Raw genomic sequence first — 72,089 nt, forward strand, 5'->3', positions numbered from 1 at the left:
TGGCAGCAGCAGATCATATTCAGAAAACAGGTGTAGGAATAACGTTTCCATTGGAGAACAATGTGTACAAAGACATGGAGAAGCTGAGGGACCACGAGTAGCTAAGGACTGCTTTGAGTATGGTGTCAGCAGTGAAGCCATTGCCAATGACCTTGAAATGCTGGGGTAAAATCTTGAAGGACCTTGAATGTCTATGTGCAAATACAAGAGAATTTATATTTTAAACTAGTAGTGATGGGAAAAGCATTGACGATCTTTTAGCAGATATTTTATGTTAGAATGTCCATTCTGAAACTGAGGGTTATGGATAGGGTAGGAGGTGGAATCAATGAGATTCAACTCGGGGAAATCTAGAAAGAGGCTAATGCAGTAGTCCCAGCAACAGTGAAAGTCTGAGCCAGGGCTCTAGGCATAAAGGGGAGAGATGTTTAGGACTGAAAGATTAACTGGGTGGGAAAGGGAAGAATATAAAATGAACCCAGGCTTTTCTGGCTTCACTAATGGGATGAAAGATTGTACCATTCACCTACACAAAATCTATATATTGTCATTCAGGGTTGAATGATGAATTCAGTTTTGTGCTTTCTAGGTTCTGATTAAAGACATGGGATCCTGGAAATATGCCGTGTGAAAAATCTGAGACAGGGTCAAGGACAGAATGGTGGGGTTTTTGCTGTTCAGTCACTAAGTTGTATATGACTTTGCAATCCCATGGACTGCAGCACACCATGCTTCCCTGTCCATCACCAACTCCTGGAGCTTACTCAAACTCATGTCCATTGAATCAGTGATGCCATCCAACCATCTCATCCTCTCTTGTCCCCTTCTCCTCCTGCCTTCAATATTTCCCAGCATCAGGGTCTTTTCCAATGAGTCAGCTTGTCACATCAGGTGGCCAAAATATGGGAGTTTCAGCTTCAGCATCAGTTAATCCAATGAATATTCAGGACTGATTTCCTGTAGGATTGACTAGTTTGATCTCCTACAGGCCAAAGGACTCTCAAAAGTTCTCCAACACCACGGTTCAAAAGCATCAGTTGTTCAGTGCTCAGCTTTCTTTATAGTCCAACTCTCATCCATCAGTCCAGTTCAGTTGCTCAGTTGTGTCCAACTTTTTGCGACCCCAAGGACTGCAGCACGTCAGGCTTCCCTGTCCATCACCAACTCCCGGAATTTACTCAAACTCATGTCCATCGAGTCGGTGATGCCATCCAACCATCTCTCACATCCATACTCACATCCATAGGGTTGACTGGTTTGATCTCCTTGCTGTCCAGGGGACTCTCAGGTCTTCTCCAACACCACAGTTCAAAAGCATCAGTGGTGGAGTACTTCACACTTAAAGATTAGAGATGATGTCCTCAACTCTGAATAGATTCCAGGTCCTGCCCTAGATGATTTAGAACGTTCAGGAGAGGCTTAAGAATCTGTTTATAAAAAGCTCTTCAGGGGATTCTGATTAACAGCTAGAGCTGAGAGCCACAAATCAAATCCCACCCTATTCCAGGAAAGAGCTGGAGCCTGAGATTCATGTGGTGGAATGACTTTCCCAAGGTCACAGAGCTCCCTAGAAGCTAAATGCAACTCAGATTCCCAATCCACAATCCTTTGTCTGCAGGCTCACTTCTGCATTTAGATTTGATTGTCTTTGTCTTATTTAGATTTAAAAACCACTGGGGATGGTCTGCACTTCTATCTACTTTTTGTAAAATATGAAGTTATAATAGCAAGTCTGACTAAGCAGCAGATCTGGTGGACTGAGAGAGAGTTGTTTCTCACACGTTCATGCGACTAGTTTCCTAACAGTTCTATCTTTCACAGCACTCCTATTTGTAGAGAAAAAACATTATCAGTGACTCAGCCTCGATATTCTGCTAGTAGCTTTTTGCAGAACCTGGTGTTGGACCTAATATCTATAATCTAGACCATGGGAGGAAAAAAAAAATGCCTCTATTTTTGTGGAAGAGAAACAGATCCAGAATCTGAAAGTCCCTAAGAATTTATGGATGATGCAGAAATAAATTCTGGTGGTGCTAACGGTAAAGAATCTACCTGCCACTGCAGGAGACGCAAGAGACACGGGTTCAGTCACAGGATCAGGAAGATATCCTAGAGAAGGAAATGGCAGCCCACTCCAGTATTCTTGCCTGGAAAATTCCATGGACAGAGGAGCCTGGTGGGCTACAGTCCATGGGGCCGCAAGGAGTCAGACACAACTGAGCGACTGAGCATACATGCAGAAATAAAGGACAAGATTGAGGTGTTTAGAAAAGCTGCGATCTCATTGACTGTGGGAGACCTTCTGTGAGTACCAGGATTTCTCTCTGGTTGTTCTGTGCTTTGGGGCATGTATCGCCCTTGGAATGAGTCACAAGAACATGACTTGCTTGTGTCAAAGAAAGGTAGCATAAGCAATGTGTATCACTTCTAGATGGAATAAACATGCCAAATACCTCCATTCTCCATGCTCTGTGACCCTGCCCCAGCAAACCTAGAAGCCTTGAGTTGAGGTGGTGGCACAACAAAATGGACCAACCTGGACCACGGAGTGACTCTGATGGTCAGAGTCCCTCTGATGACCAGTGTAGGAAATGTAGTATGAGTGGAAAAGAGAACTCAAAACTCTGGTTTTAAGTCATTGAGATTTGGAGATGATTTGTTATAGCAGTTTAATTTAATGTAATCTGACTAATGCACTGATCAACAGAAAATGCAAAGCAGGCAACGAAACACCCAAACCCTGAAGTGTCACAAACGGAAAGATCTCTGCAGGTTACAGTGGTCCTAGAAGGCAATGCTGATCAACTGAAATAATGGGACATAGACCGGATGCAGTTCAGCAAAAAAAAATTCAGGATTATGCACTTGGAGTTGAAAAGGGAACATGTTCAAAGGCAAGGTGCCAGCCACTCAAAGGCAGTTGGCTGGAAAATTAAAAGTATAGCTTTAGTGGATAGCCAGCTGACCGGGAGGAATTGTCACAACCCTGCAGTTCTGTTGATTGGAAAAAAAAAAAAATGCAAGCAGAGAACTGTGGCAAATGAAAAGCATGTCTGTATCATGAGGTAATTGCTACACTGCTCTGCACAGATCAGAACTGTAACGGAGCTGGGCCAGCTCTGATTCTCCATCCCTCAATGGGATTCAGAGAATGTGGAGAGAGTTCAGAGAAAAGCAAAACAGTCATTCAGTGACCAGCAAAGAAGGGCTAAAGACCTGGAATGATTTACCCTAGAGAGAAAAAGCTTCAGGGTCACTTGAGAAGCATCAGCGCTGAACAGAGACTTCAGAAGAGCCATGGCATAGAGGATGATGGCTGTGTTTTCTCTGTTGCCAAGAATACAAAAAGAATGGGCTTATTAATGTTAAGCAAAAGGAAGAATTTCTTAACCCCAAGGCTTGTTTGACACCAGATAGCATGGGAGATTTCTCTCTGGAGGACACGACAAAGATCAATGTTCTTTTGATAGTTATGGATTCTCTGGGTCCTTCCTGAAGCAAAGGGATGGAAGGTTCACCATCTCGCTTTTCTGCCACGACCCAGGTGATGGATGATGTCCACTGGGCTACACACTCCCATGGGCATGCTGATGTTTTACGTAACTCCCAGTATGCTACTGGTGGCTGCACTTTTCCTTCTCTCAAGAAAACATCAGAAAACAAGAGAGAGCCGTATTGTGATCAGGATCACTGTAAATCCTCTTTTTAAAAAAAGGCAAATGTAAGTGTCAATTTTTTAAACTCTTGTTTGTAAAAATAACCTGTGGTGTGATAATTCAAGATTTATTTAACAAATGGTAATTGAGTCAGGTGTGTGTGTGTGTGTGTTGGGTAGGGGATGTCTAAGGCTAAATCAACATGCAGTTACAATACAGTGCAATACATGATATTATGTGGAAAATGTGACCTGTTGTGAGACCACGGGGAGGGGTTGACTAGGTGGTACTTGAAGGTCCAGGGAAGACATCAAAGAAAGGCATGTGTGAGGTGAAGTCCACAGTGGGAAGGAGAGAAAAGTTGGTCAATAGAGGAAAAAAGGGAAGAAAGCAGGAGAAAAAGCCTGTGTGAAAGCCTGGAGGCTGGACACATCTGGAGGAATAGAGAAATGGGAAAATACCTGAACACAGACCTGGGGTCAAGGCAAGTGGGTAATGACAAGAGACAAGGTAGGTTTGCAGGAGTGAGGGCACTTGGGGTGCTGTCTGCCACATTGAGAGGCTCAGTTCCCAGGAGCATCATGGGGCCAGCGGACTGTGATTTGTGGGGATGGACATGATCATGTTGATATTTCAGAAAGTTTACATATTTTTCTGGCAACCATGTAGAAAACTGATCATTGGAAACACTTTGAAATTAATCTGGCCTGGATTTGAATCTATGTTCTATATGATTCAGTTCAGTTCAGTCACTCAGTCATGTCCAACTCTTTGCGATCCCATGGACTGCAGCACGCCAGACTTCCCTGTTTATCACCAACTCCCGGAGTTTACTCAAGCTCATGTCCATTGAGTCAGTGATGACATCCAACCATCTCATCCTCTGTCGTCCCCTTCTCCTCCCACCTTCAATCTTTGCCAGCATCAGGGTCTTTTCAAATGAGTCAGCTCTTCACATCAGGTGGCCAAAGTATTGGAGTTTCAGCTTTAGCATCAGTCTTTCCAATGAATATTCAAGACTGATTTCCTTTAGGATGGACTGGTTGGATCTCCATGTTTTCCAAGGGACTCTCAAGAGTCTTCTCCAACACCACAATTCAAAAGCATCAGTTCTTTGGTGCTCAGCTTTCTTCACAGTCCAACTCTCACATCCATACATGACTACTGGAAAAACCATAGCTTTGGCTAGATGGATCTTTGTTGGCAAAGTAATGTCTCTTCTTTTTAATATGCTGTCTAGGTTGGTCATAGCTTTTCTTCCAAGGAACAAGTGTCTTTTAATTTCATGGCTGAAGTCACCATCTGCAGTGATTTTGGAGCCCCCCAAAATAAAGTCTGACACTGTTTCCACCGTTGCCCCATCTATTTGCCATGAAGTGATGGGACCAGATGCCATGATCTTAGTTTTCTGAATGTTGAGTTTTAAGCCAGCTTTTTCACTCTCCTCTTTCACATTAATCAAGAGGGTTTTTAGTTCCTCTTCACTTTCTGCTGTAAGGGTAGTGTCATCTGCATATCTAAGGTTATTGATATTTCTCCCAGCAGTCTTGATTCCAGCTTGTGCTTCATCCAGCCCAGCATTTCTCATGATATACTCTGCATATAAGTTAAATAGGCAGGGTGACAATATACAGCCTTGACGTACTCCTTTCCTGATTTGGAACCAGTCTGTTGTTCCATGTCCCGTTCTAACTGTTGCTTCTTGACCTGCATACAGATTTCTCAGGAGGCAGGTCAGGTGGTCTGGTATTCCCATCTCTTTATGAATTTTCCACAGTTTGTTGTGATTCACACAGTCAAAGGCTGTGGCATAGTCAAAAAAGCAGAAGTAGATATATTTCTGGAACTCTCTTGCTTTTTTGATGATCCAACAGATGTTGGCAATTTGATCTCTGGTTCTGTATGATTAGCTGTAAAATTTTTGGCAAGTTAATCTTGTTGAATGTCAGTTTCCTCATCTGTAAAACAGACATCATAATGTCTGGCAGAGTGTCTCTGGGAATAAACTTAAGAACTGTATGGAAGAGGCCTGCCTGATCCCGAGATGAGTGCTCAACGAACTTCGGCTCCCTTCCCTACAAATTTATATTCAATTAGCAAATGATAAAGGTATTTGCCATAGTGCAGAATCAAACACTTTTTTTCATTTGAGAGTGATTATCGCAGGGGTTGGGCTTCCCCAGTGGCTCAGTGGTAAAGAATCCATCTGCAATGTAGGGAATGCAGGGGACTTGGGTTCGTTCTTGGAGAAGGTGATGGCACCCCACTCCAGTACTCTTGCCTGGAAAATCCCATGGACAGAGGAGCCTGGTAGGCTGCAGCCCATGGGGTCGCTAGAGTCGGACACAACTGAGCGACTTCACTTTCACTTTTCACTTTCATGCACTGGAGAAGGAAATGGCAACCCACTCCAGTGTTCTTGCCTGGAGAATCCCAGGGACGGGGGAGCCTGGTGGGCTGCCGTCTATGGGGTCGCACAGAGTCGGACACTACTGACGCGACTTAGCAGTGGGTTCGTTCTCAGGGTCAGGAAATTCCCCTGAAGGAGGAAGTAGAAATCTGCTCCAGTATTCTTGCCTCAGGAATCCCATGGACAGAGGAGCCTGGCAGGGTAGAGTCCATAGCGTGGCAAAGAGTCAGAAACAACAGAGCGATGGAACACACACTCGCTCACATCACAGGGGTAGTTTCTGAATCCTCTGGACACGATAGAGATCAGACTAGATTTTCCTGCAGCTCTTTAACCATTTTTGTGGTTCTTCGTAGAATCCTTTCCAGTTTTTTAAAAATTGCTCTTCAGTTGTGGAGACCACAGCTAGATTAGTCATCGGAGAGAATTTGTGATTATTAGATCAACATCGTGTAGTCACTCTCGCTGTTCCCTAGCCATATAAACCCAGTCAGCTGGTCCCAGCTGACCAATAGGTTGTGTTCCAGGAGTTCAATAGTATGTGGGTTGTTTGGAACACAGAAAGCCTTTCCCCATAGAAACAGAATTATAGATAGTGGCTTATTTCCCAGGCCATTGCATAAAAATCTACTTAATGCATACAGAGCTGAACCAGGACCTGGCAGTAACAGTCACTAAAGCCCTTGACTTGCCTAAGTCCCAGTGGGACTCCTAGTGCCATGGAGTCCTGAGAGCCTCTGAACCCTTGCAACTCCAAGACCTCTGAGTGAGGTAAGAAATGGGCTGACAGCCTTTTCAGAAACCATAATTTGCAACGTTATTTCGAAGAACACTTCTTTGAACTAGATTTTTACCTGCAATTGGGGCTATTAGCATATAAGCAAGTAATCAAGAATTACCTTATGATAAGGGGCTTCCCTGATGACTCAGATGGTAAAGTATCCACCTGCGATGCAAGAGACCCAGGTTCAATCCTGGGTTGGGAAGATCTCCTGGAGAACGGAATGGCTACCCATTCCAGTATTCTTCCCTGGAGAATTCCATGGACAGAGGAGCCTGGTGGGCTATAGCCACTGGGTCACAAAGAGTTGGATACTACAGAGCGACTAACATACACACACACTCCTTATGATAAATACGCCTACAATATACTGGACACTTTTCCTAAATCTACCTTAGTTATTTTTAATCCTCATGATAATCTTATAAGAAAAATACTCTTCTCGTTTTGCTGGTGTCTTGAGAAGATTTTGCATGGCCCTGGAACAGGCAGGTAGAAGGTGGTGAGAGAGATGTGGGAGCCAGGCATACATGCAAAGCTGAGAGCTTTTCACTGCACAACACTGCCTCCCAGTGGAGTGTGCTTGACACATACCCCAGAGTCAGTAAATCAACCATGTATGATCTCCCCTTGAAGTAACAAGTTCTTCATTCATACATCTAACAAAGAATCTTTGAGTGCTTCCAGTGAGTGAGGCCTTGGGAACGCAAAATCAAATTAGACTTGGTGCTCTTACAGAGTAGTTGAGAAAACGAACAAGTAAATCAAGGGTTGAAATCAATGAGACAAGAATATGATCAAATTAAAAAAAAAAAATTACCCAGAAACCCAGAAGAGAAATTAATCAGACTCAGGTGGTTGTGATGCTAACCCAGAAAGGCTTCCTGGAGAAGGTGAGATGAGCTGAGTTTTGAAGAATGAGTTGGAGTTAGATGTAAATCTCATGACAAAGGGTTGAAAGATTGTCCTATTCAGAAGGATCAGCATATTTAATTGCACAGGGACACTGAACTCATCAAAAATATGTCAAGCAGGGATTTCCCTGGTGGTTCAGTAGCTAAGACTCTGCACTATCAATGCAGAGAGCCCAGGTTCGATCTCTGATCAGGGAACTAGATCCCACGTGCTGTAACTAAGACCCAAGGCAGCCAAATAAATAAATATAAAAATAAATATCTTTAAATATGTTAAGTATTTCTTTGACCCATCTGATTTGTGATACGTCAGCACAATGAAAACATGGAGTAGCTGATAATTTACCTTGTGGGACAGTAGGCAAGTGAAAATAGCATTTATTATAGCTTTTGGTAAAAAAAAAAATTATGTATTTGGCTATGCTGGGTCTTAGTTGCAGCATGCAGGATCTAGTTCCCTGACAAGGGATCAAACCTGGGCCCCCTGCATTGGGAGCACAGAGTCTTAGCCACCGGACCACCGGGGAAGTCCCTATTATAGTTTAATTTGCCTTTATTTCACAGTGATTTTTTAGATTCTTTATATATATAATTATATATACATGTATTTCTTTCGTGAACGGTGTATATGTTATTGATTTCTCTATTGGGCATTTTGGAGAAGGAAATGGCAACCCACTCCACTATTCTTGCCTGGAGAATCCCACGGACGGGAGAGCCTGGTGGGCTGCCGTTTCTGGGGTTGCACAGAATCGGACATGGCTGAAGCGACTTAGCAGCAGCAGCATTGGGCATTTTGGTCATTCAAATGTTTGATTTGCAAGGAAAAAAAAACACTAATTTGAAAAGAAACCTGTACCCATGTTCACTGCAGCATTATTGACAATAGCCAAGAATTGGAAACAAACTGTGCCACCATTGGATGAATGGATAAAGAAGCTGTGATGCACACACACAGGCACAATGGAAAATTTAAAACAAATGGAAATATAAACGGAAAAATAAAAAGAGAGGGAAATCTCACCATTTGTGACACATGGGTGGAACTTGAGGGCATAATGTTAAGTGAAGTAAGTGAGAAAGAGAAAAACAAAGACAGTATGATCTCACTTACATGTGAAATCTAAAATAAAAATAAAAACATCTTGAACTCATAGACACAGAAACAGATAGGTGGTTGCCAGAGACAGGGGGTGGTGAGTGGGCAAAATGGGTGAAGGTAGTTGAAAGCTACGAAGTTCCAGTTATAAAATAAATGTCACTGGCATAAAACATACAGCCTAGTAATCATGGTTAATAATACTGTGCTGTATATTTGAAAGTTGCTGAAAGAATAGATCTTTAAAATTCTCGTCACAAGAAAAAAATGTGTATCTATATATAGTGATGGATATTAACTAGATTTACCGTGGTGATCATTTTGCAATATTTACAAATACTGAATCATTATGTTGTACCTCTGCCACTAATACAATGTTACATGTCATTCTTACCTCAATTCAAGCATTGATTTGTAACAGCTCCTAACTCATTGTATGATCTTTTTATCTTTCAATTAAAAAAAAAATCCTTTCCTAAAAACCTTCCCCAACTTGAACTATTTTTTAAAACTTAGGTTCTCATTTTACCTTCACATCTTTGATCCAGCTGAAATTTGGTCCACTCAGTGTAAGGAATCTGGTAGTAATGCCACTATATTTCCCATCCTGCCTTGCAGCTTTTTGCCCTCAAGGTTGGGAGCCAGGGGCCAGGCTCCACAGGTGAACCTTGAGCAGAGATGGGCTTCACCTCAAGTGACAGGAGTCTAAGAAAGCTGGGGCGATACGTATGGGCTGCAGCTGGGGGGAGGGTAGTCGTTCACTCTGGCAGGATGGAGATGAAAGCAACTCAGACCAAGGAGCTGAGAGCGACTCCAGAAACAGTCTAAGCTGCCTGGTGCCTCTTCACCACATGCCCCCCAGCCCCCCGACTCCATTTCTGTTGAATGAGAAAACCTGGTCTTTGATGCAGGCAGCAATAAACCTGCTACAGGAGAGTGAGCTCACAGAGAGCCAACCACACACACACATACACACACACACATATACATACACACATGCACACATTCCTCAACAAAAGAAAATAAACAAAACAAATATTCCAAAGCACAAGACGAAAATTAGCACTAAGGAAACCAACACACGGAAAGGGGGAGAGATAAATTGGGAGATTGAGATTGACATATATGCACTACTGTATATAAAATAGATAACTATTAAAAACCTACTGTATAGCCCAGGGAACTCTACTCAACACCCTGTAATAATCTGCATGGGTAAAGAATCTTAAAAAAGAGTGAATCTCTGTATATGTATGATGGGTTCACTTTGCTGTTCACCTGAAACCAACACAACATTGCAAATCAACTATACTCCAGTAAAAATTAATTAAAAATAATAATTCAATAGGGTTTAGACAGGAAAATCAAAATATGTTTTGAAAATCAATAATTCTATATTTCCAAAGCAAGTGACATTTAAAATTTGTAAAACAGAAAAAAAAAAAAACCCAGAAAGCTGACACACTAAACAAGGTAATTTAACTACTACTAAAAAAATAAATAAATAAAACAAAAAAACAAAACACTGGCAGCCTTTCCAGCAAAATCTCTTTCAATCTATGAGGACTTGTCTCATTGTACCTTCAGCTGTGCTCACTCACTCCCCAGATAACTAAGCCACTTCTCTGCTCCTACCCTCCTCATCCCTGTATGGCATTACCCTTCCAACCACCCCTCCTCAACCCCCCAAACCCTTGGCTGTTTGAAAACCCCTACACGCTCTACCTCATTTGTGAATGCTCCCCTTAGCTTCTTGTTCAAGCTTAACATGGACACCCACCCCCGAAGGTCACTGCTACCCAGTCATGCTCTTCCCAACCCCCGCCTCCTGTACCCTGGCACTCCTGAGCCTAAAGCTGTACTCCTCTTCCCTCATTGATGCTTCCAGGCCATTCCCCACATCCTGCCTAGATTCATCCAGCTTTAACCTCATATCATCAGACTATGTCACCCACTATCCACAACCTCATGCATTGGAGAAGGAAATGGCAGCCCACTCCGGTGTTCTTGCCTGGAGAATCCCAGGGACAGGGGAGCCTGGTGGGCTGCCATCTATGGGGTCACACAGAGTAGGACACGACTGCAGTGACTTAGCAGCAGCATCCACAACCCCTTGGGCCGTATTATCACTTGGTTAAGTAATTGGAGCTCCCAGCTCACTGTCAGTCTCTTCAAGTTCATTCCTGTCTTGGTTCTCGGTGATTTTCAACATACACACTGATGGTCACTTCCATACCCAGGCCTCTCAGAATCTTGAGCCCCCCATATCATCTCCCCTTCCCCATCTGCACTTACCTCTGTGGTCATTCTCTAGACTTTCTCGATACCAGTCGCCATGACCCCTCCAGGCACTGCACTCTCTGAGACCTCCTGTCTCTCCAGCTTGCTTTTTAAAACACTGAAGTGTGTGACATATAACATCATATTAGTCACAAGCGTACAACACAATGATTTGTACATTTGTACAATGATTTGTATAGCACGGTGATATATACATAATCATTTGTATATATTACAAAACGATCACCCCAATAAATCGAGTTAACATCTATTACCACATATAGTTACAATTTTTTTCCCTGTGATGAGAACTTTTAAGACTCATTCTTTTAGCAGCTTTCAAATATGCAACACATTACTGTTAACTGTAGCCACAATGCCACACATGACATCCCCAGGATGTATTTATAACTGGAAGTTTGTACCTTTTGACTCCTTTCATCTATTTCACCCATACCCCATTCCCCACCTCTGTCTGCTCTCTGTATCTAATGAACTTGTTTTTTTTCCCCCAAGATTCCACATATAAGTGAGACATATAAGTCTTTGTCTCTCTCTCTCTCTGACTTATTTCACTTAGCGTAATGCCTTCAAGTTCCATCCATATTGTCCCAAATGGCAAAATTTCTTCCTGTTTTATGACTGAATAATATTCCATTCGTTATTTCTTTATCCATTCATCCACTGATGGTCACTTAGGTTGTTTCCGTATCTTGGCTATTTTAAATAATACAGCTATATACATGGAGGTTCCAGTTCACTTTTCCTAGAAACTCAACCCCCATCTTTTCACTGCCCCATTCTCCCCCATACCTTCTCTTCTTATGCAAGTTAAACTCCATAGTCAAATAGTATAATTACCTCTTTGCATGTACTGTCAACTACCAAGGCCCTTTCTCACTTATACTAGAAATTTAATCAAATATTATATATTCTTTTGTGTCTGGCTTCTTTGCTCAATATTGTATTTATGAAATACTTCTTTTTGTTTGAGCAGTTTATTTTCATTTTGTACAGCACCCTGTAATATGAATACCCCACTACTTATTTCTTCATTATGCACTTGCTTTTGGCTAGTGCTCCCGTGAACATCCTACCACCTTCTGTGCATACGTTTCTATTTGGACTGGAATTGCTGAGTCACAAGGAATGCACTTCTTCAGCTTTAATAGGTGATGCTAAACTGCTTCCTGGCGGTGGTACTAATTAATTTATAATCCCATTTGCAGTGTATGAAAGTTCCAGTGGCTAGCATTTTTTCTTACATTTTCCTTTTAATGTTAGCCATCCTGGTGAGATTGTAATTGTGTAACATTGGGATTTTAAATTTGCATTTCTTTGATTAAGGAGGTAAAGCACTTTCATACATATTTATTGGCCATTTAAAGAACAGTCTTGTGAAGTACCTTGCACATTTTACCAATGGGTTGTCTGTGTTTTCATGTTGATTTCTATGAGTTCTTCATAGGACTGTGAGTTAAATGTGTTGCAAATAACCTCTCCCATTCTGTTGCTTACCCTTTTATTCTCCTGCTTTTTTTGATGAATAAGAAGTCTTAATTTTAGGGAACTCTCATTTATCAATGTTTTCCTCTGTGGTTAAGAGTCTGTGGTTTTGAGTACTATTTAAGAAATCTTTTTCTACCCTGAGGTTATGAAGTTAATCTATATTCTCTTCTAGATTTATTTTGTTGCCTTTCACATTTGAATCTACAAATATTCTGGAATTTTGGTGTGAAGTAGTATTCAGCTTTATTTAATTTTTTTTCTTTTTTTTTTTTTTGAATATTCAATTTTTTATTGGTTTAATGTTTGGTATGATGAATATGAGAAGGATTACTCCAGATGGAAAGGCAATTTAAACAAAGACAGTGAATAAAAGAAAGAAAAGAGTGGGTTATGTTTGGGTGGACAGTGAATCTCTTCACAAAGTTGTCAGGGTTTCTAAAGTTCTGGTAGAAATTCAAGTGGGAAGTCAGAAGTAAGGCAAGTTTGATTCCATACCAAATTACAGAAAGCAGCACACAGACATGTCCTGCGATTTGCTGAATCTGTCAATCAATCACACCTCCAATAACAATCAATCACACATCCAATAACTGTAGGTCCCTTGAATCAGAGGCTCCAGGCCCCCGTCATTTCTCCACGAGCATCGTTCAGGTTACACCAGGAATCAGGATTTCCAACCATGAAGAGGTTGGCCCATCAGTCATTCACAGCAGTTAGAACTCAGCCGCGTTCATTTCCTAAGGCTGCTATAACAAAGTACCGCAAACGGGGTGGCTTAGAAAAACATTAAGGTCTTCTTTCACAGCTCTCGAGGACGGATGCTGGAGATCAAAGTGTCACCTTGATCTGTGGTTGCCGGCCCCGCCCCAAAGGCTCTAAAGAAGAATCCATCCTTGTCCCTTCCGTCTCCCGGTGGCTCCAGGTGGCTCCAGGCTCCCGGCAGCGTCTCTCCTATCTCTGCCTCTGTCTTCACACAACAATCTTCCTTCTGTCTCAGTGCCTGCTCCTCTTCTTATGAGGACACAGCCGCTGGATTTAGGGGCTACCCCCAATCCAAGATGATTTCATCCACAAAGTCCCTATTTGCCAATCAGTGAGATTCTAAGGTCCCAGGTAGACATGAAGATTTAGAGAACACCATCCAACCCACTACAGCAGCCATCAGGCTAAACACGAAAGAGCCACACCTCAGCGGCCGTCTCTGCGACCACGTCCTTGACGCCAGGCGTAACCGCTGACAGCCCACAGGACCCTCTCACCCCGGGCTCGGTTCTGCCAGCTTCGCCCCCTCTCACCGGGGGTCAGGTGGTTGCATTCCAAAGGTCGCACGTGGAAGGGAGAATAAAATTTAGTTTGAACAGATGCTGCACCGGGCAGCAGTCTGAGGCGACAACTTGTACTTCCTGTCTTCCCAAAGAGCCGTCCTCCACTTGAGGTAAAATACTCCGAGGGAGCCGCGAGCTAGGGAACCGTGACCTCCCATTAGATGCGCTGGCTATTTAATTTTTTTCTATTTGGAAATTGTCTCAGAACTACTTGTTGAACTGTTACTCTTTGTGACATATCATACCTTTGTTGGGCTTCCAGTTATTAAGGAGTCCATCTACCAGTGCAGGAGACCGTTTGGTCCCTGGGTCAGGAAGATCCCCTGAAGAAGGAAATGGCAATTCACTTCAGTATTATTGCCTGGGAAATCCCATGGACTGAGGAGCCTGGCGGGCTACAGTCCATGGGGTGGCAAAGACTTGGACATGACTGAGCGACTGAGCATGAACACACACACATAACTTTGTTGTGAACAGCAAGTATATAGATGTGAGGGTCTGTTTCTGTTTCATTTAATAAGGTTTGTTTTTATAAGAATGTATCCATTTCATTCACATTTTACTGTGCTGCTGTAAAATTGTTTATAACATACTTCTGTCTTTTCAATGTCTGAAAGATCAATAGTGATATTTCCCTTTTCAATTTTGACGTTAGTAATTTGCCTTTTTTCCTTTTAAAGTCAGTCTCGCTAGAGATTTATCAATTTTGTAAGTATTTTCAAAGACCAATTTTTGGCTTTTCCATTCTTTTATTTTAAACTTTCTGTATCCTTATGTTATAAACATAAAGTTGAGCATATATGTGTCTATGTATGTGTCTATCTATCCATATCTAATAGTCTAGGATCAAATTATAAAGAAAAAAGTATGCTCATATATCCAGTTTGTAATATATTCATGCAAAGTAAATGCCTCAGTGGGGTAAAAAATTACAGTACTATACAATCTGTGGTTGATTGAAACTTGTGTAGTTTAAGGGTCAACTGTAAAGTAATATAAGAAAGGCACTTAGAACAGGACACTGACATGTAATAAGTGATCAGGAAATGATAGCTGATCTTTTAAAACTCTCTTATTTTTAGCTTTTTGCTTATATTTTGTGCTAGTTGTGTTGTCTTATAAATAGCAAGTCAGTGAGTGTTGTTTTTAAAATGTGGTTTGGGAATTCCCTGGCAGTCCAGTGGTTAGAATTCAGCATTTCATTGCCAAGGGCCTGGGGTTTAATTCCTGGTAAGGGAACTAAGATCCCACAAGCCGTGAGTCACAGCCAAAAAGAGGAAACTGTGTTTTTATTAAAAATAAACATCCAGAAAGTACACAAACTGTAAATCGATGGATATTCATAAAGTGAACAGAGCTGTGGAAACAGTCTTCAGATCAAGCACACCCAGAAACTCTCAACTTGCCTCCTTCCAGGCACTGGCCTCACCAAGGGCACCATTTCTAACAGCACAGACGGCTTCACATTGTTTTGAATTTTATCTGAATGGATTTATATAATGTGTGTACCTTCATGTCTCGGCTCTTTTGCTCAACATTATGTTTGTGAGATTTGTCCATATTTGTAGGTGCAGCTGCACTTGTTCACTCTTATTGCTGCATAATACTTTATCATGTGATGTATCACAGTTTAGTTTTGCAAGACTCTTGAGAGTCCCCTGGACAGCAAGGAAATCAAGCTAGTCAATCCTAAAGGAAATCAATCCTGAATACTCATTAGAAGGACTTATGCTGAAGCCGAAGCTCCAATATTTTGGTCTCCTGATGTGAACAGCTGACTCTTGGAATAGACGCTGATGCTGAGAAAGATTGAGGGCAGAAGGAGAAGAGGGCATCAGAGGATGAGATGGCTGGATGGCATCACCAATACAATGGACATGAACTCGGGCAAACTCCGGGAGATGGTGAGGGACAGGGAGACTTGGCGTGCTGCCGTCCATGGGGTCATGAAGAGTCGGACACGACTGGGCAACTGAAGAACAACAAATACGGTAGACGGTCTTTTGGTCTTTCTTGGTTAGGACTATCTCAAATGATGCTGCTGTGAACACTCTTATGCATGTATTTTAGTGAACCTCATATGCATTTTGGTTGGGAATATGCCTTGAGATGGAATCACTGGCTCACAAGATGTGCATTTTTTCAATTTTACAAGTCACTGTTAAACTGTTCTACAGAGGGGCTGTACCAGTTTACACTCCCACAAACCGTGCCTTTTAATAAGAGTTTGTAATTGTCATAACTGTTATGACCAATGTCGTGTTATTTTGTGGTTTTGTTTTTGGTTTCCTTGCTGTTCTTTTATATTTAGTTCTCCTTTCACTATAAACAGAACTTTGTTTTGCCTGCCTTTTGAAATAATTTGGAGGATAAAGAACCTGTTTTTAATTTTACTAATGGTTACTATACGGTAATTCACAATCATTGTCACAAGTCTGTCTAATTATCAAAATTACAATAAAAACAATTATGTTGACTCACTTTTCATGAAAGGCAAAGATTGCAGTGTTTTTACTCCCTTCCCTGAGTCCTGTCTTCAAGAAATTAATGTTGTGTCATAAATTCTATCATCCAAAATTTAGCCCATCAGAGAGGTGCTAATTTGTAGGGCTTGATATTGGCCCATATTAAATTGATTCAATGGCACAATGCCATTGACCTTGAATACTTGTAAGAAAAGCTATGAAACTCCTGATTGTAATTATGAGGATCTTGTTCATTGCATTACTGTGTTTTCTCAGCAAGACATTTTTCCCAGATCTCGGAATCAGAAATTGTGCTTTTCATGAGCATGTGGCTTATTTTTACCTTACAAACCCAGATATTTTCTTTTTTATAACACTGACTTGTAGGAAATTTAGAATATATTGGGTTGGCCAAAAAGTTCTTTCAAGTTTTCCCGTAAGCCAGGAAAAACCCAAATGAACTTTTGCCCAACCCAATATTTTATTTCTCTATGTTTATATTTTTGAAAACAATATTATACTCTTTTGGAAATGAGACAAAATATGAATCAGTGTGGCAGGGCAAAGATGGCTTCCATGTCAATGGTGGTTATCTCCAGGGAGAGAAGTGAGAATGAGAAAAATAAAAAGTGAAAATAGCTTATTCATTTGCATTATTTAAGTATGAATTTGTATGTTATTGGTATAATTTTAAAAAGAAGTATGTGTACATTGAAAAGAAAGAAACTAAAGGCAAATACATGTAGGAGCTGGGATAGAACTCCCTAAGACATGAAACCTTATAGAAATGATATAGCGATCTGACCCAAAATTTCAAAACTTTCTCTCCAGAAGAAACACTAAAAACAAAGTCCCCAAATCAGTAGACTACTGACAGACAAGATTAAAAACAAATGTTATAGACAAAGATGAATAACCTCAAAATATAATGAGCTTCTACTAATCAAGAAGAAAATGAGAAAGAGCTAATAAAAATGAGCTAGTAAAATAGGATATAAACAGGCAAATCACTAAGAAGAATGATAAAGGACCTATTAACATATATTAGTTAAACTAATAAGTAAAGAAATGAAGAAACGCAAATCAAAAATAGATTTTGTATTTCGCTCTAAGTTTTTCACTTATCAGATGGGGAAATATTCAAAAAACACATATAACTGATGTAGGTGAGCGGGAAAAGGGCATGCTATGGATGGTTATAAAAACAGCACAGCCTATGGGAAGGATAATTGTGTACTATATGAACTAACAATCCCATTTTTTAGACTATTCTACAAATACACGAAGATGCATGAATATATATACATATATACATGCATACAGGCAGGCCTTCAGAGACTTGCACTGCAGTATTATTTGTAGGAATACGGATAGTAGAAATTATTTAAATGATCATTTTGGGAGAAATTTATTAATGGAACACTAAGCATCTAATGTGGAAAATTCTGAAAGAGATGGGAATACCAGACCACCTGACCTGCCTCTTGAGAAACCTATGTGTAGATGAGGAAACAAAAGTTAGAACTGGACATGGAACAACAGACTGGTTCCAAATAGGAAAAGGAGTACAGTAAGGTTGTATATTGTCACCTGCTTATTTAACTTCTATGCAGAGTACATCATGAGAAATGCTGGGCTGGAAGAAGCACAAGCTGGAATCAAGATTGCCGGGAGAAATATCAATAACCTCAGATATGCAGATGACACCACGCTTATGGCAGAAAGTGAAGAGGAACTAAAAAGCCTCTTGATGAAAATGAAAGAGGAGAGTGAAAAACTTGGCTTAAAGCTCAACATTCAGAAAATGAAGATCATGGCATCTGGTCCCATCACTTCATGGGAAATAGATGGGAAAACAGTGGGAACAGTGTCAGACTTTATTTTCTGGGGCTCCAAAATCACTGCAGATGGTGACTGCAGCCATGAAATTAAAAGACGCTTACTCCTTGGAAGGAAAGTTATGACCAACCTAGATAGCATATTCAAAAGCAGAGACACTACTTTGCCAACAAAGGTCTGTCTAGTCAAGGCTATGGTTTTTCCAGTAGTCATGTATGGATGTGAGAGTTGGACTGTGAAGAAAGCTGAGCACCAAAGAACTGATGCTTTTGAACTGTGGTGTTGGAGAAGACTCTTGAGAGTCCCTTGGACTGCAAGGAGACCCAACCAGTCCATCCTAAAGGAGATCAGTCCTGGGTGTTCATTGGAAGGACTGATGCTAAAGCTGAAACTCCAGTACTTTGGCCATCTCATGCGAAGAGTTGACTCATTGGAAAAGACTGATGCTGGGAGGGATTGGGGGCAGGAGGAGAAGGGGACAAGAGAGGATGAGATGGCTGGATGGCATCACTGACTCGATGGACCTGAGTTTGAGTGAACTCCGGGGGTTGGTGATGGACAGGGAGGCCTGGCGTGCTGTGATTCATGGGGTTGCAAAGAGTCGGGCACAACTGAGAGACTGAACTGAACTTAACTGAACTGAAGCATCTAATTCCAGAAAAACATCTACTTCTGCTTTATTGACTACGCCAAAACCTTTGACTGTGTGGCTCACAACAAACTGTGGAAAATTCTGAAAGAGATGGGAATACCAGACCACCTGACCTGCCCCCTGAGAAATCTGTATAGGTCAGGAAGCAACAGTTGGAACTGGACATGGAACAACAGACTTGTTCCAAATTGGGAAAGGAGTACATCAAGGCTATATATTGTCACCCTGCTTATTTAACTTATATGCAGAGTATATCATGAGAAATGCTGGGCTGGATGAAGCACAAGCTGCAATCAAGATTGCCGGGAAAAATATCAGTAACTTCAGATATGCAGATGACACCTGATATGCAGATCAGATATGCAGATCGTTGAATAGCATCACTGACTTGACAGACATGAGTTTGGGTAAGCTCCGGGAGTTGGTGATGGACAGGGAAGCCTGGTGTGCTTTAGTCCATGGGTCACAAAGAGCCAGACACAACTGAACAACTGCTGAACTTAACTGAAGCATCTAATAACAAAAATACGGTAGTTTTATCTATCAGTTCAGTTCAGTCGCTCAGTTGTGTCCAACTCTTTGCGACCCCATGAATTGTAGCATGCCAGGCCTCCTGGTCCATCACCAACTCCCAGAGTTCACTCAAACTCATGTGCATCGAGTCAGTGATGCCATCCAGCCATCTCATCCTCTCTCGTCCCCTTCTCCTCCTGTCCCCAATCCCTCCCAGCATCAGAGTCTTTTCCAATGAGTCAACTCTTCACATGAGGTGGCCAAAGTATTGGAGTTTCAGCTTTAGCATCATTCCTTCCAAAGAACACCCAGGGCTGATCTCCTTTAGAATGAACTAGTTGAATCTCCTTGCAGTCCAAGGGACTCTCAAGAGTCTTCTCCAACACCACAGTTCAAAAGCATCAATTCTTCGGCCCTCAGCTTACTTCATAGTCCAACTCTCACATCCATACATGACTACTGGAAAAACCATAGCCTTGACTAGATGGACCTTTGTTGGCAAAGTAGTGTCTCTGCTTTTGAATATGCTATCTAGGTTGGTCATAACTTTCCTTCCAAGGAGTAAGCGTCTTTTAATTTCATGGCTACAATCACCATCTGCAGTGATTTTGGAGCCCCCCAAAATAAAATATGACACTGTTTAACATATTGTGGCACGATTAACATAGTGTGGGCTTTTTCAGGTCAGTATAGATAAAACTTTTCATACTGGAGAAGGGAATGAACAGTATGAAAAGTTTTATCTATACTGACCTGAAAAAGCCCACAATATGTTAATCATGGTTGAATGAAAGAATGAGCAGTTGGAAATATATAACATGAATGAAAGTTCAAGTGGATCAAAACTAAATATTAAATAACCTCTGGGCTCAGAGGGTACAAGAGAGGGTTCTGGCTTCTTCCACCTTCCTTAGGGTTTGACAAGTAGGCAGTGTGGTCTTAAGTTTCCCAGGTGGTGCAGTGGTAAAGAACCCTTGTGTCAGTGCAGAAGATGCAAAAGGTGTGGGTTCGATCCCTGGGTGGGGAAGATCCTCTGGAGTGGGAAATGGCATTCCACTCCACTTCTTACCTGGAAAATTCCATGGACAGAGGAGTCAGTTGTGTCTCAATGAGTTGAACTACAGGACTATGCCTTTGTAGTCTTAAAGGGGCACTGGCCCTTCAAGATTAGCATGGGGCTAGTTTGCCTGAGAGGATAGTGTCCTAGGGGTGTGTGTGTGTGTGTGTGTGTGTGTGTGCACACGCACATATGTAAGAGCTTTTTTGCCTGTATCTTTGTTTGAGATTGGGTTGTGAATTGGGTTCTGTTTTTACTTGCTGCTCTTCCCCCTCTCTGCAACCACCTGTAGGGACCTAGGACCTAGCCAGGGAAGCCAAACAGGATCTTGAAGAAAAGCCAAAACTCCCCCAAACCAGTAAGGCTCCCTCTCCGCACAAAGACTACCTCCACATTTCCAAAACGTGTTCTCAAATTTTGCACCATCCCTTCCATTCTGGATCTGCTTCCAAAGCCCCACCTCTGATGAGAGGGGAGCCTGAGTTCTCAAGGTGCAAGGGCACCAAGAAAGGAGTCGGGTATGTGTTTCTATGCCTGGGCGTGATCTACACTTCTCCTGGTCTGTGTGGTCAGACTGCTTTTCTCCACTTCTCATTGCCAGTGATCCCATAGCTCATGAGGAGCCTGGCAGGCTACAGTCTGTGGGGTCGCAAAGAGTCAGACACTACTGAGCCACTAAGCACAGGACAGCACAGCACAGGAAGGTCCTAGGAAGTGAGTGGATGCAGTTAACGGAAGATGTAGGGCAGCACTACCTGTGTCTCCTGGCCCCTCTGCACCCCACCCCCCCACCACACACACACACCCTTTAAGAAGACACACAAGTAACTGGGCCTCACGTTGGCAGGAAAAATAGTTTGTTCCCCTTCAGATTTGACTTAACATTTTTCTAGCTCCTTTTTTCCCTCTGTTCCTTCTACCCTTCCTGTTTCTTATTTTTTTAAAAGTCTTTTTTTTACCCCTGATATCCTAGAAAATAACCTAGATAGCCTATGTGATTTGACCACAGGTAATGAAGTTCTGACCTCAAAATGTATTGTTGAATGAAGTCCTGTACATGAAATAGCCTACAAGCTTCTGCCAACAGCAAACATACCAAAATGAGGCTACAGAATGTATTTCTTGGAAAACCAAACAAAGGAAATAGGAAGAAATGGGCAAAGTCCATTTCTTTTCTCTGCCCGCCTCCTGTTGCCTAATTCTCAGTTTTCATGAGGTCTTTGGAAAACGGCAAGATTCCAGAGTCGTGGGCCTGTACTTATTTGATCCTGTTTTTCATGGCTCCCTTTCTTCTCTTTAGCTTCTCTCTCATGGATGGTGCTCACTCACTACATGAACCGTATTATTACCAAATGACATTCAGTGGAGACATCATATATGCCTTTTCTGGAACAAGCTGTAACAAGAGTCTAAAACATGACTTGTGGTTCTCAAAGCATTTGGTCAGCGTCCATGCACTCTTCCTTGGGGCGGTTGAGACTTGCTGTGTTTGAAGAGTGTGGGGTCTTTCTCAAAAAAACTGTGGTTCCACTTGCTAGGTTTGCAGGATGATTACAGAGCAATGGGGTGACAAGTGAAAATGAAACCCTTTATTGAAAACACAATGCAGGGCCACTCCCCACACCCCAGCCAAACAAGTTCCCTTGTCTGTCTATCATAAGGGAAGTGTGTTTGGCTAAGCAAAGATGGGGTGTGGTGGGCAAATGCAGGGGAGAAGGAGACAAGGGGATGGTGAGGGAAAATGGAATGAAGTTTCTGTGCCGTTGGGGCTCCTGATTCTCCGCAGCTTGGAGCTCATGTCTACCACTGTGGCCTGTGGTTCCCCACTCCCCGCCCCGGTCAACTGGGCTGTCCTCTCTAGACCCTGCCACCCTCACTCCCTCCAAACCCCCTCATAGCTGGGCCCCTTCTCACTGATGTTGTGGCCAAGAAAGAACACACGGGGCCTTTCTGGATAATTTTCAGGAAATTCAAGAAGAGATGAGAAACTGGAATATAAAAAATCAGTGTTTTAGTTTTTAATTTCCCTTCAAGAAATCTCATTGGTGGAGGCCTCCTCCAATGGTTGGATGGCTTAGATATTCTCTGAGCTAATTAGGTCTTGACATATATTTGCCAAGTATTCTGTATAATTTTTTTCTTTCATTTCCAAAATTTTAAACCTAATTCATGGAGCCGTGAATACAACAATATACCAGCATGGAAAATAAATGCACTTTGAAAGAGGAGAAACGGAGCCTGCTGTTTGATTTACATCATTTAGTTAACGGGTTAGTCAACATTTACTCAGAACCCTCTGGGTACAGAATGTAATAGGCATGTGGGAAAATTACAAAAGATATGGGAAGACATTTTTTTCTGCCTGCAAAAATCCAACTAATTCACTCTAATGGAAGACACCAACTAAAGACATATGAGAACAGCTAAGAATACAAATAAAGGGAACTGGTTGTGTCCACTAAGGACATGTTAATTTCAATTGCCCATGAGTGCTGAAGGCTGGCTCAGACTCACTGGCAATGAAGTATCCCAGTTGGGGACTTTGTGGCATTTCCCTGGCGAAATCCGTCCAATAGCAGGTTTCACCTTTCTTAGCAATCTAGGAGGAACCACACAGGTAAATGTGGTGAACTTGAAGAGCTGATTTCCTAACCATAATATTGTTTAACCATAATGATATTATGGTGGCCATCTTTGGATTTATGCCAGAGGCTTTGTAACTATATCATCTCAGGACTCTTCTATTTTCCTTAGAGTCAGAAAAAGCAGACATGACACTTGGCTCTAAAGATATCAGTTGTTCATTGTTCAGTTGCTAAGTTGTGTCCGACTCTTTGCAACCCCATGAATTGCAACATGCCAGGCTTTCCTGTCCTTCATTATCTCCCGCAGTTTGTGCAAACTCATATCCACTGAGTCAGTGATGCTATCTAAACATCTCACCCTCTGCTGCCTCCTTGTCCTCTTGCCTTCAATCTTTCCTAGCATCAGGGTCTTTTCCAATGAGTCAGCTCTTCAAAACAGGTGGCCAAAGTATTGGAGCTTCAGCTTCAGCAGCAGTCCTTCCAATAAATATTCAGGGTTGATTTTCTTTAGGATGGATTGGCTTGATCTCCTTGCTGTCCAAGGGCATTGGCGATACCACCCAATCCTTCTGTGCCTCCTTCTGGCCAGCTCTCTTTTTGCGGACTTCTTGTAAAGTCAAGTGTCCGCTCTGGATAAATAAGTCTTTTAAGAGGAGTGTGCTCTGCTTTTTCAAAGCTTCCTTATCTGTGTTTACTGCTGGCAGAAATCTGGAAAGCTGCCAAGAACCTGGCCAAAGCCTCTATTTTGAATGAGAACATCTACAGGGTAGGTCCAATCTCCCTTCTGATTCATCAAGAGTGTTTCTGGGTCCTTTTGAGAACTATCAGGTTTAACTGCCTGTGCTTTTGAGCGAAGTGCTTTTGAGGCCCACTTATTTTCTTGGGCTCCAAAATCACTGCAGATGGTCACCGCAGCCATGAAATTAAAAGACGCTTGCTGCTTGGAGGAAAAGCTATGACAAAGCTAGACAGCATATTAAAAAGTAAAGACATTACTCTGCTGACAAAGGTCCATCTAGTCAAACCTATGGTTTTTCTAGTAGTCATGTATGGATGTGAGAGTTGGACTATGAAGAAAGCTGAGGGCCGAAGAATTGATGCTTTTGAACTGTGGTGTTGGAGAAGACTCTTGTGAGTCCCTTGGACTGCAAGGAGATCCAACCAGTCCATCTTAAAGGAAATCAGTCCTGAATATTCATTGGAAGGACTGATGCTGAGGCTGAAGCACCAATGCTTGGCCACCTGCTGTGAAGAACTGACTCATTGGAAAAGACCCTGATGCTGGGAAAGATTGAAGGCGGGAGGAGAAGGGGACAACAGAGGATGAGATGGTTGGATGGCATCACCGACTTGGTGGACATGAGTTTGAGCAAGGTCTGTGAGTTGAATGGACAGGGAAGCCTGGAGTGCCATGGTCCATGGGTTGCAAAGAGTCGGACACAACTGAGCAACTGAACTGAACCAGTAACAAAGCCTGTCAGAGCACCTTTTTGGAAAGACAGATTTTTTTTTAATCCATCATAGAACAATATTTTGGAAAATAATAATAAGCTACTAGGAAAATTCAATTTTAAAAAAAGCCCAAAGACTACTAAACACAAGTTTATTTATTTATTTATTTATTTTTTGTCACTAAATTGAATTTTATTTTATTTTATTATTATTATTATTTTTTTATTTATAAAAGAAAATCCATCCTGAACCCTCCAAATCTCTCTTTTTAGATTCAATACACAAAAACTATTCTGTCAAACTTCCATAAAAGTTCTACATGTTTACTCTGTTTCTAAACTTATCTCACTGAAGATTTGTTACCAACAATTTGCAGGATGGACTTGGGTTCAGTCCCTAGTTCAGGAAGGTTCCCTGTAGAAGCGAATGTAACCCACCGCAGCATTCTTGCCTGGAGAAGTCCATGGACAGAGGAGCCTGGCGGGCCACAGTCGATGGGGTTGCAAAGAGTTGGACATGACTGAGCAACTGAGCACAAGGTCCAATCTAACAGTGCTCGATAAATGCAGGGAGGAGGAATGAAATAATAAAATAATACCAATTACATGTGCTAGAAAATAAGCACATGTAAGCAGGGACCTTACCAGGAAGATTTAACAATATTGCTGAGAGTGTCCCAAGAAATATCACTTTCACTGGCATCTTCAAAGGAGAAAGCCTTGCTGACAAACAAGAGGGAAAATGGATGAAGCTTCCTTCCCTGGAACCTGCCCACTATACACTTGCAGACCACACTTCTCCATGAAGATGGCAGGAACAGAAACACCTTGGAGATACATTGGTGCCAAGGAAAATGGGTGGACCTGGCAGCCCAAGGCCTGGCATCAACGTCCCAAAGACCCTACCCTGCTGGCTTCCCCATCCAATGGCACATTTATCCTGGGTGGGCTGCTCTAACCAATGCCCCCTTCACTCTTGGCCCTACTGGTACTCAGCCTGGTAAGTACAATACTTCTCAGCTTACAGGTAATTTTCTCAAGAAATGCCTTGCCTCCTCTCCTTCCATCCTTTTCTCTCTCTCTTTCTCACATTTGGTGGACCCCTTTACAGTACTTAACTGGTGGGTCAGTAATAAAGTATCTGCCTACCAATGCAGGAGACACAAGAGATGCAAGTTCGATCTATGGGTCAGGAAGATCCCTTGAAGTAAGAAATGACAACCCACGCCAGTGTTCTTGCCTGGAGAATCCCATGGACAGAGGAGCCCTGGGGTTATAGTCCATAAGGTTGCACAGAGTCAGATACAACTGAGCCCACACCTCTACCATTCCAGCACTTACAGTGTATCATTGTATTTTTGTACATGGTTACTTTCTTCACATTTTTAGGTCAATGAGGGTTGGGAATCATACCTGTGATGGCTGTCCCTGTGGATTCTGAGCCTTGTCATCTTGTTTGGAACCAGGGCACTCATATCTGTGTGAGCGACTGCTGGGCCTCAGCAACCACGCTGCTTGTACAGGCTCACCTTGCTTTATTGAGCTTCGCAGATACTATGCTTTTTACGACTTGAAAGTTTGGCACAACCCTGTGTGGAGCAAGTCTGTTAGGGCCATTTTCCCAACAGCATTTGCTTGCTCCCTGCCTCTGTGTCACATTTTATCAATTCTAGCAATATTTCAAGCTTTTAAAAAAATTATTATATTTGTTTAGGTGATCTACATTCAGTGATCTCTAATATTACTACTATGACTCACAGAAGGTTTAGATGATGCTTAGCACTTTTTAGCAAAACAGTATTTTCTACCTAAAGTGTGTACATTTTTTAGACATAATGCTATTGCACACATAGTGGCTACAGTATGGTGAAAACATAACCTTTATACGCACTGGGAAAGCAAAAAATTCATGGGACTCTTTTAATTACCATGTTCTGTGTATTGATGTAGTCTGGAGCCTAACCCTGTGATCTCTCTGAGGTCTGCCTGTAATGGATTTTTTCCTCCATTTTCACTTGTAAACTTTTAATTCAATGAACTGACTTTGATAGGGTGAAATCATGAAGTAACTTAATTTTGTGTCACTGTCCCTTCAAACCCACTCTGTGGGCTCCTTCTCTTTCTGCTAGTGGGGATGCACTTGAAGAGGTCCTATAGCTTGTCATGTCTGTCATGGGTCATAAAAAGTCACTTGCGTCTCAAGAAATGACTTATGTTACTAGACAGCCACTGCGAGGCCATGATGGGAGCTGTGAACCTTTGCCCACCCCACCCCCAACCTGGGGTCTCTGGGCTGCAGGCCTCACCTGGGTCCTAGCAACTGGGGATCTGATTACTCCCATCAGTCCCTGTGGTCAAGGTCTTTAGTGAGGATGGCGGCCTTGCTCCGGGAGCCCTGCACACAGCAGACTCGGGAAGGCCCTAGCAGGATTCCAGTGACAGGGGCTGGGGGGCAGTGTCCCTGGGCCCCCACCCTTTCCTGCACTTTTCCATTGTGGGTGTTCTGCACGCTGTCCTTGGGCGAGGGGCGTTACAGTGGGGTTGGGGGGTGGGGGGTGGTCAATGTCTCTTCCCTCCTGCTGGGAGGGGTCCAGCACCTGCCGTCCTGTGGGCTCCCACCAGATCCTTCAAGGCCCTAGGTCCATAAATGAAGTGAGGCAATGTAACGTTACCTAGCCCAAGCTCACTCTGTTAACTGCAGGACAGGCCAATACATCGGGAGGCCCTGTTGTTGGGGGAAAGGAATACGACTTTAATCGGAAAGGCAGCAGATGGCAGACTAGTATCTAAAAAACCGATCTCCTCTCAGCCTAACTCAGGCTCCTTTTATACAGAGGAAGGGCAGGGGGAAGGACCTACTGAGATGTTGACCAATGGCTGAGCAGGACTGCTAACGGTCACTCCTAATGGTCACTAACTTAGGGGAGGGGCCCACTGTTGATGCCGACCAATGACTGAGCCGGACAGCTAACAGCTGTGCCCCGCCCCGCCCCCATTACAGTCACATCTTTTGCTCTTAGGAGGACACCAAAGACTTCCTCAGAGATACATTTGAGGATTTTTTTTTTTCCAGTCTTTGCTTTCTCTCACCACTTCTGACACCGCTGACCACTTCCCCCTTGAAGCCCTTCTGCTTGGTTTGCATGACCTCTAGCGTCTCTTCACCTCTTTCCTTTCCCTCTCAGGCTCTCTCAAAGGTTTGTGTTTTCTTGATTGCTCCTTACCTACAGTGTCTCCAAGTTACCGGCCCAGTCTCTCTCCAGCCTTGTGTGCTAAGTCGCTTCAGCCGTGTCTGACCCTTTGCGACCCTACGGATTATAGCCCTCCAGGCTTCTCTGTCTGTGGGATTCTCCAGACAAGAATACTGGAGGGGGTTGCCATGCCCTCCTTCAAGGGATCTTCCTGACTCAGGGATCGAACCCGCGTCTCTTCCATCTCCTGCATTGGCAGATGGGCTCTTCACCTGGGAAACCCTCTCTAGCCTTAGCTGATTCCTTCTTTCACTGGTGGCTAGATTCATTCACTCCTTCCTTCATCACTGGGCCCTGGGCACCAAGCCCTGAAGCACATTCTTCAGATTCAAAACTCAGCTTCAGGACTTCCCTGGTGGTCCAGTGGTTAAGACTCCACACTGCTAATGCAGGGGATACTGGTTCAATCCCTGGTGGGCGAACTAAGATCACACATGTGGCGCAGTGCGGCCAAAAAAAGCAAAAATGAAACAACTCAGTTTCAGGTCATTCCTCCAGAAAGCCTCTTCTCAGCTTCCAGACAGAATTCAGCCTCATACCTGAGGCACCTTCTGCTTGAGGTGCCAGGTACTGATCCCCGCTCTAAGACTTTGCCCATTGTTGTAATTATTGTCTGGGATGTTTGCCTCCCCCTTTAGACTGCGAGCCCTTAAAGGCAAGGACTCTGTTTAGTAAATTTTGTGCCCCTGTCATATTCAGAAAATTGGAGAAGGCGATGGCAACCCACTCCAGTACTCTCACCTGGAAAATCCCATGGACGGAGGAGCCTGGTGGGCTGCAGTCCATGGGGTTGCTAAGAGTCGGGCACGACTGAGCGACTTCACTTTAGCTTTTCACTTTCATGCATTGGAGAAGGAAATGGCAACCCACTCCAATATTCTTGCTTGGAGAATCCCAGGGACAGAGGAGCCTAGTGGGCTGCTATCTATGGGGTCGCACAGAGTCGGACACAACTGAAGCGACTTAGCAGCAGCAGCAGCATATTCAGAAAAAGTCTATTAGTGATTATTGAATAAATTAAAATGCTGTGTCTGACTAATGCTGTGTCTACAATTACAAATAACTTTATCTTTGCAATATTCCCTGGAAGTAATAACAGTGAACATCAGATCTAAGGCTCTTCTTCTAAGGGCAGGATTGGGTGGAAGAGGGGTGGGTGGAGGAGCAGATCAAACGCACCTGTCTCCAAAGCCTGGCTTTGCATGCCTGTATGCTAAGTTGCTTCAGTGGTGTCTGACTCTTTGCAACCCTATGGACTGTAGCCCACCAGGCTCCTCTGCTCATGGGATTTCCCAGGCAAGAATACTGGAGTGGGTTGCCATTTCTTCCTTCAGGGGACCTTCCTGACCTATGGATTGAACTGGGCTAAGAATGGTCACTTTCTATTCATATGGCTCTTATGAAGAGTAAAAATGAGGGTTGGGGAAGCACTTACTATAATTACAACTTAAGCTAGTGGATGTGATGAAATTCCAGTTGAGCTATTTCAAATCCTGAAAGATGATGCTGTGAAAGTGCTGCATTCAATATGCCAGCAAATTTGGAAAACTCAGCAGTGGGCACAGGACTGGAAAAGGTCAGTTTTCATTCCAATCCCAAAGAAAGGCAATGCCAAAGAATGCTCAAACTACTGCACAATTGCACTCATCTCACACGCTAGTAAAGCAATGATCAAAATTCTCCAAGCCAGGCTTCAGCAATACGTGAACCGTGACCTTGCAGATGTTCAAGCTGGTTTTAGAAAAGGCAGAGGAACCAGAGATCAAATTGCCAACATCCCCTGAATCATCAAAAAAGCAAGAGAGTTCCAGAAAAACTTCTGCTTTATTGACTATGCCAAAGCCTTTGACTGTGTGGGTCACAATAAACTGTGGAAAATTCTGAAAGAGATGGGAATATCAGACTACCTGACCTGCCTCTTGAGAAACCTATATACAGGTCAAGAAGCAACAGTTAGAACTGGACATGGAACAACAGACTGGTTCCAAATAGGAAAAGGAGTATGTCAAGGCTGTATATTGTTGCCCTGCTTATTTAACTTCTATGCAGAGTACATCATGAGAAACGCTGGGCTGGAAGAAGCACAAGCTGGAATCAAGATTGCCGGGAGAAATATCAATAACCTCAGATATGCAGATGACACCACGCTTATGGCAGAAAGTGAAGAGGAACTAAAAAGCCTCTTGACGAAAGTGAAAGAGGAGAGTGAAAAAGTTGGCTTAAAGCTCAACATTCAGAAAATAAAGATCATGGCATCTGGTCCCATCACTTCATGGGGAATAGATGGGGAAACAGTGGGAACAGTGTCAGACTTTATTTTTTGGGGCTCCAAAATCACTGCAGATGGTGACTGCAGCCATGAAATGAAAAGACGCTTACTCCTTGGAAGGAAAGTTATGACCAACCTAGATAGCATATTCAAAGGCAGAGACATTACTTTGCCAACAAAGGTCGGTCTAGTCAAGGCTATGGTTTTTCCAGTAGTCATGTATGGATGTGAGAGTTGGACTGTGGAGAAAGCTGAGCTCAGAAGAATTGATGCTTTTGAACTGTGGTGTTGGAGAAGACTCTTGAGAGTCCCTTGGACTGCAAGGAGATCCAATCAGTCCATTCTAAAGGAGATCAGTCCTGGGTGTTCTTTGGAAGGACTGATGATGAAGCTGAAACTCCAGTACTTCGGCCACCTTATGGGAAGAGTTGACTCATTGGAAAAGACTCTGATGCTGGGAGGGATTGGGGGCAGGAGGAGAAGGGGATGACAGGGGATGAGATGGCTGGATGGCATCACCGACTGGATGGACATGAGTTTGAGTGAACTCGGGGAGTTGGTGATGGACAGGGAGGCCTGGCATGCTGCAATTCATGGGGTTGCAAAGAGTCAGACATGACTGAGCGAGTGAACTGAACTGAAGCCTTTAACAAATGCTAGCACTTTCATGCATTGGAGAAGGAAATGGCAACCCACTCCAGTGTTCTTGCCTGAAGAATCGCAGGGACAGAGGAGCCTGGTGGGCTGCCGTCTATGGGGTCACACAGAGTCGGACACGACTGAAGCAACTTAGCAGCAGCAGTTTTTTACTGCATTTCATAGAATCTAAGAAATCACCATAAAAAAAAAAGTCCTTATTTTATGTACATTGAGAAAAAATTCTGCCAATCATGACATGCCATTGATTGAAAAACCCCTTCTTATGTCAGAGAGGCTGAAGTATGGGGGTGGGAGAGTTCAGTCTAGAATCAATAGAGTATTATTGTGTCTTTTGGGGAAAAAAGAGTGTGTAGGATAAAGGATGGGCTGTGGGAGTGTATTTTCGGGGTTGATGTGGGAGAGGCTAGTGCTTTGCTCTGCTAAGCTAAGTCGCTTCAGTCGTGTCTGACTCTGTGCGACCCCACAGACAGCAGCCCACCAGGCTGTCCCGTCCATGGGATTCTCCAGGCAAGAACACTGGAGTGGGTTGCCATTTCCTTCTCCAATGCATGAAAGTGAAGAGTTAAAGTGAAGTCGCTCAGTCGTGTCCGACTCTTAGCGACCCCATGGACTGCAGCCCACCAGGCTCCTCCGTCCATGGGATTTTCCAGGCAAGAGTACTGGAGTGGAGTGCCATTGCCTTTTCCGGTGCTTTGCTCTACCAGAATGTAAAAATGCAAATATCCTGTCCCCATTTCTTTCATTTCAAATGCAAGATGCTAGACATTGGGACCCTGCTGCATGCAGGGAAAGATAAAGATGCTGTGGAATTAATGGAAACAAGATCATACATTCGCAAGGGGGAGAGATCGAGGGAAGGGATTGTTAGGGAGTTTGGGATGGACACTTACACGCTGCTATATTTAAAATGGATAACCAACAAGGACCAATTGTAGAGCACATTGTATCTGATCAATGTATAGGGCAGCCTGCATGGCAGGGGAGTTTGGAGGAGAATGGATACATGTATATGTATGGCCAAGTTCATTTGCTGTCCACCTGAAACTATCACAACATTGTTTATTGGCTATACTCCAATATAAAATAAAAAGGCTTAAAAAAAAGCAACAGACATTTGCAGAGCTCAAGGGGAGGCAGAGCTGAGTATGAACCCATTAAAACTCAGCATCTCTGAAATGAAAATCACCAAATATAAAAATACCCTACATAACTGGTAACTTCAGTTTTTTTTTATTTAGGCGATTAGAAATAACAGAAAGAAACTTCTAGTACTTCTAAAGCCAAATTTCCAGATCAAAGAGTGAAGCTGTGGATCTACATTCAGCTTGGTCCCTCCCATTGGCTGTTCTTTCACATCAGATCATAGTAATGTGTAGGGCTTCTATTTGGAATTTTGAAGCCCAGTGTGTGAAATGGAAGAGGATTCTTTCAGCTGGAAGTGTAGCTCCTACATAAAGAAACAGCTGAAATAATCAATACCAAAAAAAAAAAAATCACAAGCCAGAAGTGTTTCCTTTAGAAGAGAATTTGTGACATTAGTGTTTAAAGAAGGGAACAAATGTCAAGGGCAGCTGGGTTAATGAGTACAGGAAGTACAGCTGCTCTTGCCGATGGAGACTGGAGCGCTGACGTGGTCGAGCGGGAGCGGAAAATGACAGTGGTGGCTGCAGCAGCCCTAACGGGGCACTTACTCCACGTCCATTCATAATGGAGGATGATTGGCACTGCCGGCTGAACGAGAGACGCTGGGCTGTAATTAGAACGTTGGCCCTCATCAAAATCCAGTAAAGCAAGGAGAGCCATGATTACTTAAACCTGAAACTACATTCCGCAAAATGGCTTTGCTTTTCAAATTCTTTATTGTTTTAGTATTCATTGGAAAAAAAAAACAAAACCCACAGACCATGCAAAATTAAGATGCTGTATCACAGAAGAATAAATGAGATGAGCCTGCTTTCTGTATAATGGCCAATATTTAGAGATGTGCTCTATAAATTTCAATGAAAATCACTGCAGAATATTTCACTTCAGAAAGACATTTCTTTTGGCTAAAGGGCTCTTTTCCCATCCTCCTCTTGTTCCTTGGTACCATTATTTCTGCACTGAGACAGAGCTGACCCACTGTGTCATGGTATCAACTGAGAAATGACTTCTAGGTTAGAACTGGGCTTTCTATTCACAGAGAATGACTGATGTGTAGTTACCCAAGTTCTCTTTGAAGATAAGGTTGAACCAAGCCTTGAGTATTTTCTTTTGAACTCTTTAAAGCTTCATATGTGTATTAGAATTTGGTTAATAACCAGTCTTCTAACGTAGTCCTGGTAGTCTTCTAGACCTTAATCCTACAGAATTGAATTCACTTTTTAAAAGCACTTAAGGCTGTATATTGTCACCCTGCTTATTTAACTTCTATGCAGAGTACATAATGAGAAACGCTGGGCTGGAAGAAGCACAAGCTGGAATCAAGATTGCTGGGAGAAGTATCAATAACTTCAGATATGCAGATGACACCACCCTGATGGCAGAAAGTGAAGAGGAACTAAAAAGCCTCTTGACGAAAGTGAAAGAGGAGAGTGAAAAAGTTGGCTTAAAGCTCAACATTCAGAAAACAAAGATCATGGCATCTGGTCCCATCACTTCATGGGGAATAGATGGGGAAACAGTGGGAACAGTGTCAGACTTTATTTTTTGGGGTTCCAAAATCACTGCAGATGGTGATTGCAGCCATGAAATTAAGACGCTTACTCCTTGGAAGGAAAGTTATGACCAACCTAGATAGCGTATTCAAAAGCAGAGACATTACTTTGCCAACAAAGGTCGGTCTAGTCAAGGCTATGGTTTTTCCAGTGGTCATGTATGGATGTGAGAGTTGAACTGTGAAGAAAGCTGAGCACCGAAGAACTGATGCTTTTGAACTGTGGTGTTGGAGAAGACTCTTGAGAGTCCCTTGGACTGCAAGGAGATCCAACCGGTCCATCCTAAAGGGGACCAGTCCTGGGTGTTCATTGGAAGGACTGATGCTAAAGCTGAAACTCCAGTACTTTGGCCACCTCATGGGAAGAGTTGACTCATTGGAAAAGACTCTGATGCTGGGAGGGACTGGGGTCAGGAGGAGAAGGGGACGACAGAGGATGAGATGGCTGGATGGCATCACTGACTCGATGGACCTGAGTCTGAGTGAACTCTGGGAGTTGGTGATGGACAGGGAGGCCTGGCATGCTGCGATTCATGGGGTCGTAAAGAGTCAGACAGGACTGAGTGACTGAACTGAACTGAACTGAATCTTTCATTAGCATAGATACAGTATGAGCATTTTCCCCTCTGATCTGAGTTACAGATAACCTGTGTCTTACTGTTCTGGGTTTTTTTTAATTGCTTGTTTTTGGCTGTGCCCTATGGCATACAGGATCTTAGTTCCCTGACCAGGGATCGAACCCATGCCCCCTGCAGAGGAACTGCAGAGTCAACACTGGACTGCCAGGGAAGCCCCTACCTGTGTCTTACTGTTCTGTTTGTTTGTTGTGAATGAAATCAGCAAGAAATAGAAAAGGACCACTCTATTTGGTCAGATCACTAGTAACCTAAATTTGGTAAAGTTGCATTTTTGAAACATTAATCTCAAATTGTTCTCACAAGTATTACTATAGTTTCTCATATTTGAGGGAGGAAGAAACTATTAGTCCAGAAGTCAGTCAACCAACATATAACAAGAGTAGCAACCTCAGTCCTCAGATTTTGGTCTGTTTCATATATTATCCACACTTGGGTATCTGCCTTATCTAGGCCCTCCAGTCCAGTTGTAATTTCTAGCACATTTTATGAGATCAGCTCAAATTTCTTGATAAACACTATCTTGTAATACACCCTTTTCCTTTCCTAGGTAAATATGCTCATTTACCTGATGGAGTTTGAATCTTTCTGTTAGAAGGTAAGGCAATTCTAAGCAGCTAATAGCTCTCTGGAAGTGGTACACGCCATCTAAATGAAAGTATAGTTTCATAACCATAGGTATCTGATTTTTTAAAAAATCATTTTTTAGAGATTACACATACTATTTACTTTTATGATTATTGTATCACATTAATGTAAACCATTCAATACAGACTTGAAAGTTTGCTTTATGAACACTCATGTGGGGTAAAAGCATGCATGCAGTTTTCCAATGACTAAACGCTGTGATGGTGACTTGAACATCTCTTGCAGCATCGCTGGCCCCTGAGCTTGAGGGCAGCAGCCATGGAGCACTGTCCTTGCTCAGTGAGCAAGTACTCATCAGCCTCATGCAATGAGGTCTTACAGGGTAAAGTAGTTAACAACTAAAATTACTTAATAATACTATGAGCCATTCATTCCATGAACTGTTTGTCACAAACTTGTGAGCTAACGAATAACATTTGACAGGCATCAGGCATGGAGCTATGCACAATCCATTCTTAGAATTACTTCACGGGGACAGTGCTATCACTCTCAGGAAACTTGAGTCACAGACGTTAACTAGATCATACAGAGCTGATGGGTGGAGGAGTCAAGATTTGAAGTCTGGCCTTCTAGTTTTGCCACTGTGTACTTATTAATGTTCATGGAAATCAGCAAGTTATTTATCATCAAAGTTTGGATCTTCAAAATAAGAGATTTCTTTTTTTGGCCAATGTAAATTCAAAGTTACTAATAATTATGTGATGGAACCTAAGCTTCTTAAATTTTTGATTTTCTTTTTTTTAAAACACAAAATGTTTGATTTCAGCTTTAGGCAAATGTAGTAATAATGTTTTCACAAAAATAGTTAAGCTAGGCAAATTGGCTTAGCCTTTTCTTGAATTTTGGATAAAGCTGGGTGATGTGTGACACACAGGTACCTTGTGCAGCTTTTTGTTAAGCAAATCATGCTTAGGTAAGCACAAGACTAGTTTCTCTTTTTAAAGGCTTGGCTCTCTGCTGTCTTCATAGGATAGAGCTAAGCCATAGGTGGGTGCTGCCTAATGTGAATGGCTAATGGCTTTACACAGTGTTCAGTAATCAGATGGACAAAGCCCTATTACTGAAGTACAGTTGATTTACAATGTTGTGTTAGTTTCTGTGGTGTACAGCCAAGTGACTAATTTATACCTATGTACATTCTTGTTCAATTAAAAAATTTTTTGGCCACACCACATGGTATGTGGGATCTTAGTTCCCAGACAGGATTGAACTTGTACCCCCTGCATTGGAAGCAGTCTTAGCCACTGGACCTCCAAGGAAGTCCTCATATTCTACTTCAAATAACCGCCATTATGGTTTATTACAGGATATTGAATATAGTTCCCTATGCTGTAGATTTGTCTTGTCTTCCATTCTAGTGGGTTGAGCTGTATACCCAGGGCTTCTAAAACACGTACTCAGTCCAACTCCCTTTACTCTCTTCAGGCCCTTAGTTAATTCTTTAACTAAGTCTTTAATTCTTTCAACACTAGCTAATTTCTACTCTGCATTATCTTTTCTGTTGAAGTTTTACAGTAGATGATGCTTTGTTAACTGAATCAAGTATCACACCTAACATCTCTTCAGGGGCAAAACATCTGTTCAAGCACTAACCTAGAATTTCCTCCAGAGTTTCTTTGAAGGCTACTCTTTACAAAATGCAAACAGGTGATCAATATTAACCGATTTTTATTGATTGTAGACAGGCCACAGAACTAGTTTTCTGTGAAAACATCTGGCAACACCTTGGACATAACGGGTGTCATTAGCTATTGCCAACATGTATGTGACAGGTTTCTCTCCCATTTCCTCACTTACACAAGCATTGCTCCAGGATTAGTTCTGAACTTCAAGACTATGCACAACTAATTTTGGAAGAATGTTAATCCATTTTTTCCAGAAGAGTCCACCTGGGCCACTCACAGCCATATCCTAAAATGCAGGCAAGAAGGCATCTTACAGAGGGAGAGACACCCCCAAAGTGGCAAAACAACTAGTTCAAGTTCACTCCGTGATGCTTCCCCCAGGCTTCAGAGTGTGACAGAGGCTGGGTGACACGCAGCCTCTGTGGGAAACTTTGCTTGGAGGGGATCTAGGGCTTAGCCTGTACAAGTACACTGGTGCATATATGTGTTTTGTAACGCCAATGGCTTCCCATCAAAACCCTCAGCATATGCTGTATGACTTTGCAGCACCTGTAGCAAGTGGTGTAATTTCATAGAAGTTTGCTCGACTGAGTGTGGAGCCACTGCATGTTGGGTCCCCACTGCTGTCACTCTAGGTGTGTCAGGAAGCACGTATGCATGTAAAGGACGGCCAGTCTGGCAGTAAAAAAAGACACACCTTTAAGTTTGTTTAGCCCAACAGTCCCTGAATTTGGTTATTTTTTTTCTTAGACATGCTCTCATAAATAATACATGAAACTAATCATGCTTCTTGGTAGAACACGTGTTAATTTGGAGGAAAGGCTATTCTAAATGTTTATCAAAAGTATACTCTTTAAACGTGTACAGGACTTCCCTGGTGGTCCAGTGGTTAAGAATCCACCTGCAATAATGCAGGAGACAGGGAAGATACCACATGCCTCAGGCAGCTACGTTGGTGAGCTGCGATTACTGAAGCTGGTGCCCTAGAGCCCGTGCTCCCAACAGGAGAAGCACGGCCTGAGAGCCTGCCAGAGAGCAGTCCCCTTTTGTTGCAACTACACTAAGTCTACACACAGCAGCAAAGACCCAGTGCAGCCAAAAACACACGTTAAAAAAAATTCACTTATAAAAATAAATGTGTACCTTTTAGTGAGATCAGACACTAAAAACAGTGTAAAATTTGCTAACAAAGAAAACGTTCAAGATGCAGCTTGTGAAAGTAAAAATTTTTATTCTGATTGATTTCTTAACGTATAGTTCAATATAAGGCCGGTTTTCAATGGCAGAGATTTGGTTCCACGGAAACTCCATGATGCTACAGAGAGCTACTACTTTTTCCAGGAAGTAGGTAAACAGCTGGAAACAGAAAGCACTTTCTAGCAGCATGGCAACTCATTAAACTGCAGAGCGACCAGGTCTGCAACTTTTATACTAAAAATGGCGCAAACATTAGCTGGTGACAGAAGTGAGAAGTGGGGAGCCAGATGTGAACATTGTAAAGATGACAAAAACCCAAGGACAGCTATAAAGATTTGAAAGGATAATTATAGAAAAGGGAACCAAATATTTTACTCAAATGTTTTTTAGAGCCTTTCTGTAGAGATACAAATATATATATATATATATTTATCCAAAAATATGTTTTATACAGATAAATGGTTTCTCAAATAAGGATGGAACCAAAGCTACAGTTATAACATAAAGCACTGTCTTTTATAAGACTATTTATCCACCTGAATTTTCAATTTGAGGTTAGTGCATTAAATATTTTCCAAATATTGACATCCTTTTCATGTATATAAATCAAGTAGGCATTATTTTTTAAAAGGGTTTTCAGGTTAAACAGTATTTTTCTAAGATCCTGTGCATATCAAACTTATGACAAGCCCCATTAAGAATCATTATTTAATAAACATATCAAAAAGGGCTATGGTCAAATTTTCTTCTCTATAGGAAACATTTAATTTTCTGATTTCCAGTTTACAAGTGTTGAAAATGCACAAGAAAGATATTACTTCACAAGTACTTTTATGTTAAGATATTTTGATTCAATATACATGGCAATATATCTCCACACATCGTAACCAAGAGTATGTTTTTTCCTTAAAAAAAATGGGGATGTAACATTACCAATCACTATAAAATAAAGCACACAAGTATTTTGGTGAATTTACAAATCTTTTTTCCCAAGTGTAAAGGCTACAAAAATTCCTAAAAATTAGAGAACACTGAAAACATATTAAAATTTGACATCCAACTTTATATTATTTCCATTTTGCCCTGAAAGATAACTTAAAAAATATGACCCTGCTGGAACAGGCCATCTTGCTTAATATAAAAAATTGGTGAGAGCAAGAAATTGTTATCACTGATATGTATAATTTTTGTAAATAGTTATCTCTTCAAATCATTAGAAAAATGCTTAAAGATAAAAAACAAAATAAAATAAAATATAATATGATGGTGGTCCCTACACTATTTTGAAGGCAGGTAGCTTAGACTAAGCTAAAACATTTTTTTCACTCATAGGAATCATCCTCCCCTCAAATGCCCTTTTAAAAAATGCATGAAATAATACAATAGTAGCAAGAATCAAAGAGCAGAAAATGTATTTTCAGGAACAGAAAACAATCTCTAGTGCTGAAAGATATAGTAAAAAGCAGATTTCTTTGGGGACATTAATCAATTAGATTATAATTCATTATGAAGATTTCTCTTTTCTATTACGGGGAGAGTCTGCTCCATTTGAAGTTACTGTTCCATTGACACCATTTTCTGAAAAGAGAAAAATAATCAGGATTACTTTCTTTTATAAATAAGTGTAAATGACAATATCTTTTATACATAAAGGTACCTTCAGAAAAGAAAATTTAAAACCCAATATATGCTCTTATGCCCTTAGGTGAAACTTACTAGTGCTTAATCCATTCGAGTATTTAACCAATCATAAAACCTGCTAACAAGTTAAACACAATGAACTGAAAGCAGGAAATTAAAAGGAATTATAATATGTCAATTATATCTAAAAAAATAGTTCAAAAAAAAAGTCTGCAAAGCCAACACTTTCATAGAAAAACAGGAATATTTTTTACACTGGACAGCAGACAAGGGAGGTTCTTGGGGATATGTTTCTTTACAACATATTTAAAAAGTGGCATTTTGGATAACTCTTACGTTTAAGAGTGTTATAATGGCTTTCTTCAAGCTAGGGTGGAAATAACTGATGTCAGACCAATCCTCCCTCTTAAAATACCCATAAAAGGAGAACATAAAAATGGCTATTTGAAGGCACTGGGGAAAAAAAACAAGTCAGCTAAGTATATTTCTCCCCCAAGGGATCTGCCAGCTACTAAATAAGCACATAGCACACACATATACACAAATGTGCACACACAACAACCAAGGCTCAGAAACCCAGCAGAGAGTACCTCTGTGGACAAAAAGCTACAAGAGAACTGGGATGTCTCACAGTGACAGGGAGATAAAAATAAGTATTCAGTACCTGTCAGAGAAAAAGTCCTTAGAAATAGTTGGTGTCCTAGGAATGAGGGCAGATTGGAAACAGATCGGCTTCAGTGACATAGAATGATTCACTCATATTTAATCCAGAGTTTCTATTGATGCAGCCGTAGTATCTACATTCTTTTACACAAAACATTCAGTATTCAATTAAAAATTACCAGGTATGTCAGAAAACAAGACCAAATGACTGACAACTAAGAGAAAAAAAATATCAGAAATAGATCCTCAGATGAGCCAGATGTGGAGCTGTCAGACAGGGACATTAATAGAACAATGACTAATAAAAATAAATGCAGAGACAAGTAGTTTCATCCAAGGACTCAAAGATCATTTAATCCTAGGACTGGAAAATACCACAACTAAAAATATAAATTTAATAAAAATTTAATAGATTAGACACAACAGAAGAGATTAGTGAACTAGAAAAAAATGCTCATATTGAAACTCAGAAAACAAAGGATGGAAAAAACAGAAAAGCATGAAAAGATATAAAAGGACAGGGTAAAGGGGTTTAAACACATGTACTGGAATTCCCAAAGGACAGGAGAAATAGAATGGGGCAGAAGCAATATCTGAAGAAATAATGGTGAAGAATTTCCCCCAAACAGTGAAAGAAACCAAGTCAAGATTCAAGAAGCTAGGTACAATGCAGAGCAGGATATACACAAAGAAAATCAAACTTAGGCACATCACAGTTTAACCGTCAAAAAAGAGAACAATTTTGTCAGACTGGGTGAAAAAACTAAAATCAAATTACACACTGCTTACAAGAGACACAATTTATATTTAGGGACAAGAAAAGGTTTCAGGTAGAAAAGGTACACCATGATATAATATAACATTTTATTACAAGAAAGTTGGTGAGCTAGAGTGAATTCAGACTAACTAGAGATGAAGATGGCCATGTGACAATAACAGAGGACACGTTCCACAGGGATTTATAACAACCCTAAACTTTGATGCACCTGTAATATACCCTCACAATATGTAAAGCAAAAACGTACAAACTACAAAGAGAAGTGGGTCAATACCTTTTGTAATAACTGACTGAACAAGCAGAACTCCTTCCACCAAGTCAGTAAAGACACAGAAGACTGGACCACACAAATGGACCTGATGCCTGCCTATAGAACAACATACTCAACAAACACACCGTACACATCCTTGAGAAATCCAAAGGGAACATTCATCAAAACTGAACACTTGACGAGACATAATGAAGGTCCCAACAAATTGGACCTTCAAAGAATTGAAATCATTCAGAGTATGTTTTTTTAACCACAGAGGAATTAAGTTAGAAATCACTAGTAAAAACTAGAAAACGCCCAAATATTTGTAAACTACACAACGTACTTAAAAATAATCCACGAGTCAAAGAAGAAATCACAATTGGAATCATAAAATATTTGAAACTGAATGATAATGAAAAAGATGTATCAAAACCTGTGAAATAAGGGTAAAGCATTGCTGAAAGGGAAGTCTGCCCTAAATTGCAAGTAATTCATGAGAAGGGGTAAAAATAAATGATTCCTTTTAACAAAGCCACAAATAACAAAACAGCAAATTAAACCCAAAGAAAGGGAAATAAGAACAGAAATCAATGACAGAACTGAGACAATGAGCAAAAGAAGACAAGTGTTGGTTCTTGGCTGATGGAAGTGAAAAAGAGAAAGGCATAGACTACTTACACAGGAAGTGGAAAATGGGAATCACTGCTGTTTCACAGGCATTAATAAGTAGATACTATGAATAATTTTACATCAATACATTTCACAAATTTAGATGAAATGGATAAATCCTTGAAAAATACAATTTACCAAAAGAGAAATGATAAGAAATAAAAAATTTGAATAATCCTATTATCTATTAAAGAATGTAAATCTGTACCTTCCTATAAAGAAAAGTCTAGTTTGGATAGCTTCACTGGTGAATCCTTCCAAACATTTAAATAAGAAATGCTGGCATTACATGAAGGACAAACCTGCCCAATATCTTTTATAAAGTCAGCAAAACTCATATCAAAACCTGACAAAAGGGCTAATTTTAGCCTAATCTTTTACATGAACGCAGCTGCAAAAATCCTAACAAAATATTGAAAAAACCATCCAGCAAAAGAGATATTATCATCAACTTGGGTTTATGCCAGGAAATACATTACCAAAAATATATATCTATATTTTTTATGAATATAGATATAAAAATACTCAACAAAATACTAGCAAGTCAAATCAAGTGACATTCAAAGGATTATGTATGTACATTAACAGTCAGTGAGCTTTATCCCAGGATTGCTCTGTTTGCTTAACATTAAAAAAATAATCCATGATAATAATCTAGAAGAGGAAATGGCAACCGACTCCAACATTCTTGCCAAGATAATCCCATGGACAGAGGAACCTGGTGGGCTACAGTCCATGGAGTCACAGGAAGTCAGACACACTTGAAGTGACTGAGCACACATGCATGATAATAAAGGATACAAACCATTTGACGATCTCAACAGTTGAAGAAAAAGCAAGTGATAAAACCAAACATCCTTTTACGATAAAAATTACAAACTAAGGAAAAACGGAACTTTCTCTATACGTTGAAGACCATTTAGGCAAAACTCACAGGTAACATTATATTTAAAGTTGAAAGACTGGATGTTTTCCTACTAAGATCAGGAATAAGGTGAGGATGTCTGTTTTCGCTTATTCAAAATTGTTCTGGAGGTTCTAGCCAGGGTAATTTGGCAAGAAAATGGAATAAAAGGCATCCAGACTGAAGAGGGAAAAGTAAAACTATCTCTTTGCAGGTGACATGAGCTTGTATATTGAAAATGCAAAGAAATCCACAAAAATGCAACTAAATAATGAAATAAAATAAAAAAAACCCCAATAAGTACAGCAATGTTGTAGGATACAAGATCAATATGCAAAAATTCCACTGCATTTCTGTACACTGCCAATGAAAAATCCAAAAATGGAATTAAGAAGATAATTCTATTCACAACAGCATCAAAAAGAATAAAATACTTAGGAATAAATTTAATGAAGAAGTGCAAAACTTATACACTGATACCTACAAAATTTAATTGAAAAAATTAAAGACCCCAAAAGACATAAAGACATCTATGTTCACACTCCCCAAGGCAATCTACAGACCCAAGATACTCCAAATGAAGCCCAGCTGACTTTTTTGCAGGAAAACAATAAACTGATCCTAAAATTTGTATGAAAATCCAAGGCACCCAGAATACCCAAAACATGAAAAAAACAAAACTGGCAGACTCACATTTCATGATTTCAAAACTTACTACAAAGCTACGGTAATCAAGACAAGGGCATAACAGGCATCCAGATGAAGAGAACAGAACAGAGCCAGAAATAAATTACTACTTTTATGATTAACTGATTTTTAACAAGAGTATCAAGACAATTAAATGAAAACTAGTTTTTTCACAAATGGTGCAGAGACAACTGGATATCAACATGTGAAATGATGAATGTATTAATACAACGTTGTACTTCAGAAAACAGTTTAGCAGTTCTCCCAATCGTTAAATATACAGTTATGATATGACCCAGCAATTCCACTCCTAGGTATGTATCCCAAACAGCAAAAACTGGGTGTTCAAACAAAAATATGTCCATGAATATTAACAGCATCAGTCATAGTAGCCCCAACATGGAAACAATCCAAATATTCATCAATTTACAGATAAACATAACAGTGTATCTTCATACACTCGTTTATTATTTGGCCATGGAAAGGAATGAAGTATTGACACACGCATGTATGATATATATAAATTTTAAACACGTGCTACAAAAGCTTGTACATGAGTGTGCATAGCAGTATCATACATAATAGTTTAAAAGTGCTCATCAACTCATAAGTAAAACTGGTATATCCATACAATGGAATATTATTCAGCCATAAAAAAGAATGAAGTACTGGGACATGCTACAACATGAATGAATCTTGAAAACATTTGCTAAATGAAAGAAGTCAGTCACAAAGGATCACATGTTCCATAATTCCAATTTTATAAAGTATACATAATAGGCAACTTTGTAGAGACAGAAAATAGAAAATCAGTGGTTGTCTAGAAAGAGATGGGAATACCAGACCACCCGATCTGCCTCTTGAGAAATTTGTATGCAGGTCAGGAAGCAACAGTTAGAACTGGACATGGAACAACAGACTGGTTCCAAATAGGAAAAGGAGTTTGTCAAGGCTGTATATTGTCACCCTGTTTATTTAACTTCTATGCAGAGTACATCATGAGAAACGCTGGACTGGAAGAAACACAAGCTGGAATCAAGATTGCCGGGAGAAGTATCAATAACCTCAGATATGCAGATGACACCACCCTTATGGCAGAAAGTGAAGAGGAACTAAAAAGCCTCTTGATGAAGGTGAAAGTGGAGAGTGAAAAAGTTGGCTTAAAGCTCAACATTCAGAAAACGAAGATCATGGCATCCGGTCCCATCACTTCATGGGAAATAGATGGGGAAACAGTGGAAACAGTGTCAGACTTTATTTTTCTGGGCTCCAAAATCACTACAGATGGTGACTTCAGCCATGAAATTAAAAGACGCTTACTCCTTGGAAGGAAAGTTATAACCAACCTAGATAGCATATTCAAAAGCAGAGACATTACTTTGACAACAAAGGTTCGTCTAGACAAGGCTATGGTTTTTCCTGTGGTCATGTATGGATGTGAGAGTTGGACTTTGAAGAAGGCTGAGCGCCGAAGAATTGATGCTTTTGAACTGTGGTGTTGGAGAAGACCCTTGAGAGTCCCTTGGACTGCAAGGAGATCCAATCAGTCCATTCTGAAAGAGATCAGCCCTGGGATTTCTTTGGAAGGAATGATGCTAAAGCTGAAACTCCAGTACTTTGGCCACCTCCTGCGAAGAGTTGACTCATTGGAAAAGACTCTGAGCTGGGAGGGATTGGGGGCAAGAGAAGGGGACGACAGAGGATGAGATGGCTGGATGGCATCACTGACTCGATGGACGTGAGTTTGAGTGAACTCTGGGAGTTGGTGATGGACAGGGAGGCCTGGCGTGCTGCGATTCATGGGGTTGCAAAGAGTTGGACACGACTGAGCGACTGATCTGATCTGATCTGAGAGCTGGAAGACTTAAGAGTACTGAGAAGTGGAAACTAAAAGTTCAAAGTTTTTTGGGTCGGTGAAGAATCTGCTTGCAATGCAGGAGACCATGGTTCAGTCCCTAGGTCAGGAAGATCCCCTGGAGAAGAAAACGGCAACCCACTCCAGTATTCTTGCCTGAGAAATCCCATGGACAGAGGAGCCCGGTGGGCTACTTTCCATGTGGTCACAAGAGTTGGACATGACTTAGTAACTAGACCACCACCACCACCAATAACGTTCTAAAATTTATAGTGGTGATACATGCACAATTCTGTGAATTTACTAAAAGCCACTGAACTGTATACTTTAAATCAGTGAATTATATGGTATGTGAATTTAATCTCAATAAAGTTATTAAAAAGAAAAAAAAATAAACACATGCTATGTGGAAAAAAAAAAAATGTCCAGAAAAGGCTAATCTATAGACAGAGAACAGGTAAGAGGTTGCTAGGGGCAGAGGAAAGGAGGGAATGGAAAATGACTGCTAGTGGGCATGAGGTTTTTTCTGGGTGATACAAATCTTTTGGAATTAGGCAGTGGTATGCACAATTTTGTGAATATACTACTGAAATGTACACTTTAAAAGGTCAACTTCTCGTGTATGAATTATATTCCAATAAAGCAGTTATTAAAAAACATTACTGAGAGAAATCAGAGATACTCTATATAAGTGGGAGCTATACAGCATGTTCGGGACTTCCCAGTTAGTACTAGTGGCAAAGAATCCATCTGCCAATGCAGGTGACGTAAGAGGCATGGGTTCGATCCCTGGGTTGCGAAGATCCCCCAGAGGAGGGCATGGCAACCCACTCTAGTATTCTTGCTTGGAGATTCCCATGGACAAAGGAGTCTGGTGGGCTACGGTCTGTAGGGTCACAAAGAGTCGGATATGACTGAAGTGTGTGCGCGCACACACACATGGACAGGTAATACCATACTTAAAGGGGAAAGACTGGATGTTCACACACACATGCTCATGGGTTGAAATACTCAATTCTCCCTCAGGTGATCTATGGAGTCAATGTAATATCAACCCAATACCCCAGTGAAGATATTTGTGTGTGTGTGGAAACTGACCAAGATGCACTAAAATTCATATGACATACAAAGGGTTAAGAGTTGCTGATACAAACCTGAATAAGGACAAGACTGGAGGACATAAACTATCAGATATAAAGACACAAAAGGAGCAAACCACCACTGTGTATGACAAAGATTTTAAAACCATGTCTTGTCTTATAGTTCCAACTATAATACTACAAGTTGAAAAATTATTCCACTGTCAATGCATTTTCAATCAAAAGCCAGAAGGAGAAAAGAGGTGAGATGCAAAGTCAAAGATTAAGGGCCAAACAATCAGGAATTATAAAAGAGCTGTTCCTCTTGGGACTAAAGGGCAGATGAAAGGAGCTGAAAGGTCTTGTTTTTTAAATATGAGTAAGATGTCCGCAAGTACTATCACTCTTCAGGATACTCACTCATTAAAACTGCCCATGTACACACTGGTCTAGAGGGGCTCAAAGTCACCAAGTCTGCAGAACTTGCGAGAGAGAACTTTAGTGGATGGCTTTTGAGGGGAATAACTGATTTGAGGGAACCACCAAACTGTAAGATGGGGCAAATGATTTTCTTTCTAATTTTGCTAGTAAGTAGAATTAACTCTCAGAGAAGGCAATGGCACCCCACTCCAGTACTCTTGCCTGGAAAATCCCATGGATGGAGGAGCCTGGTGGGCTGCAGTCCATGGGGTCGCTGGGAGTCGGACATGACTGAGCGACTTCACTTTCACTTTTCACTTTCATGCATTGGAGAAGGAAATGACAACCCACTCCATGTTCTTGCCTGGAGAATCCCAGGGACGGGGGAGCATGGTGGGCTGCCGTCTATGGGGTCGCACAGAGTCGGACATGACTGAAGTGACTTAGCAGCAGAATTAACTCTTCTTTTTAAGATTTTAAATCTTAGTAAGATTATAAATAAGACCCCAAAACATGAAAAAAAAAAAAAGTGTTTTCAACTTCAGGTTTTTCACTGTTTACTGAGTACAAACCTGTTCCTTTTCTAGAAGACCTGCCTTTAGTCACTGGTGGCTTCTTCTTCACAGCTGGTGCCTGAAAAGCAGAATGTTCTCTCCACCTTCGAAGCTGAAAATTAATGAACTTCCACATCATGAATGCTTGGGTAATGCAAATGGATGCCAGAACAGCAATTCTGAGAATACAAAGAAATAAACAGAAAATTAATGTGTACCCAAGCAATGCCATTGAATAAAGTAGTATCTCTTGCTTTGACAGTATTAACTTAGTGCTAAATTCCCCCTATATTGACAACGATTATATTAATGAATAATTACCCCACTAATAATTAACCCCAGGTGGCTTAGTGGTAAAGAATCCACCTGCCAATGAAGGAGATGCAAGAGGCTCAGGTTCGATCCCTGGGTTGGGAAGATCCCTTGGAGGAGGGCATGGCAACTCACTCTAGTATTCTTGCCTGGAGAATGCCATGGACAGAGGAGCCTGGCTGGCTACAGTCTACAGGGTCAAAAGAGTTGGACATGACTAAAGTGATTGAGCACAATAATTAACCCCAGAAATTAAATAAATGCTGTAGTAATTTTTTTCCCAAACTTTAAACTTTTTATTTTTTATTGGGGTATAGCCAATTAACATGTGGTAGTTTCAGGTGAACAGAAAAGGGACCCAGTCATGCATATACAGGCATCCATTCTCCCTCAAATCCTTCTCCCAATCCAGGCTGGCACAGAACATTGAGCAGAGTTCCCTGTGCTATACAGTAGGCCCTTGTTGGTTATCCATTTAAAATACAGCAGAGTGCACATGTCCATCCCCAACTCCCTAATTATCCCCTCCCCCTGGTAACCATAAGTTCCTTTTCTAAGTCTGTGAGTCTCTATTTTGTAAGTTTATTTGTATCTAAATGCTTTAGTATTGACACTTTAATTTATACATGAAATTGCAATAGGTATGAAATCAAATCAAATGAGTATTTTCCCCTACCTCTCATAATTATACCTTTAGATTTTAGACAATTCATATTTTAAATTGATAATACATACTACATTGCAGGGCAAGGTGAGAAAAGTGTTAAATCAACCCTACCTAACAGCTAACACATTGAAGTTTCCAGTACTGAAATCCAGCTTCTGGTTCTCTGCTCTTGCTAGGCCAAAGCCAACAGTGAGTACCGAGAGAATTAAAGTCAGAAGTCTTCCCAAAACAAACAGAACTGCCCACAGAGAAAATCTGTGAAAAAAAAGTCAAAGTCAGATTCACAAAATTGCAAAGATAAGATTCTAGTAGAAAACAGATTCCTGTTAAGTAAATGCATATTAAAACAGCATTTCTTAAGTTCTGCAAAAAGGATTCTGAAATAAAATGCTAGGGAAATGCTTCATATTATATCACATTCTTGGAGATTGTATAACATATGAGCATATTTCAGGTTCTAGAAGTTCAGTTAAAGAAATATTTTGTTTTTTTTCATTTAGCTGATTTTCTGTGTATGTGTATGACAACTATTAGTGATTCTCAGAACTCCTGGTATATAGAACAATTTTGGAAAAGGCTGAATAAAAACAAAGGCCATGTATTCAATTCTCATGAGAGTCCTCGTTTCACTTTTTCTCCCCCCAAGACTCTTTACAATACATATTACTTCAATGCTGTCCAAGTTTAATTTTCCCATGAAAATATTTTTGTATCTTTAAGGCTCTATAATCTACTATTTCAATTTCTTCTGAAAGTTCACTTTTCCTCATTATTCCTTCTCCAAAAGAACAATGTGCACTAAACAAGATAGGAAAAGTTGTATGAGAACTTTGAGTTCTCATATGTCTGAGTAAACCCTCATCAACCTTCAAAACTATGAGTTCCAATAGACTATCTCTCAAGCTAAGAAAGACTATTTTAGAGAACAAAATACCAACTTCAATTGTTAAAAAGTGTCATTTTATTTAAAGTAGCTTATAAAGCAACATAATTGACAATAGCATGGACCTTGGCAATAGCATGGTCCTTTCCAACATAAGCACAGACTTTAATTACACAAGAAACAGAATGGTTGAAAGACTCACCCTTTCTGATACTTTTCGTCACTAAAGTAAAATAGGCGGGAAATGTGGAAAAGAAACTCGACAAAATAGTGTAGCACCAAAAGCACAAGTCCTAGATGATTCAAGCTGTTAGAAGAACACATTTAAAATGAAAAGATTAATTACGAATTAAGACAGAGTAGCATACTATCTGCCCAGTCCATAAGCACACCCAAGAAAAATCCCAACTCACTTTAAAAGGTAAGCTCCAGCAATGTGAAAGAGGTAAAGGCCGATGTAGACGAGCTGACGAGGAATATCTTCCTGTAAACAGAAAATTGCACAACAGGTTAAAACCGGGGGAAGTAGTTCTGTTTGGAGAAGTAGTGTGAAAATGTACTGTCACAGAAGACCTGAAGACCACTCTGCCCGGCACCCACTCCAACTGCTCACCCCAATTGGCCACAGTCCTTTACCCTCTCTTGGCTTCATCTACTCATCTGGAAATGTGAATAACACCTGGGTTTGCTTGAATCAGATGAACTCCAAATCCCTTTTAGTACTGAGTGATTCTTTTTATAATAAACAATATTAAATGACACAATCTTAATAACCATAATGTCCTTCTAACATTAAAACCGCTATGTTTATACCAGCAGAGATTCCTTTGTTTACCCAAATAGTATTCACGTTTTTCAGTCCCTTTCATTTCACTGTCAGTCAAGTCATTAAAACCAAAGGTTAAAATTTATCTTCTCACTTAGGATACCATCTAATTGTATATTCTTTATCCTCTTAATAACCCTATAAGTCAGGTATTCAGATTTTACTTTTGCTTTTCCTTCCCGCCCCCACCCCCCATAGTTCTTAATGACTTGGTTATCTTAGAAATAGTGGTTTTCAAAGATGTTTAAGTCAAGTGATTCATAAAATTAATTTGGGAGTCACCCTAACATCTTTTGAAATATGAAATATAATTTAAAAAATGCTAGAGTGTACAGCATATTGTATTGTTTCACCAAAGTTTTATTCCAGATTTTACACACACCTGTACACACACACAGAGAAGGCAATGGCACCCCACTCCAATACTCTTGCCTGGAAAATCCCATGGATGGAGGGCCCTGTACAGTCCATGGGGTTGCTAAGAGTCGGACACGACTGAGCGATTTCACTTTCACTTTTCACTTTCATGCATTGGAGAAGGAAATGGCAACCCACTCCGGTGTTCTTGCCTTGAGAATCCCAGGTACGGGGGAGCCTGGTGGGCTGCCGTCTATGGGGTTGCAGAGAGTCAGACTCCACTGAATCGACTTAGCAGCAGCAGCAGCAGCAGTACACACACACGCAGAATTATAATGTAAACTCTATAGTTTTTCACCTTAGGTTACAGTCAAAAATGTTTGCAAAAAATGAACAGCAGGCCCTATAAACACTTGTTAATTTAGGAAATGCCTGTACCGCTCATTTCTACTCTGTTTTTGGCAGTTTACCACATATATGGTTCTACTAGCCTGGCTAGTACTATTCATGTACTGCAGCTCTAATTAAAATGATTACAATATGGTTGATGTCAGCAAACTGAGCACCATTTGCCTGGAACCTCACTAACTTGTCTCTGGCATACTGGAGAGCTGAACGCAGATCTCTTCTCTTTCAGCCCCTACAATTCAAGTACAGTTACTTCACCAAATCTTCCGAGAAAGAGTAGAGTTTTTAAGTGTAGTTTTGAAACTGAAAAGTCTTTTCCAGTAAGAATGGTACAAAGATCAAGTGTTAGAGAACGTACGACAGTTGAACAAAACTATATAGAGTCCTACACTGTGGAACTCTCGGGGAAAATTCCCAAGACACAATACTAAGTGTATAGTGGAGCTTCCAACTGGAGAAAGAACTAAGGCTGGCTGACAATTTTCTCCACATAATTTTCAAACTTCCAATGAAGTATTTTTCCTTACTAAATGAGTGAGAAAGAAAGGTGTTGTGATAACATGGCAAAGTTCAACCACAACGAAGTCTCTTTACTCTCTTAAAATCATTTTGGACCAGCTCAGCTGTAGTGTTATAATTGCAATTTGACACCCTATGGAAACAGAGGTGTCACTAAATACATGGTAGTTGTATTTCTCAAAGTGTGGTGCATATATCATTGGCACTGTACAAAATGATTTTAGATAGTCAACAAAACACTTTAACTTTCATGATAATTTTATTTTTATTTTATTGTTTCTAAAGATTTTTTTTTTTTTTTTTGATGTGGACCATTTGGTTTTTCAGCTGCAAGGCATGTGGCTTCCCAACCAGGGATCAAACCTGCACCCTCTCCATTGGAAGTCTTAATAACCACTGGACTACCAGGGAAGCTCCTCACTACAATTTTAAATACATTCTAAGTTGCAGTGAGGTGGCATGTCAGTGACTACATACACGAAACAATGCCATATTCCTTCAGATGTATGCTAAACAATGTTCCAAACTTCTGAGGGGAAAACAACACCAAGAGGACCCTTGATACTTATAATAAAAGCTTTTTAAAAAGATTAAAAATTGCTGATTGGACACTAAACTCATTTTATTACATAACAATTGTGTAAATCAATGTAAAAAACTAATTTGCTGAAATAACTGATGGAAAAACTATAGCAGTGTAACTGCTTGGAAAGATTAAAGAAAAAAAAGATTTGTTTTTTAAAAAAGAAGAAACACAAATAGGTTTTAAAAATACACCATTTAGTAGAGAACATAAGCTGCCTATCTTTCTTCCTATTAGACAAATCTAAAAACACTACTATAAATTACAAACATACCATATTTCAAAAAGTCATTCCATTTCTCTTTTATTTTTTCTCCGTAAATCTCAACCTAATTATGTGAGGCAAGGTTTCACTTGCTCTTAGTTAAAGAAAAGCCAAGAGCTTCTTCCCTAAATTCAAGTTCAACTTTGCATCTCAGCCCTGCCTTTCTGATAGCAACCAACCGAGTCAATCATGGTGAGTAAAATAGCACCAAAGGTCCCATCTCCACAACTATCAAATCCTTAGCAAGAGCTTTTCCAGAAGGACAGAGTGCCAAGAAATCTTTTTCTAAGTAATAGAAACTTGAGCCTTCTATAAACTGGCCAGTGTCTCTAAAGCAATGTTTGCACATTCAAAGCTGAACCAGACAAAAGTATCAAAATAAATGAGTGACAGGGAGGGGTCTACTGCAAGGAGTGGTGGAGAGTGCAGGTTAAAGGTATTCCCCTATTAACAATAAGGTGACAGGTGTGATGTAGCATGATTTTTAAAATGAGACCAGACTTCCTCTGACATTCTTCAATCCTCATAGGGTTACAGCCCTTCTGGGGCTTACATGCCTGGGGCCCACAATAAAGACCTTACCCAGCACCACAGTCTCTGGGGCTTCCATGTTTCCCTGGGGTGTGGGGATCAGTGAGAAAAGAGAAGGCTGGGTGGAAAGATCAGTGAGAAAAGATGTTGGCACTCTTAGAGGCAGTTCACGGTATCAGTTAACTGGCCACATCACAGATTACAATTAGGGAGTTAGCACGCCATCCAAGGGTGGCTCGTAACTGTTCTAGAATCTAGAGTCTAGATGAATGCAAATGTGGATGAGAAAAAGCTATTTTGGTTTTTCAAGACTCACCACCCTATGATTTTGTTATGTAAATAAACTCTTTTTACCACAAGTCAGAAATGAGGTTTTGTTTATTTACAAACTTTCTTATACCTGAATGGAAAAAATATGTAATGAAACTGAGCAGTTGCCAAGTCCTTATATATGCTTAATGCTAATATTCAAGTAGTTTATATAAGGACAAAGTCATAGAATAATGACTTAAAATTCTGATAAGTCTCCTTTTCCATTGAATACCTAATAAACACAGTACACTTGAATCAAAACATATGCTAAAATTATAAATAACTTCAGGTGACATATTTGGTTGTTATTCCAACATCTTTTACTAAAAAGGTCAGCCGTGTACTTTGGTAAATTTCTGTTTTTATAAGGAAATGTTTTTCTTTACACAGTACTAAAATATGAACTTTACTTTAAACTGAATATCGCATATATGCCCAAATATAAGGCAAAGATTTTCCCCTAAACCAAAAATGTAGTCATCTCATATATAAATTTTTTCAAAGCTCTCATACTACAGAGATCTGTATTGATTACTTTATTTTAAACAACAAATAAATGGGTTAAGATACATAACCTGAGAAAACTCAACCAATGTCATTTCTAAATGCTTACACAAGGTTAGTGGAGGAATCAATAAGACAGAGTAACGATGTACTCTGGAAAAACTGATTTAAATAAGTCAAGGAAGCGCCCGTGATGAAGGACAGATATTAACAACAAGTCGCACATGAAAAGTATGAATGTAACCCTCAGGAAGGAGTGGGCAAAAAGCTTTTTAAGAATTTAATATATTTTATATCATATACAATATGGATAATTAAACCAAATAATCTGAATATCAGAAATAAAACATTTGGATATTCCATCCACACTTTCCTGAAAATTCTTATACTCAAGTTGGCTAAGAAATTACATTTTGAATCCTCTTATGGACAAAAGAGAGGACTGTTTATATTGAAACGTACATATTACATACAATTAAAATATCCTTCTTAAAAGAAACTGAGTTCTTTGTGACTAACACACCTCTTGAATTGCTACTGTGTTCCTTTTTCCATTTCTCTGTAGGACTGGGTCAAAATAACCACTGTACTAATTTTTTTCCAGTGAAGAGTTCTTCCAAAAATAATTCTTATAGAGTAAATTTTAAGAAACCGTTGAACACATATGCAGCTGTTACTTTCAAATTATGTTAATTACTTGCAACAGTTACTTTCGACTGTCATATGTAGGTGTTAAAAATAGTTTCAGTTAAGTTCTAAGTTATGCAAATTATTCCATAAAAATTAGACTGCATTTTTGGAGAAATGCCATCTGGCAGGAATTGATAAGAAAAGAGCTTTGAGAACTAAAATGAACAATTACTTTGAAATGTCCTGCTCTACTTACATGGTCAATGAACAATATATAGACATATGAACTCATAATGAAACCCAGAGGTTAAAACATCCATAAGTACAAAAGTACATGAGGAAAGATCTAAACATCTGAACCATGGTACTGAGACATCAAGGACTATGACAGTCTCAGCAGTGCTCCACAGAACTTTCTGCAATGAGGGCTAGGTTCTGTCTCTGATCCAAAATGGCAGACTGTGAAACCATTTGTGGCCAATGAGCATTTGCGACATGGCTAGTGTGACCAAGAAAGCGAACTTTATCTTAAGACAGTTCTAAGTCAAAGGTTTTATGGATCTTCATCCTAATTCTTATAATCAACTTAACTAGAAAACCATTCTACTTTACATGGATGGTGCTTTACATGGTCATCAATCATGACCGACACACAGGACACAAAAAGCACAGATACAACACAGCAATAAAATCAAGCACTTACATTCATGAATTAACTACCCAGAGTACATATAGAAAGAAGTGTGGCTTTTAAGAAGGCAGAGGTAAAATGGTCACTGGATGGGTGGTTACATTTCTGTTTTGGAAAAGCTACTCAAAGTAAGGGGATTTTAAAACCAATGTTTTAAATGTGGAAAAATGTAAAATACACACAACCCACAGAGAGCATAATGAATCCCCATGTACCTGTCTCCCAACTATGGCTGTTAACTCATGACTTTCTTTTTATCCATCACCCGCCGCCCCCTACCCCCCCACCCCCCCACCAACATGTCAGTTCATATACAGGGATTTTAAAAACAATCTCTCCCCAAAGGAGAATAAAAGTGCTTGATTAATTAATTTACTAGAAAAGGTATCCCAGAGAAAAGAACTATGTGCTGGGATTATAAAATTAGAGAATGTTAAAACTGAATGAGGTACAAAAAGGGAAGAAAAAGGGGCCAGGGGACAGGGGCACAGATGGGAAGAACCCTGGGAACACAGGTGAGCAGCTGGATTTTAATTTAGAGCAAAAAGGACCTAGTACAGTTTTTAGAAGAGAAAGAGTTAAATAAAGGAAACAAAGTTTACTCTGTGACATCAGGTAAGACTGACTTCAGAGGTACCGAGGGTAAAACTACACAGGAGGCTACTGCAATGCTCTAATAGCTGAGTTACTGTTCAAACAAGACAAATGAACATCTTTCCTACCTATTTCACTAGGGAAAGATTCAAGGTGAATATTTAACTCTGGTTTACTTTTCTCAATATTGAATTTTTCTCTGGGACTTATACACAGTACCATTAGTTGCAGAATAATCTAATTAATCCATTTGGTCTCACTTGTGAAATTGCTAAGCGTATCAGTAACACAAATTGAATATTACATTTTACATTGCAAGACGTTTAAATTTTAAATTACCACTAATACAATTTTAAAACAAGAAATTAGCATGTCAAATGTAAGATCCCCCCCTCTTAAGTTGAACCGAATAAAAGTTTCTGCAATAAATAAATACTTACAGACATTTAGTCTGTATGGAAAAAGAGGAGGTGAGACAATAGTGGGGGGATGGGAGAGGGGAAAGGGAGGCTAGAGATGTGAGGAAATATTTAATTTTAAAACAACTTTTCAAAAAAAGGCAAAAATGACAAGACAAATCTAAAAATTACAAAACCCCTGCTTACTTTTTTGGTTTTCTGGAAGTAGAGTTCAGGAAAAGCATGAAACCAGTATGCCAACTGTGATATGTAGAAAAACTTCATCTGAAATCTGTTTAACACAAAAAAGTAGAACATATTGTTTAAAGCACAAAATCTTTAAAGAATAAAGTAAAAACAAACACTGGAGATCAGGACATGCTAAGTAGCCACCTTTGTGTTACCATTTCAGGTCCCCTTACAATACTTCCTATACTTTACTCGGCAGTAGCCCCCTTCCCCTGCCCCCCAGGGTCTCCCCACCATCAGTCAGTTCTTCTGGACTAAATAGCAGAAGCAAAGACATGATCCACAGAACCCTGGGAGCAACCAAGCAAGCTACGAGGAAACAGAGCCCCTTGCCTATGAGTGAGTTAGTACTGTGAGTGTGCCTGTTAGCTACTGAAAATATGCGGAACGTGTCTCTGAGGGAATCAAATCACACATCTGTAAGGGTTCCTTGAAAGGGAAGTAGGAAGGGCAAAAAGATGGCGAAGAAGTGAAGGTGCACAGATTCACCAGCACTGGACACTGAGACAATCCCAATTACAAACAACCTCTGGATTTTTTCTCAGGGAAACATGGTAACTCTACCTGGTTGAGACACTTGAGAACCCCTAATAAATGGAAGCAAACTCGGATTCAAGAGAGGAATAAGGCACGGAAGGGCTCCTAGGAGACACATTTTCATCAATCTAAAGTCCACAGTCTCTTCACACCACACCCCTCTAGACCTTCTCTTTCTGCATTCCCTCCCCATCTCCTCCAGAGGTCTAAAGTGGAAAACACAAAGCCTATCTGAATAATTCTGTAGGGAGAGAGGGGAAGGAGGACAGGGAAGGGGAGAAAATACAGTCCCACATAATATGATATTTATATCCCCATTCTACAAAAGTTCATTGAATTAATACACTTTTTAAAAGTTAGAATGGCTCAGCAGAATATGGTAATACTGTAGGTCATGTTACCCTCTTCATATCTTTTTCTCCAATTCTCCCATCACAATGCATCCACTGACTACTGCCTAGATGATAAGCCCCTACAGCTGGCACAGCAAAGGATATGAACAGAGACAATTCCTTCTGCTGTCAATTACAAACCGTCTTGGTGGGCATGGGCACAACATAAGACTGACTTACATAAATGAGACAATTACAGAGCAGCCAAGACAATGTATGAACATAAAATACTGCACAACAAAACGAAAAAGTCTGGAAAGCAGAAGCCCACATAGGCTAAAGGAGCAAGGAAAACATGGAACAGACGTTTTAGAACTGGGCTTGAAGAATGAATAACTTAGCTAGCTGACTTGGAGACCCCTGAGCTTCTTATAGCACACTGTACAGAAACCTTGGGGGGCAAAAAAGTGAAAGTCTCTATCCTCAAGCTTATAGTGTAAGAGAGAAGAAATGGAAGAAAAGAGACTAGGGTAAAGAAAAGGAGCAAAAGTGTGTAGACAATCGAGCAGGAATGAGGAGAAAAGATGAGGGAAAAGAAGACAGAGGACTAAATTAGGATTACCATTAAAATCAGTTCTCTTTAGGTAACAGACATACTGAAAAGACTATATGCATAATAAAAGCACAGAGCAGTGTTTTGCTCTTATAACAGTGTGACTGCCAAAGACATACTTATTGTATGAATATGCCTCAGGTCTTAAAAGAGAGTAACAAACAAATCCTGCTTAAAGACGTGACCATGGCCCTTAAGTGAGAAAAGTCTACTAAAAATGACTTACGTCATCAGGTTATGGGGATAAGCCCTCCACAAAATAGTCGGGTCTGAGATGTAGTTTTCCTAAGAGAGAAGATACAAAAATTAGCCTAATGAGCATGTAAATTCCTTAGAAAATAAGACAGTATTTTCATTTCTTGCACATTTACAACTCTCCATCTCAAGTTCCAAAGGGTCCACGGAAGTCAAACACTTTAGATGTTTTAGTTATTTTTCATTCAGTCGAACTGCTTACTTTAGTGATGGGAAAATCAATCAGTGATGTGAAGTTCGAAAAGACATAATTCCTGGCTTTTGAAATTCTTTCAATCCAGGAGAGTAAAAAAGACACATATGCAAACACAACCAAAAAACAGTAATGGCACGTAACAGTCATCAAGGAAGAATTTTTTCTCGGGGTAATCAAAGAAAGGGTTCCAAAAGAGGGGGCACCTGACAGGAGACAGAGGAGCAAGGTGCTGCCAAGTTTTATAAGATTATGTCCACAGAAGGAGAAGGAAACAGCAGCCCACTCCAGTATTCTTGCCTGGAGAATCCCATGGACGGAGGTGCCTGGCGGGTTGCACTCCATGGGGTCGCAAGAGTCAGACATGACTGAAGTAACTTAGCATGCATGCATGCATGTCCACATAATAACCATGTCTTTTTCTTAGATAACCAGATCTGTTTAGTGAGAATTATCACATATGTATATATAGAAAAAACTGAAGCAACTTACCCTTAATACCTATTGAGGTTTTAAACACATTTGTTTTTTTAAAACTGTGTAAGACAGAATTTGTGTACATCAATAATAATAAAAAATTTTCTGAGTATATAAGATAGATTTTAAGCTGAATTTTATATTCATCTATAAAGTATCACTAAGGCAGGAGTTTACAATGGAACAAGCACTGGACTTGAAAAGCTGAGTTTTGGTCTGTCTCCAACTGTGTCATACCCTGGAAAATTCACTTGGCCTATTTATTCATCTCTAGTATACATGCAACCTTGTGAAAGTAGCACTGATAATTCACCCTTTCTGCTAATACAGAGCCACTTGCAAATGACTACAAGATATGAAGACAACATTCAGATCGACTAAAACTGAGTAAGGCTTTCTGGAACACTGAACATAGTTGGCAATTTTTGCTGTATAAAAACTTAAAGAGAGGCTTACTGATGAAACCTGATTTATACTAGTTCAATAGCAGAACTCCTAATCCTAGATAAGAACAACAGAAGAGGAATTTTTCTAAGGTTCAGGGTTTGCTTATGAATGCTAAAAATAGGACATCATTTCCTGTTCTGAGTACATAATTAAATACTCTGAGAGATGAGAATTTAAGCATAGTACATACTTACAGATACGAGAATGAATGTGCCCCAAATACAAGAAAACAGGTAGAATGCACTAAGCTGACCAGATTCATTAAACTTGCTGTGTTTCGTTTTGGAGAAATGCATTCGCCTGTTAATTTTCTAAAAATAAAAACAATTGTTAATTTAAGATTATAAAAATGTATTTAACATAACTATAATGGTATGGAGAGCTAGTATTTTACAAAGTATAGATTTCTAAGATTGTATACTTACATCCAACACATATTCTTGAATTATGGCATGAATAATTATCGCCACTAGCATGTAGAAGAAAACTGTAGCCAAATCTTTGATACCATAGTAATAAAGGAACGCTGATTCAGTAGCTTGTTCTTCTGAAGGCCAAACAACAGGACACACACACACACAAAAATATACATAAGATTATAAAAACAGCACTAAGTACAACACAGTTATGGAAACAAACAAAAGAAGACTAATCTAATAAATAAGTTTATAGAAACATCACGGAATATGCTTTTGGACACCTTGAGTCTTAGCAGCGATGAAAACTGATATTACCTAGAAGTCTAAAGTTTCAGAAATTACTTACAAAGACTTGACACAGGTTAGTTACAGCCATTAAAGATCAGAACACGGGGTGGGGGAGGCCACACTCAGACCCCTGGATATCCCAGGGGCAGAGCAGGTTATATTTCGGTTGTATCAAAGTAAGTTATACTTAGCCCATTTGCCTGTGTTTTCATGGAACTTTTGAAACTTTCAACTTTCTAGCTCTATTCTTCAAACTAGATACCATATTTATGATTCTGATAGAAAAGCTGACTTTGATTTGATTTAGTTTTGAACTCTAAGCAGGGAAGACAGAAGCAACTGCTGCAATTGTTTTCAGTCTTTAAAACTGCTAATTTTCCAGAACAAGACTTAAGCAAATACTTGTGAGTTGGTAAAAGAGCTTTGTTCTTCTCTGGCATACTCAAATTTCTAAACAACTCTGTGGTTTTCAGTAATCTGATATCTAAATTACTAAACCAAATATTTACAAAATGATAAAACTGAACAAAAACCCAACTCCATGTTGTGTAATTATTTCTTACATTCTAAATAGAGAGACTGGGGACAAATTTACTGCCTGAATATGTTATCTTGTTAAGTGAATACCCCACCCCTCATCCATGCTAATTAATTACATTACTATATTCAACTATAATCAATTTTCAATAACAACTTGATTCTCACCTAGCATAATCTAGAAAAAATTTTTGAAATAAAACCTAAAAATGTAGTTTGGATGCTATTCCCAAGATATCTCTTAGAGCTTACTGTCACTCTTTCATCAAAATAACTGATAGAATGGTAGAGCACAATCAAAAAGCAACGATAAAATGGGCTTGCTGCTGCTGCTGCTCCTAAGTCGCTTCAGTCGTGTCCGACTCTGTGCGACCCCACAGATGGCAGCCCACCAGGCTCCCCCGTCCCTGGGATTCTCCAGGCAAGAACACTGGAGTGGGCTGCCATTTCCTTCTCCAATGCATGAAAGTGAAAAGTGAAAGTGAAGTCGCTTAGTCGTGTCCGACTCCTAGTGACCCCATGGACTGCAGCCCACCAGGCTCCTCCATCCATGGGATTTTCCAGGCAAGAGTACTGGAGTGGGGTGCCATTGCCTTCTCCAAAATGGGCTTAAGAGGGTTCTTATTACAGTTCCCAAACAGAACTCATAAGTCAAAAAAACTGAACCTGAACATTGGGCCTTTAGAAACCTTGACTCAACAAGGACACTTCAGACAAATGCAAAATATCTATTCTTAGGATTTTCTTATGAAAAGATCAGAGGGAAGAGAAGGACAAAAAAAAAAAAAAACCCCACAAAAACCCTGTTCTTCCATGGAATTTCAAGCCCACTTACAAAAGTACACAGTAAACATTAAACACATAAAAACTGATTTTCATACAGGGTGAGGTCAACCCAAAACATCAGATCTTGCATTATGACAAAATCATCAAGAATAATATTCATTCTCATCATGAATGAGATCTGTGAAGATAATGAAGAACCTAGCATTCACAGAAATTTCCAAATCTGCCCAAATGAACTCTTCTACTTAACCAGAAAATTTCAAAAGAAAGCACCTACCTGTGGCAGGGAGGGTAACATTGTACTGAAGAGTAACAAAAATGATAGAAACTTTTGCTGTTATCTGGAAAGAAGAAAAAGATCAGGTCAATTTGTGACTCTCACCCAAAGAGCAACTCCGGGGGAAAAAACATTTCAAGTTCTGTCCCTACATCTAAGAACCAAGGAGGGCCCCCCAGTTCCTGTGTCACCCGGACAGGCGCAACTGGGATCCCCCCTCGCCAAGGAGCTTGAAGTTAACTTAATTCACCAGAGCAGTCTGCAATTTAGGTGGGATTGTGCAATGCACTTCTAACTTTAAGATTTCAAAAAAGAGATACTGCAGTTCCAGTAAACAGTGTTTTTGATAAATAATGTTTCTCTCTCTACCTGTACAATGAACACAAAATTGCCATCAAGAAAAATTTTTAATGTAAATGAATGAAAGAAAAGGGAGCACCGTTACCAGGACGAAAACGGACCAAAGGTAGGGTCTGTGGCGTTAATCCCCCACACGCACGGCACAGATACACGGTCAATAAGTGTTTAACTGACCTGACGACTGGTATAAGCAAAGTGGTCACAACAGAAAAATGGAACACTTACTCGGTATTTATAGGCACCAAGCACTATACCAGGCAAGAAATGATAACAGAGATGAATGATATGATCCAGACGACTCGAAACTTATTTGGGTTTTGGAAGAAACAAATGGTTATAATACCAAAGAATCAGAGCCAACAGGAACTGAGGAGAAACAATGCATTTTTTTTTGTTTTTGACTTCTTCCTGGGGTGAGGAGTGAGGTTCTGTTTTCTTCTGGAGGTGAGGAAAGGCTCTGCAGGAGATGTGGTGCCTGAGCAGCTCATGCTGGCAAAGAAAACTTCCCTCTCAGGGGATGGAAAGGACAGCCCAGGTAGGAAAAAGGGAAGCGCAAAGGTCAAGAAGCTGGAACCAGGAGGTCAGGCGTAACAGGTGGACATGAGGAAGGGCCTAGTGTGCTGATCTAAGTAGTGTAGACTTTATTTTAGCCTGACCAGACAATTTGAGGAGAGGGAGTTACTGGTGTTTAGAGAGACAGCTGACTGTGGCCCAGCGCTGGCCCCCCAAGTCACCCTCAGATCCACACTCCAGCTGGCAACCAGAATCTTGCCCTCCATCAGGTGATCACACTCCCCAGGCTCACCCACCCTTCCTCTACCCACCCCCGAAGGTCCTCCAGTTGAGTCCCATTCTTTGCAGGATGAGAACAAACTCCAGGGTCTGGCCCTGCCTCCTGCACTCCTCCCACCCAGGGCTCTGTGCACATCTGAAACACTGCTGGAAAACCTCTCCAATCGGGATCTCAGGTCAACTACACCGTTTCAAGGAAGCCTTCCCTGCCTTTTAGGATAGGTCATTTCCTTTGTTAGACGGCCTCAGAGACCTGGGTTCCATTCTTACAAAATGCACACTCTGGGCATGGTGATATTCATACTGCTGTTACCCATCACAGTAACCTCTGTAAAAGCCAGGACTATGCTGATTTCTGTTCATCACTAGAAGCTCAAAGTCCAGCAGGGTGTGTGGCATTTATTCAGTGATTGATCAACATTACTAAATAAATATCAGACAAAAATAAATTGGAGCAAGGAGGCAAGTCAAGTATGAGAGAAACCCCATGAAAGCTAATAAGGCTTGAACTAAGGCAGCGGTGGTAGAAGAGAGGTGGAACTTTTGAGGCAGAATAAGGTTAGTGGAGGTGATGGAATTCCATTTGAGCTATTTCAAATCCTAAAAGATTTGATGATGCTGTGAAAGTGCTACACTCAATATGTCAGCAAATTTGGAAAACTCAGCAGTGGCCACAGGACTGGAAAAGGTCAGTTTTCATTCCAATCCCAAAGAAAGGCAATGCCAAGAACTGCACTCATCTCACATTCTAGTTAAGTAAGGCTCAAATTTCTCCAAGCCAGGCTTCAGCAATATGTGTACCGTGAACTTCTTGATGTTCAAGCTGGTTTTAGAAAAGGCAGAGAAACCAAAGATCAAATTGCCAACATCTGCTGGATCATAGAAAAAGCAAGAGAGTTCCAGAAAAACATCTATTTCTGCTTTATTGACTATGCCAAAGCCTTTGACTGTGTGTATCACAATAAACTGTGGAAAATTCTGAGAGATGGGAATACCAGATCACCTGACCTGCCTCTTGAGAAATCTGTATGCAGGTCAGGAAGCAACAGTTAGAACTGGACATGGAACAACAGACTGATTCCAAATAGGAAAAGGAGTCCGTCAAGGCTGCATATTGTCACCCTGCTTATTTAACTTCTATGCAGAGGACATCATGAGAAATGCTGGGCTGGATGAAGCACAAGCTGGAATCAAGATTGCTGGGAGATGGTTTGGGAGAATGGCATTGAAATATGTATATTATCATATGTGAAACGGATCGCCAGTCCAGGTTCGATGCATAATACCGGGTGCTCGGGGCTGGTGCACTGGGATGACCCAGAGGGATGGGATGGGGCGGGAGGTAGGAGGGGGGTTCAGGATGGGGAACACATGTACACCCGTGGCGGATTCATGTCAATGTATGGCAAAACCAATACAATATTGTAAAGTAATTAGCCTCCAAAAAAAAAAAAAGATTGCCCGGAGAAATATCAATAACCTCAGATATGCAGATGACACCACCATTATGGCAGAAAGCGAAGAAGAACTAAAGAGCCTCTTGATGAAAGTGAAAGAGGAGAGTGAAAAAGTTGGCTTAAAGCTCAACATTCAGAAAATGAAGATAATGGCATCCAGTCCCATCACTTCATGGCAAACAGATGGGGAACAGTGGAAATAGTGGCTGAGTTTATTTTTTGGGGCTCCAAAATCACTGCAGATAGTGATTGCAGCCATGAAATTAAGACGCTTACTCCTTGGAAGGAAAGTTAAGACCAACCTAGATAGCATATTAAAAAGCAGAGACATTACTTTGCCAACAAAGGTCCGTCTAGTCAAGGCTATGGTTTTTCCAGTGGTCATGTATGGACGTGAGAGTTGGACTATAAAGAAAGCTGAGTGCCCAAGAATTGATACTTTTGAACTGTGGTGTTGGAGAAGACTCTTGAGAGTTCCTTGGACTGCAAGAAATCCAACCAGTCTATCCTAAAGGAGATCGGTCCTGGGTGTTCATTGGAAGGACTGATGTTGAAGCTGAAACTCCAATACTTTGGCCACCTGATGTGAAGAGCTGACTCATTTGAAAAGACCCTGATGCTGGGAAAGATTGAGGGCAGGAGAGGGGGACGACAGAGGATGAGATGGTTGGATGCTATCACCGACTCAATCCACATGAGTTTGGGTAAGCTCCGGGAGTTGGTGATGGACAGGGAGGCCTGGCGTGCTGCAGTTCATGTGGTCACAGAGAGTCGGACACGACTGAGTGACTGAACTGACTGAAAGTTTGTTAAGCAGGAGGGAAGAATCAGAGATCATGTACTGATGCTTCAACAAGTAGGTGAAAAACAATACTATTAATAAAAATGGGGAATACAGGAGGAACAACAGGTTTTAGGGAAAGAGGAGTTTTCAGTAAACTTAGATTTCTTTGAGATGTGCAGGTGGAAAGACCAACAGGCAGGTGAGGCCCGCTCCTGGAGCTCCGCAGGGAGGGCCAGGCTCAAGGATTTTTGGACGTCTCTCTTTATAGAGAACAGACAGTACACAGTGGAGGCTGTGGAGATACGTAAGTCCTCTGTAGAGAGTGTACAGGACTTGATAAGCAGGACAAATCAGAACCATGGAGAGGGCAGAGAAAGGCTGGTGGGGAAATAACAAGAAATGATCAGAGAGAAACAGCAGAGAATGAAGAGAGCTGGATACCCCAAAAGCCAGAGGGGAAACATTTCAGGATGGTGTGGACAATAAAGCCAAAGCTTCAACAGAGATGTGTTAGGAAAAGAGGACAGTGGACTGGACAATTTAAGAAGTCATCAGTGGTCACAGCTTTTGAGTGATTCCAACAGAGAGTGAGCGAAAGGCACATGACAGGGGTGTGGAGAGCCCAAAAGGAAAGAACACAGGGGTTCCCATGAGAGAAACCAGGTCAAGGCTTATGTTGTTTTATGATGGGAGGGACTGAGCTGGTGTGAGGGTGGTCAGGAAAGGGGCTAGGGAGAATTTAACATGTAAGGGCATAATGGACAGAAGGATCTGGTAGGGAATGAAACACAAGGATAGCTGCTGTTGTTCAGTCATTAAGTCATGAGCGACTCCACAACCCCATGGACTGCAGCATGCCAGACTTCCCTGTCCTTCACTATCTCCTGGAGTTTGCTCAGACTCTTGTCCATTGAGTCAGCGATCCCATCCAACCATCTCATCCTCTATTGTCCCCTTCTCCTCTTTCCCTCAATATTTCCTAGCATCAGGGTCTTTTCTAATGAGTGGGCTCTTCGCATCAGGTGGCCAAAGTACTTCAGCTAAAGGTTAATCTTGAACTGTTTTCCTCTTACACTAAGCAGAAGGTAAAGACAGGACAGATAAATTCCAAAGACAAGAAACTGAAGAAATTCTCTATGGCGTGGAGGGGAAGCAATGTTATCCGTTAAGCACAGCTGGGGAATCCAATGAGTATTTTTATAGCTCCTTTAGTGAAAGGAGCTGGCCAGGGAGAAGTAAAAAGATCCCTGAGTATTACTCTTGTCTGAGGTCAGAAACCTTTGACTTGTAATATTATCTAGCAGCCTGAGTCCACGACTTTCTCTGACAACCCTGAGCGATCCACAAATGGGGAGGGAGGGAAAAGGCAGGTGCCAGGCTGGAACCACGGCTGGATATGTATAGGTCAAACAGGGAGAAAGACCAAGAGGGAAAGGGAGCTGAGGGCCTGGGGAGAGTGTGAACAGTGAAGTCTGCAGGGAGAAAAGCAAAGCAACGAGAGGCCACTATACTGAAGAAAAGGAAAGGGGACAAGGCCCCACCAAAGTCTGGACTAGACGGAGAGCCAGCAGGTGAGCAGCAGAGGTGGGGAGATGCACAACGCACAGGTTGTAGGGGGGCTCTGCTATCCTGGAGTATAACAGGCCTGTGAGAGGAAGTCAGGGTAAGGCCCCTCCAGCGAGTTGCTGTGCTAGGTAGATACAGAAAGCCACTTGACTAGAAGAGGCCAGTAAGGCTTTTCTGTATTACATTCTAGGTCATTCACACGAATACACTACAGCAGAGCGATGACATGTGTTTCCAGGGTAACACTGCTTTTCTGCAATTCTTTTAAATAAAGTTGATGACTAAATTTAATGCTTTAATATCTTGTTTAGATTTCATATACAAACACACAAACATACTTTGCATCCCTGTTTCTAGTTTAAAATATGAGGGCATCACTACTGTAGCTGAAAAAACTTCTAAGTTTTTTTAAACAAATGACAAGGGAAATTCTTCAAAGATAAATTTAATATCAAATTCCCAAAGCAACAAAAATTAGATTATCCTTTCATGCTAGGCTTCCAAATAAAATTAAAATCTGGCTTCCAGCTAGCTTAGCATGTGACAGTATGTAGAATAATAAGAAGAAAAATACAAACCACACACCCTACAAAGTTTATAGGAAATTTTTTTTAAAAAAAGAAGAAAAATTAAACCAATAATCGTGCTTTTAGCCATTTCCAGGCCTCCTAAGTGTCATATCCCAGCCAACAGTGTTTTAGTTAACTAATATTACAGTTGATCAATAATAAGACAAATTAGTTGGAATAAAATATGCTACAGAAATACATGGGCTGCCCAGGTGGCGCAGTGGTGAAGAATCCTCCTGTCAATGCATAAGATGCAAGAGACAAGGGTTCAGTCCTTGGGTCGGGAAGATCCCCTGGAGGAGGAAATGGCAACTGGCTCCAGTATTCTTGTCTGGAAAATCCCATGAACAGAGGAGCCTGGAGCACTACAGTCCGACACGCTGAGCATGCACACACAAGAAATATATAATGCATTCAAAAGTAAAAATAACCGAGTTTATGACAACTTGGGACATTTGAAATACTGCTCTCCATTTATAAGAAAAATATGAGACTTATTCAGATATATCTTCAACAGGTTACCATGATGCTTAATGAATTATTTAACTCAGCACTGATTAGAATTATCCTGAATATCATAATATTTCTTTCACGGCCACCAGCGGGGCTTGGCAGCTTGTCATACAGAAATGTTAACTACACTGTATTTGCTAGAGGAAAGAGTGACTACTACACGGACTGGATGCCTTAGAGATAAAGGCAGTTTCTGAATATTAAATCCCACTTCCTCATTGACATATAAAATTAAGTTCTTAAAAAAAAAAGGAAAGAAAATGGTGGCATTAAGACAAGCCACACTTAAAAATAAAACAAACCTCCAAGTCTGTTCCATGATACTTGCAATTATAAAGGTCCCCCTAACCTGGCATGGCAAGAACAACCTGCACTCCTGAGTATGTGTAAAGTAACTCCCTTCCAGTAGATCTTCCTCGTAGAGACTCTTAACTCCTCTTCTGCATCCTCGCTTTTGGAAAGCTTCTCAAGTATCCTTACATCTTCTAACTATTAAATTTTCCTCACTCCAATATGAAGTCATGAATTATACACCACGATTTGCAGTATGTGGACAGAAACTGACTATACTAAAAAACACGTAATTTCAAAACTCACAGCAATTTCTGAGAACACAAAGTTCCTTGTAAATTAAAGTCTTCCATTTCCCCCAAACTATTGCTTTATCAAGAATGCATGTGTGTGCTCAGTCGTGTCTGACTCTTTGTGACCCCATGGACTGTAGCTCGCCAGGCTCCTATGTCCATGATTTTCCAGGCAAGAATACTGGAGTGGGTTGCCATTTCCTAATCCAGGGGAATCTTCCCAACCCAGGGATCGAACCTGAGTCTCCTGCGTATTCTGCATTGGCAGGTTGGTATTTACAACTCTTTAGATGCTGTTAGAACCTTCTCTCACATAAAAAATCTGTCTTCTATTGTTTGACCTTGATAAATACCTAAGGAATAATGAGCTATCATTTATGGCATGTCTCCTGTAAGCTAAACTTTCAACTATGAATTATACAAATTAATTTAATTCTCAGAGTAATCCAATGAGCCCTATCTTACAGAAAAGGAAACAAGTTCAAGAAGTTAAATGACATGCCCTAGGTTACCAAGTTAGCAAGCAGTCGAGCCCTACCTAACTCCCTTTAGCTTCAGCGTTTATACTGAGTCTTCATTTTGGCTAGTAATACAGTATCTATTACTGCTTTGTCAATTTCACCATAAATCCTCTGACATTTTCTCAATATATTTACACAAAAGGCTAACAGTTCTGTTGCAAAAATATCAACTTCTCTATTATTCTAGCACAGATACCATCATTCAATAACTACGTTAATGGTGAGATTCATCAGCAATTATTTTTAAAGCAGCAAAACAAACCAGTAAATTTTTTTCCCATGTGTAGATAACACTCTTTTAAATCCTAAAACTTTAACATATGGCAAGAAAAAAGTCATGGGACATGCATGAACTTTCTTCTGTATACTACTTCAACATTCTTTTTTGCACTGACTTTAAAAACTTCTATTTAGATCTTTGTTGAGTCTATTTAAATTGATAAATTTTACAGATGTAAAGGTGAAAATCCCTTCACTGTTAAAAAAAAAAATCATTGACGTGAGGAAGTTAACAGGTGGTGAACTTCCCTAGAAATGTAGTAAGAGAAAAAAGTTTACATAAAAACAAAGTCAAAAATTTCTTAGTGTCAGCATTTCTGATTTATATTCCATTTCATTCAAAGCACTGCAAATACATTTTGCAGATAATATTACTCCTAAATTTTATCTTCAAAGTCAGGAATTTTTACCATGTGGAGATGGGTTATGGCAAGTCTTACAAAACTGTTCAATATAATACCAAAGCAGAAGGTATATATATGTAAGTATAATATTCAGAAAGTGAGTACAAACGTTTAGCGTTGCATTTTTAATATCGTACATATTCATACAGTACTTTCTAAACCATGAGATGCCTTCATACCAGGCTATCTGATCCTTGCAAACAATGGCGGTGAGAAGAGCACACGTGGTATTTCCTTATACACAGAAGAAAAACTGAGGCTTACCCCTAGGTCATTCAGGTGGTAAGTAGCACAGGCCCAGCCTGAAATGAACTGTATGGCATGTTCATTCCCTTCTACCTCCCCATTTAGGAATACTCACTGCCTCCTTAACTGTGGACTAAGTGGGCAAAAATGACACTATCAAGAATTAAAAAAACAAACAAACTATATCTAGATCAAGAAAAAGCCCATTTGAAGATGAGCAGTAAGTCTGAAAATATTTTAAGTATTAAAATATTCAATTTCTAATAATAACATTTAAAAGAGCCACACAGGCTCTATTTTAACAATTTAGTCATCTTTTGGTCACTGGCAGTCTCATTCCACTAGTTTTTCTTAAAGTTTTTTTTTTATTTAACTACTGTTAATTTAATTATTTGTGAGTTGGAAGCAGGATTTCTTGTCTTTTATTGGATACTGTTCACACTGAACTGCATATGAAACTCTTTACTGCTCTGTCTATATTTTGCTAACATTTTTATTGGAGCATAGCTGTCTAACAATGTTGTGTTACTTTCTACTGTATTGGTAAAGTGAGTCAACTATACACACCCATACATCACCTTTTTTTGGATTTCTTTCTCATTTAGGTAACCATAGAGCACTGGGTGGAGAAGGCAATGGCACCCCACTCCAGGACTCTTGCCTGAAAAATCCCATGGACGGAGGAGCCTGGTAGGCTCTAGTCCATGGGGTCGTGAAGAGTCGGACACGACTGAGCGACTTCACTTTCACTTTTCGCTTTCAGGCACTGGAGAAGGAGATGGCAGCCCACTCCAGTGCTCCTGCCTGGAGAATCCCAGGGACAGGGGAGCCTGGTGGACTGCCGTCTATGGGGTCGCACAGAGTCGGACACGACTGAAGCGACTTAGCAGCAGCAGCAGAGCACTGGGTAGGGCTCCCTGAGCTACCCAGTAGTCAAGAATTCTTAATGTCACTCATTAAACAAGTATTTTGTAAGCACTTCTTAAATGCCGGGATATATTCTAGGCGCTGGAAATTAAGAAAAACAAAACAAAAAAAACCTGTGCCTTCACTGAGGTTACATTCCAGGAGGGAGACAATAAATAGGTAAAATAATGAGTGTATTTGGTGGGGGCTCTGGAGCTACAGAGAAAAAGTTAAAAAGGTAAAGAGGATAAGGAACGGGCGTGTGTTTTGGGGAGCGAGGGGAAGGAAGCCGTAGGATGTTACCCGTTCACCTGGCAAAGTTTATTACCCACATTCAACAGCTGTTAAGTAAGTCATCATGATACGCGCTACGTGGGAAGAGAATTTACACACTCCTGACATTTCCATCCTCTCCTACTTCAAGAAACAAAAAGAAAATTATTCGACTCCTCGGCACTGCTGCTCTGTACCCCGATTTCTGTATCAGACCTTGTTTCTTTAAGGAGAGAGGAAGCGCGGGGCGGGAAAAAAAAAAAAAGTTCGATCACTGGTAACAATACCAGTTTGGGAGACTGAAGTTCTTAACAATCGGGTGGGTGATCCTGCGGCGATCGCTCGCTGCCCCGTGTGGCCACCGCCCTTCCAGCGGGCAGCCGGCGCCCGGCTCCGTCGGTTTGCCCCCCAAACCCCGCGAGGCCGCGGCCCCCGGGTCTCCCCGGCCCCCAGCGGCCTGGCCGGCCGGCCGGCCATTCCCCAGCCCGCCCACTGCCCACAGCCAGCTCGGCGCGCAGGGGCCGCCCCCGCAGCCCGCCGGCCCCTCGCCGGCTGCCACGTAACCCTTCGCGGGAACCAGGAACTGCGCGGCCGGCGGGAGGGGGCGACGCGGCGGCCCCGGCCCCTGCGAGCGGGCGGCGGCCAGGCCCCCGGGGCTCCGCAGCCCCAGGCCAGCGCCGGGCGGGGCGGGCCCGCTCTTTGGGGGCCGAGGGGCCGGCACCTCCCCCCTGCCCCGGCCAGGGCCCCCCCGCGGTCCCGGACCGAGGGGCTGAGCTGGAAGCCCGGGCCGGCGGCGGGGCGGGCTGGGCTCACCTCGAACATGAGCCCCAGCAGGAAGACCATCGCCACACAGGAGACGATGTCCGCGTGATTCTGCAGGACGAATTCGTGGCTCAGGACCGGGGGGTTCTTGCTGCTCTTCTTGCGAATCGCCATGGTGAAGCCGCCGCCCGTGCCTGCAGGTGCTCCGCCCCGGCTCCGCTTTCCCAGCTGCTCACCGACTCTCCGCCGCCGCCGCCGCCGCCTCCCTCTGGCTGCACCTCACAGCCCCGCCGCTGCTCGCTGGGGCTTCACTTCCCATCCCACAGCCAGTACGCAGCCGCCTGGGCCACCCGAAAAAAAAAAAAAAAAAGGCGAGCCCACGGCGGAAGCGAGCATGCGCATTGGGAGGGACGGCGCTCTCTAGTGCCGCGGCCGCTCTTGCGAGCCCACAGCGCCGCCTAGGGACTGGAGGCTGTCCGCTCGCGGCCCGGCTGGTGGAAGGAACCTGAGCGGTGCCCCGCCGGCTCCGCGCCGGGGCCGGGGTTGGGAGTCGTTTGAGGCGCGAGTTCCCTGTGCCCCTTTAACAGGCTGATTCCGCGCCGAGGTCCGAGGGCGACCACGTGCTACGGTGTGCACTGCTGTAAGCGTTTCCCCCTGCCCTCCTGGCCACACTAGGCTTGGGTGTCAGTGCCTGCTTCCACGTTGATTGTCCCTTCTTGAAAGCCAGTGCCACCAGCAAGATAATCTTGCTACCTACATGACTACAACTTAACTACATAATGATAAGGCCATTCTTTGGTGTTCGCATTTGCCTTAAAAGTTAACTTCAGAATTATTATTAACACACCTGAGGACTTTTTATTGTTCTTTGTAGCCTTGAGCTAGTTTTTAAAAAAGAATAACTATTTGGTCTCACCTGTCCATTCCCATACCCCAACGATGTCTGAAGAGATCAGCTTGGGTTTACTGGCTTCTTACTTTTTAACAACACTTCTTGGTAATCAACGAGATGGTTTTTAAAAGTTTATGGATTAGACATGTCCTCCTTTCTCATACTTCTACCCAATATAAGACTTCTGGTATACTTTCTCCCGATGGACTGTGTCACTGTCTACGCATTTGCCAAATCTAGAAATCAAGTCATCCTGGAGTGATCTCTTTCAG

General features: G+C 41.1%; 1 protein-coding gene and 1 long non-coding RNA gene across 5 annotated transcripts; both read right to left on the minus strand.

Moving 5' to 3' along the window:
- Positions 1–9,823: 9,823 nt before the first annotated feature.
- Positions 9,824–27,401, minus strand: LOC139186910 (uncharacterized). The gene is made up of 3 exons (XR_011570595.1): positions 27,209–27,401; positions 25,950–26,125; positions 9,824–11,258 (listed from the first exon to the last, which is right to left on the minus strand). It is a non-coding gene; the product is annotated as an uncharacterized lncRNA (long non-coding RNA).
- Positions 27,402–37,530: 10,129 nt separating this feature from the next.
- Positions 37,531–71,275, minus strand: TRAM1 (translocation associated membrane protein 1). 4 transcript variants are annotated; one of them, XM_070802658.1, is made up of 12 exons: positions 70,977–71,275; positions 60,910–60,973; positions 59,028–59,146; positions 58,797–58,913; positions 57,457–57,515; positions 55,707–55,791; positions 49,295–49,365; positions 49,084–49,188; positions 48,110–48,253; positions 47,038–47,198; positions 39,822–39,857; positions 37,531–39,094 (listed from the first exon to the last, which is right to left on the minus strand). In XM_070802658.1, exons 1-12 carry the CDS (start codon positions 71,097–71,099, stop codon positions 39,021–39,023), a joined length of 1,158 nt encoding a protein of 385 aa, XP_070658759.1. In that variant the 5' UTR covers positions 71,100–71,275; the 3' UTR covers positions 37,531–39,020. The 4 variants fall into 4 exon arrangements, with proteins under 4 accessions (XP_070658759.1, XP_070658758.1, XP_019829397.2 ...); XM_070802657.1 differs by having other exon boundaries at positions 59,028–59,149; positions 70,977–71,274; XM_019973838.2 differs by lacking the exon at positions 39,822–39,857 and having other exon boundaries at positions 59,028–59,149; positions 70,977–71,271.
- Between the last annotated feature and the right edge of the window lie 814 nt (positions 71,276–72,089).

The sequence above is a fragment of the Bos indicus genome, chromosome 14, assembly GCF_029378745.1.
Source record: "Bos indicus isolate NIAB-ARS_2022 breed Sahiwal x Tharparkar chromosome 14, NIAB-ARS_B.indTharparkar_mat_pri_1.0, whole genome shotgun sequence".
In the NCBI taxonomy this organism is placed as follows: domain Eukaryota; kingdom Metazoa; phylum Chordata; class Mammalia; order Artiodactyla; family Bovidae; genus Bos; species Bos indicus.

Coding starts and splice junctions, on each gene's coding strand:
- TRAM1 (XM_070802657.1), bottom strand. CDS start 71,099: ATGGCGATTCGCAAGAAGAGCAGCAAGAACCCCCCGGTCCTGAGCCAC. Junction 60,974..70,976: donor TGCTGGGGCTCATGTTCGAG/GTGAGCCCAGCC, acceptor TCTTCTTTCCAG/ATAACAGCAAAAGTTTCTAT. Junction 49,366..55,706: donor ACTTCCAGAAAACCAAAAAA/GTAAGCAGGGGT, acceptor TTCTGTTTACAG/GAAGATATTCCTCGTCAGCT.